This window comes from Mustela nivalis (assembly GCF_964662115.1).
Source record: "Mustela nivalis genome assembly, chromosome: 5".
NCBI classification, from domain to species: domain Eukaryota; kingdom Metazoa; phylum Chordata; class Mammalia; order Carnivora; family Mustelidae; genus Mustela; species Mustela nivalis.
In genome coordinates, this window is record NC_139024.1 from 61524193 (window position 1) to 61596281 (window position 72089).

The window sequence follows — 72089 nt, forward strand, 5'->3', positions numbered from 1 at the left end:
CAAATCAGAACCTCAATGTTTGGATACATTTTGTATTGCCACCATTCTAAACTCTATAAAATGAAGAATATGTTTTCACCAGCCATGTACTTTGACTACTAAAAAAATAGCTAAAAATGGTAACTCTGAGGTGGGTGGAAATAAGGGTGAGTTTTGTGTTTTAAAGGTGTCTTGCATATGTGTTTGAAGATCACAGTCTATTCAGTCATCTCATGCAGTTTTCACTTTCTTGGAGGCATTTATTTATCTCTTTTGGTGTGATACGTTGCATTCCAGAATGAAAAAACAATAAAACATTCCATTCAAATGGTGTGGTTTCATTGCCTAATTATTTTGCAAACAGAAATGAAATCCAAACCAAATTCAAAGTTTAGAATTTTCTAATAGCTTATAAATGATTTAATTTTGTGTGTGATTTCACTTAATCTCGTGTTTTATTCTCCTTCAACAAATCACTGTTTAAAAAGGAAAACCATTACTACTCCACCACCACCCGCCGCCCCACCCCAGTATATACTCCACTCAGCTTTCCACACATTGCTGTCCTAGGCATTTAAGTCCAAAAGTGAGCTGGTGGGACATTGCTTACATAAGGACACTTATGTGCACCATACCGTACTCAAGTTCTGCACACACACATTTACACATACACACTCCAAAGCGGGTCACTGAAGATTACAATCATTCTTCTGGAAATAATCTCTAAGAATGAATGAGCTAAAGACAAAGTGTGTCAAGACTAGTGTCTCTTTTTCTTCCTCCTGTCTCCCTCCCTCTTCTGTCCCTTCTTTAGTCCTTCCTCTCTTCTCCCTCTCTCTCTTTCCTTTTTTTTCTTTTTTTCTTCCCTCTTTTCTTTCTTTTTCTTTCTTTCTCTTTCCTTTTTTCTCTCTCTCCCTCCCGCCTCCCTCCCTTTTTTTCTTTCTTTCTTTCTAAAGAGGTTTCTGAAATTTAACAGTGATTTCTTTAATTAAGGGAAGGGGAAAAAAAAAAAAAAAGCCAGGGGAGAACAAGGAGGAATAGTAAACCACTTCATTCACAGCCTAAGGGGTTAGTTACAAAATAAACATTTCATAGCCTGGGCCACATCTCCTATAATGAGACAGCTCTGGCTAGTGAGTCTGCAACCAAAGTCCCCATTGAGAGCCTTCACTTGGAAAAAGTAAGTGACCCACTTGTGTTGGCTAAAGAGCCTCGCAGAGGATTTTTGTAACCACCTACAGCATTTTTTGACAATCCGCCTTGTGCCTTCCACTGCCTTCCCTGAAGTCTCTCTGCTGCATTTTGTTTTAATGGTTCAGCCTCCTCAGTGGTGATTCAAAGTCTAAGCTAAGCCTCCAAATAAAATAAAACCCCTTAACCTAGAGAAAAAGAAAGGTGAGAAGGGTGTCCAGCTGAATTTTGGGTGGGGTATATGGAGACAGGAAATCAGTGGTACGTTTTTCCTCCTCCAGACCAAAACATTCTGATAAAAGAAAATTGTTCATATTTGCTATATTTGCCTTGAGCTCCTTGGAGGAGAGATACTATACAGAATCTGGAAACAAGTAATGATCAAAATGCCTTAGAATAGAAAAAGGACATTCTAGTAATAATCTCAAAGATGTTCATATCAGTCCAAGAAACTAAGGGAGAAGTCACACTAAAATTTTTTGCAATCCAGTGGCATGTTACATATCAAAAAGTATCATGACCCATTCAATTAGGTCACTGTCTCTAATGTAAAAAAATACACACGAACTATTAATGAACATGAGATGCTGTTTATATTAAATCAGGGGAGTATAGAAGTAAGGGACTAACTTAGCCAAAATCATTGGAAAAATAACTGAATTCTAGCTCCGTGTTTCCAAGCAAGAAAAACTCAACAAGAGTCATATTTCATAACATTAAACATGAAATGAGACAAAAATCTAAACCATCCATTTATTTGCCTTTCAAGCTACAATTAGGAGCTATTAATTTATGAAGGTGTTTGTTCACTTGTCAGCCAGCACAGCAGTAAATACTGAAACATATAATTCACTTCCAGTTCACTTCTATCCCTTAGATCTATTAGACCCACTCGCAAAAGGCATTTTTCTTTCTACTGTATTAAACCATTGATTTCTGCTCTCTGTTTTGACCATTGTGTTCAGAACCAAAGAAAAATATACCCAAATAAATTTGTCTCCACAAATGTGGAAACATGGGCTCCATGAAATGTCACTTTAAAAAAATAAATTATTAGCTAAACAACCCCAGAGTGAATTAAGAAGTAGGAGACACAAAACAACTTAGTTTACTCCAAGAATGGTTGGGTCTCTGCTGTTAACCATTTACATCTGCTTGCTACTGTTTCTTCTCCAACTTTAGTATCTATCTCACTGATCTTTTTCAACTACCCAAACCCAGTACAACTCCACATTAGCCTCACTGGGCTGTCGTTTGTTGTTGTTGTTTGGTTTTGTTTTTGTTTTTCCCTTCAGAAATCTTTGAAAATGATAGCTTTAAATTATCTCTCTTCTCTGAATTCCGTTTGTGGCTAGATTTCATACTATGCTAGTCAAGACTTGATTATTTTGTGTTATGTGCATTGGGTTGTCAATCATCCATCTTTCTGCATTCTTTCAACATTTGAGTACCTACTGTGGGCCAGACATGGCTCTAGCTGTTGGATATGTAAGGATAAATGCAATAGACAGAAAGCTCTGCTTTAAGTGAAGCTTAGATTTTATGGACAGTTTCAAATAGTAAGCTATGTAAATAAGTTAAATATGAAGTGTTAGGTAGTGACACTGCTAAGAAGAAAAGCTAAGCACAGAAAAGAGGTTAGAAATTTCATAATGAAGATATATGTGGTGGAGAGGTGGTATATATGTGTGAAGAGAGTTCTAATTTATCTTATTTTGCTGAAGACAGCTGATAACTTCCTTCCAAACTGGCATAAGAAAAGGCTCTTGCAAACCACTGGTGTATAGTTCTTAACACAGCAATGGACATAATACAGGTAATAATAGATACTCAGAACTGAATTGTTTTTGTTATCTGCTATTGTTTTACTCTATAAATAAGCTATTTTGCCCTCTGTTTCTTATTCTCTGATGAGAAAGAAACTAAAACATCTTTATACTGGGCTAAAATTTTTAAAAAAAGAGAAAGAACTTTTAGGGAGTCTTAAAGTCTTAAATTTTGAGCTCACCTCTACTACTTGTTTACTATGCAACATTGGCCAAATCAACTTTCCTCAGATTCACTTTTGTCATTTGTAAAGTAGTCATAATAATACCTGTTTCATAGAATAAAGACCAATGAGATCAGATATTTATTAAGATTTGTAAGCTGTTATATAACTGTGGTTATTACTACTCTCCAATGAGAGGTTTGGAGGGATGGAAATTTCCAGGATGCCCAGTCAGGAGGGTGATGCATATAAAAGGAGTCTTCAGCTGCTAAGAGCTGAATGAGGGCACTAGGGCTTCAAGAACATGCTCCTAACACTTTCACAAAGCAGTGTTTTGAAACTTGCCCAAGGGCTTCAACCAATAAATGCCAAGTTGCCACTGGCTACAAAGAATAAATCCCAGAAGCTGTACAGTATCTGTTCCTTGCAGCTTATCCTTAGATGGAGAAAGACAATCATACGCACTGAGAAATACTGAGAAATAACAAGTCAATCAACCCTGAAGTCATTACCAGGAACTTAAGCCACATACTTTGGTTTTAATAACTAAGTGAACCCATTCTGCACTCAGGTCTGCTCCTAGATATTTTTTATGGCTTGTAGTTAACTCTGCTGGGTAAAGGTCTTGCTTCTTCCCGGACCATGGTCCCTGGTGCCATTATGAAATTGTTCTCCACCCCCATTCTCAAGTCTGTAGTAACCACACTTTGTATTCCACTTCAGCAGTTGAGAAGCCATGGAAAAAGACCCAGGTGTGTGTTGCCAGATGAGCTATCTATCTCTTCTAGTGAACCTTTGTTTCATGTCTGAGTTACAAGAATAGAATACGGGACATCAAAAAGAAGATGCTTGACTCACTTAACATTTCTGAAAAGCATCAAAGTTAAATTACTTGGATTCCATTCAGACACAGAGAAATTAAAATTTGAAACTAAGTATATGGATTAAACAGTCTTTGAAGGGAACAAGAAAAGTCTTGTGTTCACGATGAGGTCCAAAGGAAGGCTCTTTCTGTGTCTTTTCTCATGTCCTTAGGAAAGAAGGCACTCACCAGAGCACAATCCAAGTAGCCCAGCTGGGAGTCAGTGGTGACGCTGTTATCACAAATCCTTCTGGCATTCTCAGTGATAACTATTCTGAGGGATTTTTTTTCCCCCAAGACAGGCAAACTCCTTTCAAGCCAAAATTGTGTTTCGGTGGACCATTGGAATAGTTAGTGTTCAGTGAACCATACAGTTGCCACAGGAATAAGTATTCCAGATGTTGGAAACCAGAGGTTAAACTAGGTTTTGTTTGCATTACTAACAGACACCTTTCCGCTTAAATCAGAAAGACTCATGGGCCTGCAGGAAGTGACACACAACCTCAGAGGTGTTTACTGTCCACAGTCTGTAATAGCATCTCCCTCCATGCAGAGTTGTAACTCCAGAGACGTTCTTGGACATGTGTTCCCGGCCCTAAGTAATCTCCATAAACTTAGCCATAAATCTAGCTACAGCTAAACGTGAGAGTTTCTGTTTTGTTATTATATATCTTAATCCTCCGTGTGGAACATCACTCATTCCACAAGAAAAAGGAGAAGAAAGGCATTGAACAATAAAATCAGCAATGTGTGTCTCCAGATCATGAAACAGTCAAGAATGAGCTGGGCTGAATGTAAGTACAACTGGAATGGGAAACAAAGTTTCTCACAAGCCCATCACAAAATTGTGATCTGGTCCAGCTTCCTCTCTTTAGTAGTCAGGTCTTTGCTGCTGAAAACATTGTAAAAATGAAGAAACGTATATCCTTGAGTGTGACTGTTAGTAGCCGCAGACAAGTACAGAGGGATGATAAAAGTTCATATCAACTTTTTAAAATACCACTATATAAAAGCATTTTTCCCCCCTCTGTAAAGTTGTATAGATAGATGTCAGATCAGGCTCATAACCAGTTTTTCTTATCCCACTGATAAAATTCAAAATTATTATCATAGAGCAAATTACAATACTTAACTATATTGAATTACAGGACAAGCTGCTTAAATCAGGAAAAATAGAAACAAAATTGTTGACCAAAGCTGATGGAAATGATTAATTTTATTTTAAGGCCTAGTCTTAGTATATGTAGACATGGACTGAATTAAAATAAGAAAGAAAGGGAGTTCCAGATAAATACGGAAGATTGAACATATATTTACTGTGTTTTCCTCCTAAATTTGCTCCTTTAAAGCACATACTCAAGAGGTAAACAAAAAAGAAAGAGCAGATAACAAGAAAAAGATTTTTTTTAAAGATTTTTATTTATTTATTTGATAGAGATCACAAGTAGGCGGAGAGGCAGGCAGAGAGAGAGGAGGAAGCAGGCTCCCTGCTGAGCAAAGAGCCTGATGTGGGGCTCAATCCAGGTCCCCAAGATCATGACCTGAGCCGAAGGCAGAGGCTTAACCCACTGAGCCACCCAGGCACCCCAAGAAAAATATTTTTTTTTTTATTGAAATTGGAAGCCTGAGAGGAAGAATAAGTAATAACTATTATAACATAAACTTCATCCCATCTTGGGATGCCTGAGTGGCTCAGTCAGTTAAGAGACTGCCTTAGGCTGGGGTCATGATCCTGGAGTCCTGGGATCGAGTCCCACATCAGGTTCCTTGCTCAGCAGGGAGCCCATTTCTCCCTTTGCCTGCTGCTGCCTCTGCTAGTGCTCTCACTCTCTTGCGCGCGCTAACCAACAAATAAACAAAATATTAAAAGAAAGAAAGAAAGAAAGAAACTTCATCCTATTTTAAGGAAACTCTAGAAATGAACCAAATCTCACTAGGATTCTGGAAAGCCTTGGAATATGGAGGTAAATACCTATGAAAGTAAAGTATACAGCTAAAAGAATTCTATTTAAGAAATTCATGGAAATCTGCACCTTAGCTCCTCAGAAATGTAGTCCCTTACCCAACCCTGGGAGAAGACTAGAATTTGACTTTCTAGGAACATTGAGTGACAGAAGCCTTGGATGTAGGAAAACTAGGTCCAGATGAGAGCTGAGATTCAATTCTTAAAAGGGGAGGATTAAGTAAAAGTCTATATTCTGAACACTGCTCCAGCCTCTTTGCTTGGCAAAGTTCTAGAAACAATTGCCCCTCAGGCTTATTCTGAGAAAAAAAAAAAAAAAAAAAAAACTACAAATGCTGCTATTTGAGGACCCCATATTAAGAATTTCAACTTTATCCCTTACTGGAAAGTCTAGCATTTAACAAGTCCCACCCATAAATACAGATCTTCTAGTCAGCTTTTCAATGATTCATTAAAAAATATAAATAGGTTGCTAAATAGTCAAAGAAATGTGATGAGAGACAGAGACAAACATAAATAAATAGCATAAGGAAACTTGGAAGATAAGAAAGAAAGGAGGAAAAAAAGAAATCTATAAAGCTCATCATCAGTATCATTATAATAAGAAAATATTGAATTCATGCAATAAGAAGACAATTTTTTTCCCAAAATCAGAGAACTAAAAGAGCACTTAACATACATGGTACAACCAATAAAAATTCAATAGGCATGTTAGAAGATAAATTTGAGGGTGCTCCCTTAAGTAGAACGAGAGAGAGACAGAGAGAGATGGAGAGATGGCGAATAGAAGATAAAAGAAAATAAAAATATAAGACCAAAGTGATTCACCATCTGACTACTAAGAGTTCCTGAAACAGAAAATAGAAAATATGGAGAGGACAAATTACCAAAGAAATTATTCTGTAGACTTACCAGAATCAAAGGACATGAGTTTCTAGAATAAAAAAATGTCCCAACAAGGGTCCAGGGCAATGAACGAAATGACCTACATCAAGGCAGGTTGTTAACATTTTGGACACCAGAAGTATACTGAAAATCCCCCAAACTTTCATATTTTTTAAAAAATTGTTTGATTTTAAACAAACAACATAAGCAGCTTGTCAATGACATATAAATTATCAGAAAATACAGTGCCACCTGTTTTCTCAGATGCACCACTGGAAGATAAAATTCTAAATGAAAATTATTTCTACCTAGAATTCTGTATCTAAGAAACTATCAAATAAGCACAGGAGTATAATTAAGATATTTTAAACCTGCAAAGTCTCAAAAAATTTAATCTTCATACATCCTTTCTTAGTGCCCTACTAGAAAAGGCATGCCAACAAAATTGGTATGGAGAAAGGGGTATTTGGGATTCAGCAAAGAGGATCAACCATACAAGGGAGAGTAGGAACACTCCCCTCATGAGGATGAAGGGACATTCTGGGACAAGAGGTGAGGTATAGACCTATGGAAAATATGGTCCAGGTAGAAACTACAGAATGGAAGACTCTGGAAAGACTCTACTTTCTCTGGAAAGGATGTTTCTTGGGAAAAAAAGGAAAAATGAGAACTTATCTGATAGGTTTGAAATTCTAACAAGGAATTTTGAAGAAATTAGTGGTAGGTACATAAACATCTTCACTTACAAGTTTTAAATAAACAAAAAGCAGTACGAAAAAGAAATGTAGTCATGGTATATGGCATAGCTCACCTGCAAATCATGGTTAAAATAATACTGAACATTGGAGATAGGGTGGTACTAAGGGGAGGAAGTTACAGGAGAAATTCAGAAATTGGTCTAAAACTGAAAAAATCAAAAAACAGTACCATAATTGTATCAATAGAAAGAAGGATGTGACTAGATACAACTACTAAAAGCATTGAAAAGGGCAGCCTCTGAGAGATGAGCTGACGAGAGGGAAGACTGAACCCAGGAACTTGTTTTTTTCCTTCAATCCTATCAGACGACTTGACTTTAGAACCTTGTGCAGGTATAACTGACAAAAATAACAGTTAACTTTCACTGAAAAGAAAGAAGAGCTAAAGAACAAAGTGTTACAATAGTTTGGTATATCTAACTACTAACTAACCGGGGATATTTATACAGAAGATTATTGTTAAATTGGATTTTCAGGGAGAAGTAATTTACCAAGAAGAAACAATGAAGGTGAGCCTTCTTGGCAGAGGGCATAGCTGCTACAGAGATAAAGAGGCAGGAAAGGGTGGGCCACTTTCAGGGGCCTACAGGTCATGTCAATGGTCATAGCACAGGGGCATAATGGCAGTGGCCTGGAAGGAGGTGGGTGGGATTAGGCCCAAATGAATGGTGGAACTTTGCAATTCACACTAAGGAGTCTGGACTTTTTCTGTAGACAATAAGGAGCTTACAGCATATTGAAGGCAGGGAAATAGCATAACAGATTTTCATGTTGGAAAATTATCTTTGACAGCGTTATGTAAAGGGAATATAGAGGCTTGAGACAGGAAGCAAAGGGGTCACTGAAGGGACTATTATAAAGGTCAAGGAGAAGGAGATAAGTGACTAAACCAAGATATTTGTAATGTGAATGAAGACATCGGGAACTACCAACTAGAAAACAGGTACAGGAGAGAAGCAGGAAATTTTAATTACCCTTTGAGACACATAACATTATCCTCATGTAGGAAAACTAACTTGACAAGAGAATGCAACTGGGAGGAGTCAAGATGGTGGAGAAGTAGCAGGCTGAGATGACATCAGTTAGCAGGAGATCAGCTAGATAGCTTATCTAGCTATTTCAAACAGCTGCAAATCCAACGGGAAATTGAAGAGAAGAAGAGCAACAATTCTAGAAACAGAAAATCGATCACTTTCTGAAAGGTAGGACCTGTGGAGAAGTGAATCCAAAGTGACAGAAAGATAGACCGCAGGGGGAGGGCCCAGCTCCTGGCAAGCAGTGGAGCAGTGGAGCACAAAATCAGGACTTTCCAAAGTCTGCTCCACTGAGGGACATCGCTCCAGAGGCTAAACAGGGGTAAGCCCACGCGGGGTCAGCATAACTCCAGGTCCTGTGGGGTCACAGAAGGACCAGGGGTGTCTGAGTGTCACAGAGCTCGCAGGTATTAGAGCAGGGAAGCTGGCTACAATGACAAAGCCAAGGAGTGAGTCTCAGCTCTGGTTTACCTTGACCTGGGCACAGGCTGGGTGAGCTCAGAGAGCGGCCAGAGGTCAGGGAGATGGAATGACTGAGCACTTTTCTCCAAGCGCAACCAGAGGCTAGGGGAACAGGAGTGATTGGGCACTTTTCTCTGAGGGTGCACTGAGGAGCGGGACCCCGAGTTCTCGGCTCCTCTGGGCAGGAGATTGGGAGGCTGCCATTACCATTTTCATCCTCCAGAACTCTACGGAAAGTGTTCAGAAAACAAAAGCTCCGGAAAGCAAACCCAAGCGGATTACTTAGCCTGGCCCCTAATAAGGGTGGGGCAATTCAGCCTCCAGCAAAGATACTTGAGAATCACTGGCCCCTCCCCCAGAAGATCAACAAGAAATCCAGCCAAGACCAACTTCATTCACCAAGGAGAACAGCGGAATTCCAGAGGAGGAGAAAGCAAGTCTTATCTGGACAAAATGACAAGGAGGAAAAACTCACCACAAAAAAATAAAAAATAAAAAAACAGAACAAGAGGCAATACCAAAGGCAATATCAATACGGATATTGGTAATATGACAGATTTAGAGTTCAGAATGAAAATTCTCAAGGTTCTAGCCGGCTCGAAAACGGTATGGAAGATATTAGAGAAAACCTCTCCAGAGAGATAAAAGCCCTTTCTGGAGAAATAAAAGAACTTAAATCTAACCAAGTTGAAATCAAAAAAGCTATTAACAAGGTGCAATCAAAAATGGAAGCTCTTACTGCTAGGATAAATGAGGCAGAGGAAAGAATTAGTGACATAGAAGACCAAATGACAGAGAATAAAGAAGCTGAGCAAAAGAGAGACAAACAAATACTGGACCACGAGGATAGAATTCTAGAGATAAGTGATACCATAAGATGACACAACATTAGAATAATTGGGATTCAGAAGAAGAAGAAAGAGAGAGGGGAGCAGAAGGTATATTGGAGAGAATTATTGTAGAGAATTTCCCTAATATGGCAAAGGGAACAAACATTAAATCCAGGAGATGCAAAGAACGCCCCTCAAAATTAATAAAAATAGGTCCACACCTCATCACCTGATAGTAAAATTTACAAGTCTTAGCAACAAAGAGAAAATCCTGAAAGCAGCCTGGGAAAGAAGTCTGTAACATACAAGGGTAAAACATTAGATTGGCAGCGGACTTATCCACAAAGACCTGGCAGGCCAGAAAGAACTGGCATAATATATTCAGACCACTAAATGAGAAAAACATGCACCCAAAAATACTATATCCAGCTAGGCTATCATTGAAAATAGAAGGAGAGATAAAAAGCTGCTAGGACAAACAAAAACTGAAAGAATTTGCAAACACCAAACCAGCTCTACAGGAAATATTGAAAGGGGTCCACTAAGCAAAGAGAGAGCCTAAAAGTAGTAGATCAGAAAGGAACAGAGACAGTATACAATAACAGTCACCTTACAGGCAATGCAATGGTACTAAATTCATCTCTCAATTGTTACCCTGAATATTAATGGGCTAAATGCCACAATTAAAAGACACAGGGTATCAGAATGGATAAAAAAAACAAAACCCATTAATATGCTTCCTACAAGAAACTCATTTTACACCCGAAGACACTTCCAGATTTAAAGTGAGGAGGTAGAAAACAATGTACCATGTTAATGGACCTCAGAAGAAAGCTGGGGTGGCAATCTTTATATCAGATCAATTAGATTTTAAGCCAAAGACTATAACAAGAGCTGAGGAAGGACACTATATCATACTCAAAGGGTCTGTTCAACAAGAAGACCTAACAATTTTAAATATCTATGCCCCTAACATGAGAGCAGCCAACTATATAAATCAATTAATAACAAAATCAAAGAAACACATCGACAATAATACAGTAATAGTAGGGGACTTTAACACTCCCCTCACTGAAATGGATAGATCATCTAAGCAAAAGGTCAACAAGGAATTAAAGGCCTTAAATGACACACTGGACCAGATGGACATCACAGATATATTCACAACATTCCATCCCAAAATAACAGAATACACATTCTTCTCTAGTGCACATGGAACATTCTCCAGAATAGACCACATCCTGGGTCATAAATCAGGTCTCAACCAGTATCAAAAGGTTGGGATAATTCCCTGCATATTTTCAGACCACAATGCTCTGAAGCTAGAACTCAGTTACAAGAGGAAATTTGGAAAGAACCCAAATACATGGTGACTAAACAGCATCCTTCTAAATAATGAATGTGTCAACCAGGAAATTAAAGAAGAATTGAAAAAAATCATGGAAACAAATGATAATGAAAACTCAACGGTTCAAAATCTGTGGGACACAACAAAGGCAGTCCTGAGAGGAAAATATATAGTGGTACAAGCCTTTCTCAAGAAACAAGAAAGGTCTCAACTACAGAACCTAACCCTACACGTAAAAGAGCTGGAGAAAGAACAACAAAGAAAGCCTAAACCCAGCAGGAGAAGAGAAATCATAAAGATCAGAGCAGAAATCAATGAAATAGGAACCAAAAAAACAATAGAACAAATCAACAAAAGTAGGAGCTGGTTCTTTGAAAGAATTAATAAGATTGACAAACTCCTGGCCAGACTTATCAAAAAGAAAAGAGAAAGGACCCAAATAAATAAAATCATGAATGAAAGAGGAGAGATCACAGCCAACACCAAAGAAATACAAACAATTATAAGAACATACTATGAGCAACTCTATGCCAACAAATTCGACAATATGGAAGAAATGGATACATTTCTAGAGACATACAAACTACCACAACTGAACCAGGAAGAAATAGAAGACCTGAGACCCATAACCAGTAAGGAGATTGAAACAGTCATCAAAAATCTCCAAACAAACAAAAGTCCAGGGTCAAATGGCTTCCCAGGGGAATTCTACCAAACATTTAAAGAAGAATTAATTCCTATTCTCCTGAAATTTTTCCAAAAAATAGAAATGGAAGGAAAACTTCCAAACTCATTTTATGAGGCCAGCATCACCTTGATCCCAAAACCAGACAAGGATCCCATCAAAAAAGAGAACTACAGACCAATATCCTTGATGAACACAGATGTGAAAATTCTTACCAAAATACTGTGCAATAGGATCCAACAGTACATTAAAAGGATTATTCACTACAACCAAGTGGGATTTATTCCAGGGCTGCAAGGTTGGTTCAACATCTGCAAATCAATCAATGTGATACAATACATTAATAAAAGAAAGAACAAGAACCAGATGATAACCTCAATAGATGCTGAAAAAGCACTTGACAAAGTGAAGCATCCCTTCCTGATTAAAACTCTTCAAAGTGTAGGGATAGAGGGCACATATTTCAATATTATCAAAGTCATCTATGAAAAATCCACTGCAAATATTATTCTCAATGGAGAAAAACTGAAAGCTTTTCCGCTAAGGTCAGGAACTCGGCACGGATGTCTGTTATCACCACTGCTATTCAGCATAGTACTAGAAGTCCTAGCCTCAGCAATCAGACAACAAAAAGAAATTAAAGGCATCCAAATCAGCAAAAAAGAAGTCAAATTCTCACTCTTTGCAAATGATATGATACTATATGTGGAAAACCCAAAAAGCTCCACTCCAAATCTGCTAGAACTTGGACAGGAATTCAGTAAAGTATCAGGATATAAAGTTAATGCACAGAAATCAGTTGCATTTCTTTACACTAACAAGACAGAAGAAAGAGAAATTAAGGAGTCAATCCCATTTAAAATTGCACCCAAAACCATAAGATACCTAGAAGTAAACCTAACCCAAGAGGCAAAGAATCTATACTCAGAAAGCTATGAAGTACTCATGAAAGAAATTGAGGAAGACGCAAAGAAATGGAAAAATGTTCCATGAATCTGGATTGGAAGAATAAATATTGTGAAAATGTCTATGCTACCTAAAGCAATCCCTCTCAAAATCCCATCCATTTTTTTCCACGAAATGGAACAAATAATCCTAAAATTTATATGGAACCAGAAAAGACCTCAAATAGCCAAAGGAATATTGAAAAAGAAAACCAAAGTTGGTGGCATCACAATTCCGGACTTCAAGCTCTATTACAAAGCTGTCATCATCAAGACAGTATGGTACTGGCACAAAAACAGACACATAGATCAATGGAACAGAATAGAGAGCCCAGAAATAGACCCTCAACTCTATGGTCAACTAATCTTTGACAAAGCAGGAAGGAATGTCCACTGGAAAAAAGACAGCCTCTTTAACAAATGGTGCTGAAATAATTGGACAGCCACATGCAGAAAAATGAAATTGGATTATTTCCTTACACCACACACAAAAATAGACTCAAAATGGATGAAGAACCTCAATGTGAGAAAAGAATCCATTCAAAATTCTTGAGGAGAATACAGGCAGCAACCTCTTTGACCTCAACTGCAGCAACGTCTTCCTAGGACAATTGCCAAAGGCAACAGAAGCAAGGACAAAAATGAACTATTGGGATTTCATCAAGATCAAAAGCCTTTGCACAGCAAAGGAAACAGTCAACAAAACCAAAAGACAACCAACAGAATGGGAGAAGATATTTGCAAATGACATATCAGATAAAGGACTAGTATCCAAAATCTATAAAGAGCTTAGCAAACTCAACACCCAAAGAACAAATAATCCAATCAAGAAATGGGCAGAGGACATGAACAGACATTTCTGCAAAGAAGACATCCAGATGGCCAACAAACACATGAAAAAATGCTCCACATCGCTCAGCATCAGGGAAATACAAATCAAAACCACAATGAGATACCACCTCACACCAGTCAGAATGGCTAAAAATAACAAGTCAAGAAATGACAGATGCTGGCAAAGATGCAGAAAGAAGGAATCCCTCCTACACTCTTGGTGGGAATGCAAGCTGGTGCAACCACTCTGGAAAACAGTGTGGGGATCCCTCAAAAAACTGAAAATAGAGTTACCATATGACCCAGTGATTGCACTACTGGGTATATATCCTAAAGATACAAATGTGGTGCTCCGAAGGGGCACGTGCACCCGAATGTTTATAGCAGCAATGTCTACAATAGCCAAACTATGGAAAGAACCTAGATATCCATCAACAGATGAATGGATAAAGAAGATGTGGTATATATATACAATGGAATCAAAAGAAATGAAATCTTGCCATTTACGATGATGTGGTTGGAACTAGAGGGTATCATGCTTAGCAAAATAAGTCAAACGGAGAAAGACAACTACCATATGACCTCCCTGATATGAGGAAGTGGAAATGCAATGTGGGGGGCTTGGGGGTAGGAAAAGAAAAAAATGAAAGAAGATGTGATAGAGAGGGAGTCAAACCATAAAAGACTCAATCTCAAAAAACAGACTGAGGGTTGCTGGGGGGAGGGTGGATGGGAGAGTGTGGTGGGGATATGAACATTGGGAAGGGTATGTGCTATCATGAGTGCTGTGAAATGTGTAAACCTGGTGATTCACAGATCTGCATCCCTGGGAATAAAAATACATTATATGTTTATTAAAAAATATAAAAATTAAATTTAAAAAAAGAAATTGAATTTGGGCATATGGCCTTTCATTAAAAGAGAGAGAGAGAGAGAGAATGCAACTAGTAAACAGTAAAATCAGGATTAAGCATAGGCTTAATTCTGTCAAACCAAACCAAAGCGTAGACTCTGTAGACTAGATCACATGGCGACAAAATGTATACTTCATATATAAAAGGAGAATGGTGATAGGACCTGACTCATGATTGCAGGGAGGAGAAAATAAGAATGCACATAAATTTGTTTTTTAACCTAAAAAAGAGTGACATAAAGTTGGTAGCTAAAACAACTTTTCCTTCAGCCCAGCCATTCCTAAACCTCTTTATTCATCACATCCACTCACTGCAACTCTCCTGTGCTAAGACTTGCCAACTTTCATTTATGTATTTGACTTTTACATAAACTGTAATCCTATGCAGTTGTACATGGATGGCATAAACCCATTTTCTTGAAAAACAGCCTGTTTGTTTTAACCTAATCTACATTCATTTGAAAACCAGTTGGGGCTTTCTGCCTCTTCACACGAAATCTATCCAATACCTTGCATCTACTCAAATAGATCCTGACCCTTGGCATTTAAGGTCCTCTTCCAGTCTCTGAATCACTGCACAAGATTAAATACACCTTCTTTCCCTACCAATAAGAAACACAGACTGAAAGACAAAGACAGAGATTATTTTTTTAGGTATTTGTGCTCTTGTAGGTTGGGTTAGTGATACTCAAGTGCACAGAATCTGTGGGAAACAAAAGCACAAAGGTCTTATCTTTGATAGGCTCAAAGGTCTCCAAGATTTTTATTATTTCTGTTTCAGTGTGACACACATTGTCTGGAGGGTGGAGAGGGAGGGGCTCCCTGGCAGCTCACTTATCTCTGCGTCATTGTTAGCCTCAGCAAAAGGTATCATTTACTCTGCCACCTTTGTAGCTCCTCACGAATCAGAGAACACACTGATGCTTTCTAACCAGTAGAGCAATCTGGACCCTCCAAAGATGCTGTAACTCTTTGGAAGTGATTTCTCAGACTAAACTGTTCAACATCTGAGCCTCTACAATAACTACCTCACAAAAACACTGAGGACAACAGCCTAGTGAAACAAGCCCTCCTATTACGTATGGGGGGTTGCTGTTTTGGGGCTTCTACTCCCTTTCAGTCTCTCTCCATTCAAGATCATCTGCCTTAATTTTCCACCATGACTGCTCCAGTAATTGGAGGATGGGGGGGAGGTACCTGAATACCCAAGGGATTGCCAACTGGCATGAAATCACCTGACAGCTCGGACCTGCTGTCACAACAAGAACATTCCTGAGGATTCAATTGCATTGTTGGTGCTAATCCCAGGCTGGAAACAACAGAGGAAACTAAAAGTGAGTGTGCATTTTGTATAATTGGAAAGGAAAGGAGTGAAGATGTAATTCTCAGGATATGGGAAGAGAACAGTCACAGCCTCTCAGCTGTGTTCTTAGAGGAAATAAATGAAAAGCCACACAGTGCTTATACGAGTGTCGGAAACAGTCAAAACTGGGACAGTTCGTCAAGATGAGCAGTCATTTTATTACAAATAAGATAAAATCGCATTATTCATTGGTTTTTATTGTTATCATGACTGTATTACTCTGCATAAACATCCATTACCATTTTTCTCCATTTTGCAATTATTGATGATACCGTGTGTGTGTTTTTTCACCCTGGAATAAAACCCCCTCCCTTAATCAGTCACTGTTTATTTTTTGTACTTCTGTCTCCATGGCGCAAGAGACATAATTGTTTTCATTTTTCTGCAGGCAGCAAAGATGGAGAGAAAGGAAAGGCACTGGAAAAGGAAGGCTCTCCCTGGTGCCTTGTCCATCATACGTGATGAAGCTATCCTCACAGGCAGTACATTTTCATCTGACCTTCTCAGCACATGGAAGGTGTGGCATGTGTTTCGGGGAAGAGGAACATAACCTGCAGGAGGAGTTAACCCAGCAGGACCATTAAACTGTTACAAGTCATAAAATGCCTGTGCCCAAGAGTGAGTCATAAAAACTAAAAGATAAAGTTGTTAAGTATATGCCACTGCCTCAGAAAAATTCCCTTCCCTCTATTTCTGTCTAAACTTGGCTTACTTTCACAGGAAAAGTTTAAAACTACCTGTGAAATCTATTTAAATTAAAAAAAAAAATAGAGTGATTATGTGCTTCAAAGGACTCATTTTGCAGAAGGAAAAATTGAGGTTTAAAGAGGTCGAATGGTCTATTTAAAGTCACACAAAGCACACAAAAAGTCAGGGGTAGGCCCAGGAAGGGAAAACCAAAGCTCTTGAATGTTCTGTCTCTGCCCTAAACCACAGTTCCCCTCCGTATGATTTCCCAAAACTGACAATCATGAAAAATAACCTATAAAATGACTTATAAACTATCAGTAAAACCTATGCTTGCCAATGGCAAGAAAAAGTTTTACTTGAATTGGCATTTCTCCCCAAAAATCTGTTCATCAATTAGAATTTATGTATATTAGACTCTGCATTGTTATAACTTATTTCAGCAAATTGCATTAATCTTTCTATTAACTGTAATAAATCAGAGATCTCTAATATTTTATTTCACAGTCTACCACAGAGTAAAAGCCAACTATGTGTGAAATACTGTGTCAGATGCTATGAAGATGAAAAGTGTCTCCTCCGATAGCTCACCATCAGTGAGGTTGGCTTCAATCTTTTCTAGACACCTCTTCAAAACTTCTAGGTAAAGGCAATTTGCTTCTCCGAAAACCTTACCCCTACCCATTGCGGGAATCCAACCCCTTTCTCAATTCATTTTTCCCCCCACCTGAGTCTGTTATTCCATCCCAGATGTGCAGTAATATAAAGGGTTTTGAATGTCAAGGACCACACAATTACCTCTTCAGGACCTATTGTCTTGATCACTTGAGTTGTATTTCTAGAAATGTATGCTGAAGGCCAGCTTGTCTCCTGTTTTTCTTCTGATCCATAAAATTCATCTCTGAAGGACAAACATGGTGGGAGAGGAGAAGGGAAAAAGGGACTACCACAGTGAATCGCACACAGAAGATTAATTCACTGTCCCATTATTATGGACTTGGTATGGGAGACTGAATAAGCAACTCCAATTCTTTATGCTTCCTGGCGTCCTTATCTTTGCTATATAACTTTGAGCTTCCTTCCACAAAAAGGGTAATCACCTGCCTGCTTTTTTGACTGTGGAAGCCTCTGTGTAACTTGCTTTTACCCACAGAACATAGCACAAGCAACAGGGAGCCAGTTTCAAACTTCAGTGATAAGACAGCTCATGAAGTTTGACTAGCTCTCTGCTTTCATGCCAATGCCATGAAGAGTTCTTTACCTGAGTAGCTTCTGCCCATTCAGCCTGAGCCCCAGGATGAATACACATGGAGCCAACCAGAAGCCAAACCATGGGGAAGAGCCAAGCCCAACTTGATGCAGAGCCCCCTGCAGAGCTCGACCAACCCCAACCAACTTACAGGGGCAAAAGAAATAAGTGGTGTTGTCATATGTCACTGGGGGTTGGTGGTTAGTTAATACAGCAATTGGTAAATGATAAAGAAGAGGTTTTTCGGGTTTTTTTTAAGATTTTATTTATTTTTCAGAGAAAGAGAGAGCACAAGCAGGGGGGAGAGCAGGCAGAGGGAAAAGCAGGACCCCAATGCAGGACTCGATCCCAGACCCTACGTAGAATGACCTGATACTGGCTAAACCCACTGAGACACCCAGGCATCCCTGGCTTTTGTTTTTTAATCTTTTACTTTTTTTTTTTTTCTTTTTTGGAGTAAATCTGATCAAGGACAGAACAGAACAGAACCAATTCATCATTTAAAGGATGTTTTCTTATTAACATTAAAGTCTGTCAAATACCCATTCTAGGAAGGCTCTTCAAAATTCTCACCAGGAATTCATTTAAGTCTTCATTTAAGGGAAAAAAGGATGCTTTCTTCTCATAGTTATGGGTTTCTCTAAGAACAATAAGTGGAACATTTATCTTAGGAATATAGAATTCATGGAAGAAAGGAAAGGTTGGCAGGAACTAAATTATACAGAGTTTATAAGTTTGAGATTAATTCTGTTTTGTGAAAAGTTAGGTAATATATCAAATATATTACACAGACACATTGGAAAAGGACTAGACCTAGGGGAATGAAGGACACAGATCAGGTTGAGCTTTTTAGCTTGGACTTCTGCTCCCAGAAATAGGGAAGAACAGAAATCTTTAAAGTTAAAAAGTAAAACAAGTAACGGGCAAAAGAGAACTTCAATGAGAAAAGAGCTTTGATGAGTTCCCTAGGAGAGAACTTGAGGTCCTCTAATATTTACTGGTTCGGCAGAGAATGAGGAGTCTGCAAGAGGAACACAGGCAGAAGAGGCAGAGAGGTCAGATAAGAATGGAGGTGGTGTGCAAGGCGAGCAAAAACAAGAAACAACAGGTCAACAGGGGCCGATGCTGCTGAGAGAGCCAATAAAATGAAGGCCAGAGAAATAGACATTGGGTTTATAGAAATCAAAATGCGCATGAAGGGGACATCAAATATTCAATCTTTAAGAGAAAGGCTAATACAAGTAGAAATATAAAGGAAAAGGAAAAAGTTTTATTGGATTGGAAGAGATAAAATCATTTATTAATTGTATAAATGGTAAGTATGAGCTGGGGTAAATTATTGACGGACAGTCCTTAGTGGAAACATGAGAGAGAGAAAGAGGGTTAAAGAAACTCAGCAAACAACCGGCGTGACTGGGACTGGGCTAGTTAGTAAGGTTTTTTGTGTTTGGGGAACAGAGGTGCAACCTTTGAGCTGGACAGAAAGGGGAATGTGAAGAATCCATACAGGAAAAATCTTGGGGTTTTTTGGCTCTGTAGGAAATTGTCTGTCAGGTACCAGGTGCTTTTTTAGATGTCTTACATATGATTCTCACTCAATGCTTACAGTTATAGCAAATACATACTACTAGGTGCCAGGCATATTTCTATGGGCTTTCTATGTATTAAGTCATTCATAACTTTTCTACGATGTCAACGTTACTCCCTTCCTAAAATAAGAATAATGAAAGAGTTCAGTCAGGTGAAGTAATTTGCTGAGAGTCACAAACTAATAAACAGCACATCTGGGTTTCAACTCCCTGAGTCCAAAATCCTTGCTATTTCCACCCTATCAGATTACTTGGCTTAAATAAGGAAGAGAAACAAAACAGAACTAGGAAGTGAAATCAGAGATAACTGTCAAAATGTTTAAATTTAATGTATGAGCCAGTCACATTTTGGCTTAGATATACACAGACAGTGTCCTGAAAATAGCTTTGACTAAAACTGGCTAAGGAGTAGTGGCTTCCACTGAAGCCAATATTTCAAGGAAAAAGAGAGAGTATGACCCTGTAACCGTGATCGTGAGGGAGAAAACTCTCTCTCCTTCAGTTTGCTTCAGTGGTGGGGATTATTTGAAGTACTAGGAACACTGGATCTTACCCTTTTTTCTCATCTCTTTCCCCCAATACATTGAAATACATCTGCTCACTATTCACCCTCAAAGCACTTGAATATGCGTTTTGCAAAAAGGAAGAACAACTATATAGTCAAAAGAGATCAGGTCTACTTACCAAATACATAACTCTAACTCAGAGTTTTTGTTTCGTTTTTGTTTTTTAATCTGCAGCTTAATTTCTACCATGGTTATCTCATAGATTCATGGTGAAAATTCAGTAAAACAACATATGCATAAATATTTTATAGACCATAAAGTGATATACAAATGGTATATATTATGATTCCCCTGAACATTCTGAGAGACTGGTCCAATCTCAGATTCTCAGAGACTGGCCCATACTCCAGGAGTTCATGAACTTTCTTTTCAACTTTCTCCATTTCACATCCAGCTCTATTTCTCAGAAGGGACAAACTATGGTCACTAGTTATCATTGCTGATTGCCAAACGCTAGATGGCAAAACATTGTAGAGATCTATTATTGATATCAAAAACTCTAGGAAATCCAAAGGACCTAGTACTTGATAATATTAAGGTAGCTAGCACATTTCAATCTAAGAAGCATGTATTTCTATATTCTAACATCTTTGAAGTCTAGATGTGTCTTGTATTAATGAGATAAGAAACCATACTGTGGTACAGATCAAATCCACCTACCACTTGCCTTTGTATGTTTCTAGAAATGAGTTTTTCATTTTTAAACGGTTAGAAAAAATTTAAAAGACAAATAATGGTTCATGACATATGAAAGTTTTATGAAATTTAAATTTCAGCATCCATAAATAAAATTTTACTGAAACACAGTCATGTCCATTTGTGTCTGTATTGTCTGCAGCTGCTTTCTGGCTAACATGGCAGAAACTCGTTACTGCAATACAAACCTTACAGACCTCAGATCTTAAAATAATTACTACCTGGCCATTTAGTGGAAAAATCGGCCAACTCCTTGATATTTAAATTGACAGCTTTTATCTTTCTTATTGGTGGTACAAGTCAGGATTCTTTAGTGAAACTGACCCAATAGGAGATATATGTAGACAGAGATCTGCATCTATCTACCTATCGATTGAGAGATGATGAGAGGGAGTGGCAGACTTACTATGTTTATTCTGAACAACTGGTTCACACAAAGGAAGCTGAAAAGTTTTCTTGATCTAGTTTCCATCTGGAAAGCTGGAGACCCAGGGAAGCTGATGGTGTAGTTCAGTCAAGTCCAGAGGCCTGAGAACCAGGGAGCCCGTGGTAAAAGTCTGGCTGTAAAGACAGAAGACTAATGTTCCAGCTCAAGCAATCACCCAGAAGGGGGAGAATTCCCCCTTCTCTACCTTTTGTACTATCCAGTCCCTCAGTGGATTGGAGGATACCCTCCACATCAAGGAGGGTAATCTGGTGTATTTTTTCTACCAATTAAAGTGCTAATTTCCTTCAGAAACACTCTCACAGAAAATAATATTTAGCTAAATATCTGGATACCTGTGATACCTAGTCAAGGTGACACCTGAAATTAACCATCACAGGAGTGATATAATAATGATGAATAATTAGAAGGCCCTCTTATAATCAATGAAACATGGTAGAGTCTCAGTACTAGTAGCTTTTCCTTAAAGTTAAGTTTTCTTTTACTCAGGGAATGGTGTTAGATGGTTTGCTCATATGAGGAAATTAAAAAAAAAAAAAAAGATTGGGCTTGATTGACTTCAAGTCCCCACATTTTATTTTTTATCTGATAGCATAGTGATAATGTTGGAAAATTTATTTTTCTGGAACTCTCCAAAACACAATAGTTGATTTCATTTGTTCTTCTTCTTTAGAGTTTTTCTTCAGATGTATATATTTATCCCACATGAGTAGAAAGGTTGGACTTTGTAACCAGAGTTGTAGACTTGATTCCTCACCTTATCCCTGACACACTATGTGGCTGAAGAGCTATTCAACTTTTCAGAGTTTCCCTCATAGAAATTGAGATTTGACACATATATAGACAAAACTCTCAGATTTTCCAGTATCTAAATGGTGATAGCAGGGCTCCCAAGAAAAAGTATTTCTTAGGAAGGAAATCTGGCATAAGAAAGTCATTTCCACAGTGGGACCTGGAGTTTGAGAAAGAGCACAAATTAACATCGGTTGAATCCATACAAATCCTAAGTAGTTTGCTCAAGTTACCAAAATGATAAATGGAAAACTAAGAGTGTTCTTTTTAAATGAAGGTCCACACCATCCAGCTGGTGGACACTCTCTGAGTATAACATCAGAGGCAGGGAGTGTTTATTGTGTTTATTGATTGCAAAAGACAGCAGAGCCGTTTTAGCCTGGAATGGAGAGCTCAGAGGCTGGGCCATCAGTAACAATCTGTACCTTGGAGCAAAAAACACAAAGGCCCTGTGAAGAGACAAAGGAAAAAAAAAGGATTTTCAGTCAAAACTACATATATTATTTAGAACTCTTCTGATTACATATGAAAGAAACCTTTTCAGTAAAAGGGTGGATTTATTGGCTCCCATGACCAAATTATAGCAAGAAAAAGGAAAGCAGAAAATACGAGGCACTCTTAATTTTAAGACTTCTGAGGGCATAACTCTTTAAGTTTGTTTTCATTTTATTCAGCATTTTCTTCTCAATGTTTGAAGTGCCTTCTAGACTTCTAGGTCCTTCTCCCCTCTGGCTCAGATTAAGAAAATTCCAGTGGAAGCCTCTGAACGGATGATTTGGGCAAAATTCTCACTTCTTGGATGTATCTGCATGTTAGGGGGTTAAGTCTCTCAGAGGGACTGTGAAGAGGTCACCCACTCTTAACCCACTAACTGTTGTTAAGTGGGCAAGCTGGCAGAACCACGATCTGGACATCATGCATGTCCAAATGGAGATGGTTATTCAAACTAAGGAAGAAAGGATGCTCTCTAAAAGGGAAGAAGCACAGATACCATCCGGTGTAAAGGAAGGCCAATGTCCACATTCATGACAACAGGATCTTTTTAAAATTTAGGGTGTTGGGAAACAACTTCATTGATATGGTAAAAATGGCAAATATAAAATATCTATTATATAGAGTGGTCATCTATGCTACCCTAATCCTATAACCATTAAAAACATATTTTTCACTAAGATGAATTTACAAATTATAGAAAAGAGGTTTAATAGAGAAACAATTTGTAGTTTTGGTAGTTGCTCATGATTCAGATTTCCTGATGTTCATCAAGGGATACTCTAGTAGTCTATGAGCTCTGTTTATGAGAATTGAGGACCTGCCCTAAACATGGTGTAAACCACATAAATGGATGACCAAAAATCACTATGGAAAAATCTTAGGATCAGTGAGAAGAAGCTCAGGGGTGGTCTCAGTTTTCTGTGTTGAGGAGACTTGCCTTTTGACATATTAGCACAGCTTAGAAGGATTTCTGAGGGGTTTCAGCATCTGGTCAAGTTGTAACTCACCTCTTACACTATCTTCCTCCTTCAACTCTAACACCCAAAGGATGTTGCTCTTTTGTTAACATAAGAAGGACACAGTATATAAATATTTTAAATAAGACTCATTTCCAAACTGTTCAGAGACATTTTTTCCATATTTTTCTTTCCGTAGCTCTCTAATTTCCTCTTAACATATTTTCTTCTAAGCCTCTTTATTTTTAGTTTCAATGCCTTAATTTTTTCCTACTTAGTGATTAATTCCTACTAATCCTTAGTTTTATCTATTTTTACACTTAAACTTTTTATCTTTTGGTTTTAAGTATTTTATCTTATTCTTTAATCATCTCTAGTTTTATAATTTTAATGATCCATCCTTTTATCTTTTATTTTAAATATCATTTGTTTAATCTTATTTTCAAATTTAACATTTTATTCTACTAGAATTTTAATTCTCTCATACCCATTCTTACTCTACTATTCTTAATTTTTACATTTGATTTTCTTCTGTAAGCCTTTACTACCTTAACTTTTTTTTTTTTACTTTTTTCTTTTACCTTCTCTGTTTCTTTTTAAAGGTATTTTTTTTTAAAGATTTTATTTATTTATTTGACAGACAGAGATCACAAGTACGCAGAGAGGCAGGCAGAGAGAGGAGGGAGCAGGCTCCCTGCCAAGCAGAGAGCCCGATGCAGGACTCGATCCCAGGACCCTGGTATCATCTCAATCCCAGGACCCTGGGATCATGACCTGAGCCGAAGGCAGAGGGTTTAACCCACTGAGCCACCCAGGTGCCCCTTAAAGGTATATTTTTATAATGGTTGATAAGATAATCACCAAAGTAGCAATAATGATTATGATGATGAAATTTATAATTGATAATAATAATGATGATAATAATGATGGAAGGCTGAGATTGAAGCCCTTCTTTCTCTACATGTCTCTTTAGGGCTCTGTCTTCTCCTCCAAGGGAATCCCTAAGTCTCTTGCAAGGTTATCACCCCCACACATACAAAAAACTTACTTCAGGAGATAAGAAATATCTTTAATTGATATCCTTAAGATTATCATTTTCTCTACATAGATAAAGCAACTTATTTATTGAGCTATTTATACTTTCTGAGATCTTACTCCATGTTTGCTTTGGCAATTTGCATGCCTTGACAGGCAGGTGGAGATGGTTGGTAAGACATCTTGCCTGAGGGACATCCACAAAACAATAACTCCAGCCTGAGTTTCTTATAAGCCCTTGGCCAGCACTGCACCTTCCTATACCTACACATGGAAAGACACCTAGTGAGTAACTCATAGCTGAGCTCCTGCTTCTGCTTGGACAGCCTGCCCTCAGAAATGGTAGTGCTTAGATCTATACTTTTATGACAGTTAAGTGAGTTGACAGTTGAGTAAGAAATATGCTTGACATAGAGTAACTGCTATATGTTAATTAAATTAAATGTGTCCATTTCTAAATGGATCCCACATGTTTATTGGTATCATAGACAAATCCTCTTGTGGGTCAGGAAATGCAAGTTCTATTTTGTTATTGTGAGGATTTAGGAAAAGTTAATCAAAGCAATAGTTAACCAAGAGGTTTGTTGTTGTCATTTGTTTTGTTTTTGTAGTGGGGTTACCTGTTATCTCTGGAAAAACTTCATAGCTTTTTAGACCCCATATTATTCAGATCAGACAGTTCTGACTTTTTTCATCTTTTTTCTCTTGGGCACAGTTAAGTGCCTGAGGCTGACTTTCCTTAATGATCTTTTCTATCTCTTTATGGGACATATGAGGTCAGTAACTTAGGGAATTTAGACAATCTGAAGACAGAATAAATGATCATATATCTACTTCAAAGAAATGGTGCCCTGTGCGTTTGAGCTGATTATATTATTACTAAATGAAATTTTCCCCCATCAGAGCTCTAGTTGGGGTTCCTTGCCATGCCCCAACTAGAAGGAATTCTCTCCCTACAAGGGTTTTGTCATTTTATTAATGAGTACCTCCCTCCCCAGCCTTTCGGAATTAACGTTTCTATCTTGAAAACTGGACCCTCAGGTCTTTCTCAACCATTATCAATCATTCTCAGCAACAAATAACCCTTTAACTTATTTGCCAATCAACTCCACCTCAGTACAGATGACCTGCTCTTGAACACTTGTGGAGTGCCCATTTCCAGACAGTACTGTTTTGTATAGATAGATTGTCAAGTCTGGGTAATCCTTCTCTTCCTAAGACAGTTCTCTAACTGGTGATAATCTACCTACAAATATTGACAGTTATCCTTTTTCAAGTAAGTAAAATTCCTATGACTTTTTCTCTCAAAAGTGGTATTTTGTTTTGTTTTTCTCTTCTGGGACTCAATGTCTGGGATCTTTCAGTCTTCTGTATTGTAGTAAAACCATTTCTTTGGAAGAGAATTGAATTTTAAAATATCCATCAACCCCATATCTATGGTTTCTGAATCATTTCTTTTTCTAGTAGATTTGTCATAATACTTATCTTCATTTTCATACATACATTCCCTAGTCAAGGCTCATTCTGTGTGGATATATGTTTGTTGTTGAACATTCATCTATCCTACATATCTATAGCAGAGTTAGTCATCCTTGGATATGAACACCGAGACTGCTGAATCCTCATATATTGAACTACCAGGGCCATTGGAAAGTGGGTGGATTGCTTCTCTATGCTTCTTCACCTTTTAAAGACCAATTTGTTTATGAGAATATTCTTAAAATCATTAAAATTATTTATGAACAGAAAACTAGTGGTGCTGAGTGGTAACATACAGAATAAAACCAGAGCTTTCATTTTCCCCTCATTTTAACTCTGGCAGTGTTCTGATGCAGCATGTTTGATCCTGGTTGGACTGCAGGAAGTACGGAAACTGAAAAGTGAAAACTTTATAGATGAGAAGTTGCTCTCTAACCAATGTTAAAAACTAAGCAATGGCACCATAAGGAAGAGGTTTCTTCTCCTATTAAAGAATAGCTGATATCTTAAGCTGCTTATAGTAAAATAACAGAAGTAAAAGAATATTATCTCTCCTGCTTCTAGCAAAATTACTACTAAAGGAATAAGTATCTTTGACTAAGAAAATACTTTATCATATCATTTAGGGTATCATTTAAGAAAAGAGCTAAGGCACCACATTAATAGTTAATTGTTCTTTTTTTTTAAAGATTTCATTTATTTATTTGACAGAGAAAGATTACAAGTAGTCAGAGAGGCAGGCAGAGAGAGAGAGGAGGAAGCAGGCTCCCTGCTGAGCAGAGAGCCCGATGTGGGACTCGATCCCAGGACCCTGATATCATGACCTGAGCCGAAGGCAGCGGCTTAACCCACTGAGCCACCCAGGCGCCCCTAATTGTTCTTTATAACAAGGTTTGAACACTTTGTTTTTGTTCTGGAAAGGTGTGGAAGAAAAGAGCCAGAAGAACTGAGTGAGATTGCAGCCTGTGTACAGACAAAGCAGCCAGGAAACCCTCTGGAGATGTACAGTGGCTTCTTCAAACACCTGATGTAATTTAATTTCCATGAGGGCAGGAATCTTAGTCAATTTTATTCACTGATAAACCCCTAAGCATCTTGAACTGTGCCTAAGCATCTTGAACTGTGCCTGGCATAATGTAAGGCCTTAATAACTGTTGTAGAAATGAATGAATGACTCGGAATTTTCAGTGTCCGACTTCAAATCGTTTGTGTTTTTGAAATGTAGACTCTTTCCCAATTTAAAAAAAAAAAAGGTCAAATTTACCATATTCCAAAGTTCTTCATGAGTTAAGAATTTTCAGAGGAGATTGAGGCTGAATTTCACATCTGATGAGATGGTGCAGCATAGAGACACCATATGTGGAAGAGTGAAATGACCTCAACCAAATTAATTCAGTGAAGGCAGGACCATAAGTCTGAGGTAACTGGGAGGAATAAAGCTTTAATGCATGCACAGAAAGAATGAAGACAGAATAGGGCTCCAAGCTGATCTTCTGTAGAAACTAAGGGATTTGAAGTTCCCGCTGGATATCTAAATTCCACCCATGGGTGTTCCACCACAGGAAAAACCCTTACCTCCATATACTAGATCGGTACTTCAAGAAACAACAACATAAAAACACATATATAGGGACACCTGGGTGGCTCAGTGGGTTAAAGCCTCTGCCTTCGGATCAGGTCATGGTCCCAGGGTCCTGGGATCGAGCCCCGCATCAGGCTCTCTGCTCGGCAAGGAGCCTGCTTTCCCCCCCCTCTCTCTGTCTGCCTCTCTGCCTACGTGTGATCTCTGTCTGTCAAATAAATAAATAAAAATCTTTTTTAAAAACCACAAAACACACATATATACATACACACCAACAAAAAAATAATGATAAAATTAGTGTCATGACTACAAAGAGAAAGGTTTAGAAGTTCATTTTCCCAAGAAAGCATTAATTAAAACCATACTAGTCTAATGAAAATATATTTTGTCTTGTTAAATCCTTAGAAAAAAGAATTTCCTTCCATTCATTGGATGTTCCACTGTATTCAGGTGACTCTAGTCAATTCCCTTTCCCTCTGCTGAAAGAATAGCCACACTTTCCAAACACAAAGACATTTATCACCCTTGTCTTTCTTCTCTCTCTGTGGGATTCCCAAAGTGGAGCCGAGGTTGATGGATAGGGATGGAGAGAGCCATCTCACATATACATACAGCTCTGCCCTCCTTCCTCAGATTGGCATTTTGCTCATCTGGGTTGATGCCCTTACATGGAGGTAAACTATGTTTACAGCCCTATGTTGACCCATGAGTTGCTGTTTATGCTGATGCAAAATACCTTGTCACCTACAGACTCTGCCCAGACCATGAGTCACTGACCCATTTGTGGCACTATTTCACCCATGACCTTCAATCTCTCCAAGGGGAACAGAGCATTCTGCTGCCAGTGACCAGTGTTCCTCTTAGTTGATCTCACTCTCTCTGCTGTTTACTACTCCAGATGTTGGGGAAATGTCACACTTTTCTTCCATTTACTCTTTCAAAAAGATGCCACTAGATCTGAGAGTCTATCGGGCCCTAATGATACTCTTTGATTCACCACTCAGCAATCTGAAATCTAGTCTTACAAATCCTTAATGTTTTCTGTAGCCCTTAATTTCTCGGGACACAAAATTTTTTCTTCTCACAACACATGGGTAGGGGAAACTGAGGCTATGCACTACCATTTATACACAGTTAAATGATAAGAGCACTTGCTGAACATTGGTCACATAAAACACAAACAGCACTTCATCCCAGCTTCCTCTCATTTTTATAGCCCTATTTTCCTTGGGTCTTTTCCTCCAACCACTTATTTTCAATTTATGTTATCAAGCTGTATTAAATATAATTATAAGTGTTCTCCAGCTATTTCTAGAACAAGATGGCATAAAATTAAATAAACATATACATACAGGCATATGCTCATGCCAAATGAGGCCAAGCTTTTCACTGAATCACTAGGGAGCGGGACACCATCTTCACTACAGTTTTATACAGGTTCATCAGATGGTCTTGACTAACTTGCTTCCCCCCCTTTGTTTTCATTTACTTTAGCATAAAGGGGTATAATAGCAGTTAACCTATCTCCAGGGTGTGTTCAGGTTTAATGAATAAATGTGTATAATGTCTTCCGAGTGCCTCACGTGAGATGTGCTGTAACTGCACATTATTAGTGCTGCTATTACAGCACCGCCTTGGGACCCTCAGCCTTTAAGCTGGCTCGAGACAGGAGGTCTCTGAAATAATAACAACTCTTCTCCCAATGTGCCTTTCTCCCTGAAACCTCAGAGAACTTAAAGGCATTACCTTATTAATGTAAAACCCAGCACGAGATAGATGGGAATGACTACTGAGTATTTCCTGTTTCCAGGTGGGAGACATTAAGGCAACCCTTTTGCATTTACACGCAGCTCACCTGTAATGGAAGCACTTACCAACATACTTCATGCAAGAGACACAGCCTATTTCACTGTTTCTCCACTGAGGCATGGCACTGGGTAATGCTGCTGGGAACAATGGGTTCCAGTCTGCTATTCTTTAAGTTTCTCGAGATTGCGATGAGAGAACAAGCCACATTTGCTTATAAAGAAAACTAATGGTGATCATATATTTTTATTTAGCCATGGTTAGTTTAGCTAAAGAAAGCATCCAATTCCTCTCTCTCTCTCTCTTTTTTCCCCTGCAGTGATCCCAGTGGAATGAATGAGACACCTTTATTTGTGGCTCTATATATAGATTACTGATTGATTTAAAATGGCTGACACATTGGTGCTAATGGGCACCATTTGGTAGTCAAAATATTCAATTTATAGGAGACCTTTAATAGATAAGAAATCACTGCTGGGGAGAGAGTGTATTTGCCTATAATTCCACCACTTGACAGATGAGGAAGCTGAAGCCTTTGGTTATAATCAGCCTGCTTAAAAATAATTCAATGACACTTCTTAAAACTATCAATCGGACAGCCCTTTCCTAGTATTAGTTTAAGCTGGGGAGCAATAATAATAATGTGATTTTCAGCCTCAGTATTGTGCAATCTTTGATACCTGTTATGATCTATCCTGATGAGTCAAACTCCCTTACAGCAGTGTTCTTTGGGCTCTTTAGTGATGAAGTCTCTTGGAATCGGGCTGCAAAGGACCTGGTTAGATTAGTCTCTTCAAGGGTACAATTACTATTTCACTCTTATTTGTCATGGTAAGCCTTTTTTACACTAAACTTCCTCTAACATTTTTATAAGTGATTTTAAAAGTCAACTCCGTAATTTCACTGCAGAAAAACTGGCGTTACATACTGAGATGATGGGGATTTTAGTGAGTTGTCTGCTCATGCCAGTATGTATTGGAAATAGAATGAGCCCCTGGGCTCTCTGTCACTTGGTTAAACCTTGGGTATTTAGCTGACATCATTCTTTGGCATTTGCCTTCCTTCTTTCACTCCTGTACCAAAGGGTAATGGAAATACAGTTGTCAGCTTCAAATTATTCAAATCTGAAGAAACTAACTCCTTGTAACATTCTGCCTTCCCCATCTGAGCCCCACCCAGCCCCACGCAGACCTCGCACCTCTCTTCTTTAATAGCTAATGGGAAAAGAGCCCAGACAATCTCCATGTCAGAGATTTAACTTAGTCGTCGGCCACTTGCAGTGACCAATTCCTCATGCTTCGCATAAAAGCAGAAATAGATGGGAATTTGCCTGGGCTGGTTATAATGATGTATGTAATGGAAACATTCCTTCTAGACACCTGAAGCAACTAGCTTCAGCTTTGAAGCATGAGATTTGCTTTCCCCATTTTAGCATACAGGCTTACAAATACTGTTATTGATCATAAAATTATCCAATCTTTTTAAAATACAGCTATGCTCTTTGATTAAAGTGCTTTCTACTGCCATAAATTTCAAACTGACTACCCCTCAGTGCAGAATTTTCTTTCCACTTAGTTTTTTAAAGCATCAGCCATTAATTTTGTTGAGCAATTCTTTAGTCTCATGTCAGTGGATGGCTTAAGTAGGTGAAATTGGCAGGTTCATTTTATTCTCAGCTTAGCAGGATACCAAACTATCTTCTCTAGGAAAATACAGTGTTATGCTGTTCTCTGACTTTCTGGAGAAAAATGTGTCCTTCCTTTTACTGGGCCTGGGAAGTGAAGCTATAGAAAATCCTATTGTGATTCAGACTTGGTCACATCACTCATTCCTGTGCTGACATGACTCAGCTCTTCCTCGCCCCTTATAAGCACACTCTCTTCTCTTATGTCAGAAAGAATCAGTTCACCCAACTGGGCCACCAATTGTCTGCATGTGGCCAAAGGGAACCGTTATTGTTTGCTGAGAGCCGATCATAGTACTTGTGTTACAAATCAATTCAAGCCCTGATTCACAGCTTTCTTTCATTCCAAAGAAAGATATTGAGGCCAGTGCATTGTCAAATATATTTTGAATTTTCCCAGGTTATAACCCCCATTCACCACTAGCCAAATCAGAACACTCCAGATTATTTTTAAGATCAGTACTTTTATTGAAACAATTAGAACAATGCCCTAGTAATTTGCACTGAATTATATGATTTCCTCAGGAATATTTTGAAAATTAGTTTTTAGCATCAATTATTGGTGTAAATATATATATATATATATATATACATATTTTTTTTTTATCCACTGCGCTATTTTAGATTTGGCCTGAGGAAATCTTTTGGAACATCGCTCTTGAAAAAATTCACTTTGAGCCAGCAATCAATCACAATTTCAGAGTGTTTGATTACCAAAAAGACCAAGATAGAATAACCTATCATTACTCTTCATGTGAGCACGTGTCACTGCTGACAGTGGTTGCTACCTATGTTATAGGAGTGATTGAAAAGATAGATTTGATAACAACATTTTTCCCCCAATGTTTTGGACATGGAAAAATGGTCTTTGATTTGTGGCTATAGAACTTATTTGAAGGACCCTGTATTGCTTTCAATGAAAAAGGAGCAGTAGTTAGTAATAATCAATGTGATTTTAACCCCCAGTGTTTTTATTTATCCCAGAGATCAATAGCTCTACAGGAGCACTCCCTTCAATCAAATACACTATGGAGAAACTCTGTTCATCCTCTTAACCATATCCATTTCTCAGAACCAATGATTAAATAACTTCACATGTATAAATTTGTTTGGGGTGTCTTTAAAGTAGGCTAATTCTGTTCCAGTTGAATGTCCTTGATTATATGGTACTCAGAAGGAGATTACAAAACATTAGAAACTGTTCAAATGTCTTTGTGTTAATTAAATTGCCAGAAATTTTATCATGAAGCAATAATGATTCCAAGGCCTGGCAGGATGTAGCTCCTTTAAAAGGAGAAATACACTGGAAAGGCAACTTCCCTTCACTGACTTAGCAAGACTAAAATCAGCCTGTCCGTTAGTGCCCCTGGGAACTGGACAAAACAGCCCTTTGGTACTGAATTGATGTATGAAAGTTTTGCAGGAAAATTTAAAAATGTGTGCAGTACATCAAACATTGAATCTGCTCAAATCAGGACAAGGTTTTCTACGTTTTTTACTTCAAAGTCCAGAACTACTATTAGAACTTGGAAATGTGACTTCTCTCTTTACCTTCATCGCCTGCTAAAGCTCATTTCATGAATAATATTTTGGGGACTTTCTCTTGATTCTTATCATTGTACTTTTTCTTCCACTCTTTGAAACTTGATAGGAAATGTCCCATGCATTATTCTCTTTCGTGTGAACTTTGCAAAACCCTCTGGGAGAGTGTTTTCCCCCTCACTTGGCTTTGAATGTGGGAACCTTATGATACGATGTGATAATGAACAATGTAAAATTGTTGGTACAGTGATAGCATCCAGGTCCATTGAAAACTCCTGTGTGTTTTAAAGAGTCTGGATGGGTTTCCGTGAAATGTGCCTCCCTGGAAGTTTTATTCTCAGTCAATTGTCTCTTCCAATAAATTACCAAAATCAGAACCTGGGATTTTCCTCAATATTGCAAGGAGACTTCTGGCTTGGCCTGCTGAAACTTTAACACTTGAAATTTGAATCCAGGTAAAACTTACACATTTCTTTTGGAATTTGACACTGCCCAGTTTACGAAGAGATTTGCCAAGATTTGATGAACCTTTCTATGAACTTAGGGAAATTTCACACTAGGGCTGAAACCGGAAACAAAGCACATTTTACTAGGTGTCAGGTTTCATTCTGACCAACTCGCCAGGCTCTTCCCAGGTTGTATTAATTATTTCCTGCCCCAAGATGAGGGAGAAAGATTAACTGGCCTCACACTACCAAATAAAATATTCCAAGGAAAAAGGAGTCCCATCGAATATTATCTGAAAAAGTTGACATCACAATATGTCATTTTCAACTGACCTTATTTGATCAGCAGCTTTGTCACAATACAGATAGTGTTTGTGAAAATAAAAGCATAGGTAAGGACTAAAATTATGATTCATAATGAAAATAGCAACAAGATCGACGACGATAGTTTCAGAAGGAAAGAAGGATGGAATAAAAAACTTCATAAGATATTCTTGGATTAGAAAATTCATGAGTATTTTCACTAACCCCATAGAGCCCTTAACATGGAAGAGGGAATTCAGAGTCAAACATGCAGTGTATAAAACTTCACACACTTCTTTTGATGGCTGCATAGTATTCCATTGTGTATATATACCACATCTTCTTGATCCATTCATCTGTTGATGGACATCTAGGTTCTTTCCATAGTTTGGCTATTGTGGACATTGCTGCTATAAACATTCGGGTGCATGTGCCCCTTTGGATCACTACATTTGTATCTTTAGGGTAAATACCCAATAGTGCAATTGCTGGGTCATAGGGCAGTTCTATTTTCAACATTTTGAGGAACCTCCATGCTGTTTTCCAAAGTGGCTGCACCAGCTTGCATTCCCACCAACAGTGTAGGAGGGTTCCCCTTTCTCCGCATCCTCACCAGCATCTGTCATTTCCTGACTTGTTTATTTTAGCCATTCTGACTGGTTGAGGTGATATCTCATTGTGGTTTTGATTTGTATTTCCCTGATGCCGAGTGATATGGAGCACTTTTTCATGTGTCTGTTGGCCATCTGGATGTCTTCTTTGCAGAAATGTCTGTTCATGTCCTCTGCCCATTTCTTGATTGGATTATTTGTTCTTTGGGTGTTGAGTTTGCTAAGTTCTTTATAGATTCTGGACACTAGTCCTTTATCTGATATGTCGTTTGCAAATATCTTCTCCCATTCTGTCAGTTGTCTTTTGATTTTGTTAACTGTTTCCTTTGCTGTGCAAAAGCTTTTCGTATCATGCTTAGCGAAATAAGTCAAGCAGAGAAAGACAACTATCATATGATCTCCCTGATATGAGGAAGTGGTGATGCAACATGGAGGCTTAAGTGGGTAGGAGAAGAATAAATGAAACAAGATGGGATTGGGAGGGAGACAAACCATAAGTGACTCTTAATCTCACAAAACAAACTGAGGGTTGCTGGGGGGAGGGGGTTTGGGAGAAGGGGGTGGGATTATGGACATTGGGGAGGGTATGTGCTTTGGTGAGTGCTGTGAAGTGTGTAAACCTGGTGATTCACAGACCTGTACCCCTGGGGATAAAAATATATGTTTATAAAAAATAAAAAATAAATAAAAATTAAAAAAAAAAAAAAAACTTCACACACTTAGTACATCTCAGCAAGCAATTGTGTGTAATTCTTTTCAAATAATGAAATTTTTATGTGCCTGAATAAATGATACTTCCTCCTTACAATATGTTAATCAAACTTTCTCAACCTCAACAATATTGACATCTTTGGCAGGATAATACTTTGTCATAAGGGTTCTGTCCAGCCCATGTTGAGCAGCACCCCTGCCTTCTATCCACCAGATATCAGAAGCAACTTCCCTCAGTTCATGACAATCAAAAGACATCTCCAGACATAGCCAAATGTCCCCTGTTGGGCAAAATCACTCCCAACTGAGAACTGTTTGTGTGCCTTGTGTCTTCATATGCCTCCAAATTCAGCAATTTGTTTCTTCCCATGAGTTCAGAACACTATGTACATCAAGACTGCAGTTGTTAAACAACTCCAAGGAACATCTAGACACAATCATAGAATCAACATATTGGAAGGGATCTTAGAAAAAAGAGGGGATCATAACAACAGCAACAACCACAACAAAATATATTCTAAAGTGCATATCTATTAATAAGGAAACAAAAATGTCCTAAAAAGAAAATACAAAGGGCATCTGGATGGCTCAGTGGGTTAAAGCCTCTGCCTTTGGCTCAAGTCGTGATCCCAGGGTCCTCTGATCAAGCCCCACATCGGGCTCTCTGCTCAGCAGGGAGCCTACTTCCCTCTCTCTCTCTGCCTACTTGTGATCTCTGTCAATTAAATAAATAAAATATTAAAAAAAAAAAAAGAAAATACAAAGATTAACTGCTTTTAAACTTTTTTGAAGAGTCAGCATATGAAAATGGTTGTTGGCTCATTCTGCAAAATGTTAGAGCCGCATTGCTCAATACAGTAGCCATTCACCACATGTGATTACTTAAGTTTAAATTTAAATAAAGTAAAATTAAATTGAAAATTCATTTTCTCATGTCACTAGTTCCCAAAGCTAGATAATGGCTAGTGGTTACCATATTGGACAGTGCAGATAGAGAATGCATCCATCATGGAAAAAAAGTTCTACTGAAGAATGCTGCTTACATGCAGGAGCAGTGGGTAAAGGTTCCTCTGGATAAGTTTAAACTTAATAAAGAAAAAGTATTACAAAATTAGAGCCTTGAAACAGTTATCTTCCAAAGAGCATGAACCAAAGTTTGAGCAGATGCTAAGAAGGAATTTTTGCTGGGTAGACTACTATGTCAGATGAACAGAATCTGTTAACTCAGACTCAAAAGGACCTATGTATGAGTTTTTGTTTTATGTAATACAGTTTTCATCATTTCCAAACACAACCTAATGGAATTGAAGAAACATTCATATTTTAAGATTGAGACACTGCAAATATTACATAACTTCTAGAGCAAAACAATATTCACAAAATGGAGACTGTTTCATTTTGCTCTATGGTGAGGTCTGTTCCCCATTTTTTTTAAGTGTATATTATTATGCCAGTATTTTCAAATGAATTCCTGACATTTATAAAGTATGAACCTTAGTCATACGCCATTTTAGTTCCTACAATATTCAAATGCAAGATTTAGTCCTGTATTTCAGGGAGTGAAAGACAAGGATTTAAGATACTCAGAGCATGACAGGGAATTTGAGTGGAAAGCCAAGGCCACAGCACCTCAACAGGAAAGATATTGCTCTTATACTTGCTAAACAACTTTCCTTTAAAGGAAAAAGTACTCTGGGAAGAATTTGAAATTCAGGTGATAAGTGAAGATATACTCTCCTCAAAATAATTCAAAAAACTACATATACTCATCTGCCTATCTACAAGCTTTTTTCCCAGAAAAGTAAAAAGTCCACTCATCAACACACATGAGCACACACACACACACACACACACACACAGAATTTACGAATCCAGTTCACTTAAATTCAAGGAACCAACTAGTACTTATTGAGAACTTGGTTTTACTTATGGTCTTTATTTATTGTGCTTTACAATATTGGTTAACAAAGACAAGACAAAATCTTAGTACTTTAGGAAGCTCAGTAGCCTTAGATGAATTAAGATGACATACAAATACAATGAGAAAGTGATGGTAGATAAAACTGACCACAAGGACAATTCTCATTAACACCGTAAAGTGACTGCTACAGGTAGAGCAGTCAATGAAGGCTTTGAGGAGAGCATGACAGGAGTACAATTTAGGTAAGGAGATGAAGAGATGGAAAGGAAACCCTGGATGAAAAGCAGAAAGTTCAAAAGCAAAGCAGTATCTTGATGAAGGCAAACCAAAAAAAAAGAGAGAGAGAGAGAGAGCTGAACATCAGGATGGGGGTTTTGATAGTGAAATAATGGCTGAATAAAGAGCAAAGCCCATTTGTGGATGACCTTGAAATCCAAGGAGAGAATTATAGACCAAACGAGCTGTGAAACTGGGAAACACAAAGTCTTTGCACACCTTACAAAATCAAGTGGCACAATGATCTTGTTTTAAGGACGATCACTGGATGCAGCCTGTAGAATGAATTGGGTGGGGTGGGTTGAAGGGAAGGAGGGGAATTATGGTATCAACCTCATCAGATGGCTATTACTGGGACTGAGACTTGACATGATGAGTGCAGGGATATGGTTGTAGATGATGGTGAAATCTGAGGAAGAATGTTCTAGTAATGAAGAATGTTAAACTTTTGGTATGGATTATAGTCAGAAACTTGACATCTCTACTGGATAAATTCACATACGGGCTTCACTACAAAGAGATAGTGGGCTGTTAGCTTCTCAGAGAATCTTTCAGCCCTATGGTATTCTGATCTTCAGCAAAAGAGAATCACAGAGGAATTAGGTTATTTCTTTTCTTAATCTTTATTCTGCTATTCCTTGCTGAGCTGCTGGAGGGCCAGAGCAGATCACATGCTTTCTCTGTGCCTCAGTTTTAGTATCTATAAAATATAAATTGGTTTGTTACCCATCTCACGGTGATGCTGCAGGGCTTGTAAAATATTGGACCCTAGAAAATATTGGGCATTTGGAAAAAAACTTGTGATAAATAGGAGACAGAAGCCATCTAATATTAGATATAGACTTTTACCTTTGAGAGCTGCATATTTCTTACCCCGAAGGCACCTAGAGTCTATCATGAACAAATATTTCGCACATACATGCTATGAACAGTATAGAATATTAAAGTCCACAAATCTTTTAAAGTTGCAGAATCTAAATGACGAGTTATAAATGTGAAAGCTTAAAAAGAATCTCTTCCACCTAAGTGATTTTTCTATGCATTTAGTACTCTAGAAAGTAATATGTGAAACAAATGTTAAGATAAAATGAAAAATATTCACGAGCAGTCATTAGGAGGTGAAAAGAAGTAAATCATTCTCTTCTAAGCAACATCACTGAAAAATCAATTACCATCTCCTGGTCAACAAGCAAGCACTTCTAACCAAGGAGAAGACTACTGTGTGATATCCGAAAGCCACACAGGAAATGCCTTGTTAATGGTTGTAATTAACTGATGCAAAATAGGAAAAAACCTTGGGGAACAACTAGTTCCACACCTTCACTTTCAAAAGATGAAAAATCTGATGCTCACAAGGATTATGTGGCAAATGTAAGGTCACATGGCTAATTTGTGAGAGCTGGGATTTGGACTCCCGGTCCAAGGCCATGCTGTTCACTTTTCATGGATCAGAACTGGACTTGGAGTCATAAAGAGAGTATTCATGAGTATATTATTCTTGAGATAAAGTGATCATATTTCTCTCTCTGGGGTTCCAATCTTTCCCAAAAAACAAAACTGAACAGTGGCAGCAGAGAGATGAAAAAGAATGAGTAAGAAAAAGATCTGGAACATTCAGATTGAAGGTTTCTTTTGAGGAAGCCTGGGTCATCTCCACTACTTGTTCTCACTGCAACATCTGGTCTTAAAGGCCAGCAGGAAGGAAACTATACTATAACTTGTATTATAGATAACAAAGCTCCTGGAAAAAAAAGATGAACATTAGAGGAAAGTTTCTGTTTTTTGATGTATTAGAAAGTATGAAAGGTTGTTACAGAGAAAACAGAAAAAAAGACCAAAATGAGCTGAAGAAAGTGAAATTAACCTCAAGACTTTGGAGAACAGAATAATGTAAAAAAGAGGGGGAGGAAACATGTGTGATTAGATCCACATATTGGGCATGAGAAACTTTCCCAATGAGGTGAACCAGGATCTTCTAAAGAAATATGTTGCTGGGTTCACACAACATTAAGAATGCTTAACAAGTTCAAGATACCTTTGAAATGAGATGAGGTATCTCCATGGTCTAATAGTGACAGGAAATCTCAGAAAATTAATTTAGACTGGTTCATGTGTCAACATGATATAAAATAATGTAGAAGTACAATAATGTGTAACATCTGGTGGAAATCTTGCTTGTACTTCCTGAACCCACCAAACTCTACCAGTTCTTCTTATTCACATGAAGCAAATAATAAAGGGGACAAATAATAAGGCAAAATACATATCAGGAGAGACAATCTGTATCTGATGAATTTGATTCCTTGAGGAGAAAGACAAAAATGTGCCGACCTGCGGTGCTTGGATGGTTCAGTTGGTTGAGTGACCCACCCTTGATTTCAGCTCAGATCATGATCTCAGGATTGTGATATGGAGTCCAGAATTGGGCTCCATGCTCAGCAGGAGTCTGTTTGAGATTCTCTCCTTCTCACACTGCACCTCCTCCCTATTGTCTCTCTAAAATAAATAAATCTTTTTTAAAAAAATATGAAGTCCCATGGACTATTTGTAGATTTTCTTCAAGTTGAATTTCATGACTTAATGAATTAAAATACTTAGATGATGTTGAATAACTATTAATTTCTTTCAGAAGCCCATTAGGTAAAAGCAGGCCAAAGGTTGAGAGTATTTAATGAATGATAACAAAGAAAAAGAACATTGTGGCATCAGAACACCAGAATAGCAATAAAAAATCTGGACTTAAGTCATACATTTCTTCTTCTGTAAAGAAGAAATAATTGTACTTCTTCAGCCTTTCTCAAGAGTTGTTGGAACACTCAAATGCAAATATAAAAGCAATTTTGCAACATATAAAGTATTAAACAAATGCAATTTGCAATGTATGAAGTATTAAACAAAAGTAATTTAATATAATTATTTGTAGGCTTGATCTGAAAAGTGTTAACCCGACATTTGAAAAAGAGAGACAATTACTCAGATAAATTGATGAAGCTGGGAATAATCAAAAGCAGCAGATATATATGGGAAGCATATGTTTTCAAGAGTAAAGCATATTTTCCACAGAAAAGTAGAACACCAGGGTAATATTAACAGTTTCAGATGATTATATTCTAATGTACAGAGAATGCTCTAAGAAGGCAAGCTTGAAATGTTTACAAAAGACAGTATACAAACCTGGTATGTTAATGAGATTTGAAATAGAGAAATGAACATTGGGTTTACCAAAAGTATATTTATTAAAAGTAATTAGACTATAATACAATAGACCAAGACTTAAGAAATTACATAAAATTCCATGAACTGCCACAGTAAACTAGAGAGGAGGCCAGTTAGGTGAGAATTTAAAAAGAGAGAGAGAGAAAGAGAATGTAAGAGAAGGGGAGGACACTTTTGATGTAGGATGACAACTTGTCCTTGTTAGCCTTAATAATCCTGGTGTATGTCTGTTTCCCAAGTGTAATTGCTAATAACACATCTTCCACTCTCAAAAGTGTCCTGTTTTGAATAAAAAGTATGTGGTGCTCCTAGTGGAGTGTAAATATAGACTGCAAACTTAAAGATTACATTTATGTGCCAATTAAAAAAGAAAAGAGGCCCATTGTATTTGAACCACACATACAGTGCTGTGTTCCAACCTGGTTCAGATACATTAAAAAAAAAAAAAAATGATAATATTAAAAAAAAAAAAAACACCTAGGGTAACTAGGCTTAGTAAAGGGTTGCAAATTCAATCATAAGATAATCAATTTAAGAATTAAAACAAGAGGGCGCCTGGGTGGCTCAGTGGGTTAAGCCGCTGCCTTCGGCTCAGGTCGTGATCTCGGGGTCCTGGGATCGAGTCCTACATCGGGCTCTCTGCTCAGCGGGGAGCCTGCTTCCCTCTCTCTCTTTCTGCCTGCCTCTCCACCTACTTGTGATTTCTCTCTGTCAATAAATAAATTTAAAAAAAATCTTTAAAAAAAAAGAATTAAAACAAGAAAAGACTTAAGTCTAACACAATATTGTCTTCAGTTTTTTAACAGGTGTTGCGTGAAAATCACCATCACCAACATGGTGATTCAACTTCATTTTTTATAGTACTAAAGGATGTAGGATTAATAGGTATAATTCTGGAGAGGTAGATTTCGATGGACTATAAGCAAGGTCTTTCTAATATTGAGAGTTGTTCTAAAAATGAATGAACTGCTTTGATCGCTAGTGAGCATCCTGTCCCTGTTCAGTTTAATCAGAGGCTGGACGTCTGCCAGTCATGGATGATGCAGAAGTAAATCTCACTTTCCTAGGAGTCTGGACTCCAGTACTCATAAGACTGCATGTATCCATAGCTTAAGTCTTCCGCAAATGAAGTGTGCCTCTTTTTTGAGCTCTCAGGAGCTCAGTAAAGGCAGATGGCCAATATCCACTTAGAGCTATAGATTCATAAATAAATAAAGTTATTGCTTATAAATGTACAAGTAAATAATATGTATTAAACACTCACTTTAGACCAGAGCTTTTGACCTGCAGTACTACTTTTAATTCTCATCATAAACACATATGAAAAATCACAGTTATCCCTTCCAAACAGAGAAGGAAAATGAGGTTCAGAAAGCTTTTGATGTGTCCAAAGTTATTCAGTTAAAAACCGGTAGAATTGGGATCCTAATAAATACCCTGTGAAACACCTCTATTCAAGATGATTTTTATTTTGTGCTCTGAATGCTCCAGCAGTGTACCCTCCTGGGAGCATGCTGAAATGCTCTATTGTTTTACGTCTTTCCATATTTTCCATAAAAACAGTACAGCATAGCTCTTTGCTACAGAAATTAAATACCAGCTGATACCAGAGGAATGTGCTGTAGAGAGTCTTTCTCCTCCTCTCTGTGTATGTCACCTCTTTTGGTGATATACCTCCTCTCTCTCCTACAGCTAAAATTAAACCAGTGGAAAATGTTTGCCTCAAAGTACATGCCCTCTCTTAATGAAAAGCAACTGTAGTTAAAGGTCAATAGATTAACAAGGGAACACAAATAGACAGTGTTCCTTATCTGGTAGGCAGAGAGATGGTGCTAGCATTAGCATTTGGGGAATAAGAGAAATAGGATTTTGACAGGGTGGGGGGTAGCACAGACAGAACAGGAATAGCAGGTGAGGTGAGAGAAAACTGTGGACACAGTCGAACAGGGTAAGTGAAAGTCATATTCAGCCTAATAACAATTCAGGGCACAGCAATGATACAATTTAAGAAATCATTTGTCCTAGAATTACAGAAAATCAAATAAACTTCATATGTGCACAGCATTTTATGCTTTACAGGACATGTTCACTTGCATTACCTCATTGGATTGTCATGATATTTGAGAAAAATAAGCATAATTGTCTACCATTTTAAACCAAAGAGGAAACTGGGCTCCAGAGACAAATGACTCAACAATGTCCATAAATTGGGGGCAGTCTAGTGATAATGCTTTTCCACTACATTCCTTTTATTCCACAAATACATTATTTGCTCTTCTGGAGATCATTTTGTCTGCCTGTTATAAAGTTGCATATAAAAATAGAGTTTTGTCTCTTATTAGACATTCTGAGCAAACAGATGCTAATAAAGGGACCTAGGTATCATCTCTATTTTTAATACCACATAGATTTGCTTTTGAATTGATATTTCTTTTATCTGTGTATAATTATTCTGAATGAATACTTCTACTTGGTCATTCCAGATTAAAATCTTATGGACTTATAAAGAAAAAAATATTGAAATGAGCTGGAGGATTATCATCTGGTTAAACTCTCAATGCATTCATTCCACTATGATGTCTCTCTTGCCTGCCAAACCAGTCTTTGCTGGTTTTAATTTTCATTATTGAACCAGGTCATCTAAAGTACTGCACACCAAAGATCAATGAAAGTCACAGTTTCCTTGTCAAGATCAGCCTTAGGGAGCAAAAAACAATTGGAGTACTTATACAACCAAGAAATAATTTGTCAGCCAACAGTGTGATTCATTGAGTTGAGCCATATGATTTCCAGCAATATTTTGTCAAGATTTTCTTCCATCCCTAAATTATCTTATAAATACCAATATAAATAGCAATATAAATAGGATAAATTTGACAGTGATTTCTACCTGTCCTTTTGCAAAGAAAGAAAAAAATGGAGTCCTTGTCCTCTACATCAACTAAGAAGCATGACATCAAGGACTTTGAAACAGTTGAGTGCCCTTCCCAAATTAGATGAATGGAGTCAAATTAGAAGGGTTTTTCTTTTTTTTCTTTCTTTCTTTTTTCTTTTTTTTTTTTTTTTTGATGTATTGTGAATTTTCTGAGTTTATACTTCATGTGTAGACCCTCTTGTGACCTTTAAGGGAATCATCAGAAAATCAGCAGTGTTTACCAAACCACCTTACATTATTAGTACTGGAATATTACAAGTTTTAATTTGCTTTGTAAGAGCTTCCAAAGGAACACCAGGTATAAGCATGATGGGTATAGCTTTTTCTTGGCATAATCCTATAATGGCCTTTCCACATGCGTGAATGTATTCTAACATAAAACCTTCATTCTTATACTGTACTGATTCAGAGATTGTGGAGGAAAACTGCAAATTGCCCACCAAAATATACTCTTCTCTTCTTCCATAAATTAGCCCATGACTGCATTGCTGCTCTCTATTTCCCAGCCTCCCTTGCAGGTAGATATGGGCAAGAGATACATTTCTCACAAAAGCATTGTTAGGGGAAGTGATGTCTGCCTTTTCCAGGTCTGAATTTTAAAATATTGACTGTGACTTTTTTCTGCTCTCTTTCTCCTACCTGCTAGCTGGAACTCAGAACATGACAGAACCTTGAATTTGATCATGCAGGCTTAGAAAATGCCCAGATGATGGCAGATCTTTCCCTATCACTTAAACTCGTCACGTTTTGCTTGAAAACAAAAAGAGACTTCTCTTTTTTAAACCACTGAATTTGGGGCCATTCAGGTACAGCGGCATAATCTCTAATTAAAACAGAGGCTGACTGAAAGCTCATCAGCTGTCTGTTCACATCTTCATACAGGCAACATAAAGGTGAAGATTAGGAGCAGCAGTTATACCTCCTTATTGTCACAATTCAAACAGAACTCGGTCTTCAAAGCTACCATATAAAAAGATGCTCCGATTCTTTGCAAAATCTGTTTTTCTTTTCTTTTTGTCAACAAGAACTGTATCCATTTTGAAACATAGACTGATGGTTTGTTGAATCCTCTACTTCTGGGTGAGTAGTGGCCAACTGCTCTTCAGCTGTCTGCAGTGTTTTGCCAGATGCCGGAAACAGCACCGTGACCCAGTCTTCAATGGAGACATTAATGAAATTGAAAGTGATGGCATAGAACATTATTTCCTAATGAGGTTTCCTTAAAATAAGTAGGCGCCAGGTATTTTTTCACAGAAGCAGAGGAATGTCCTTGAGTTAGGAAAGTGCTGAGGTAATGTGACTTACATGTAAGACCTGACAGATCATTTTTTGTATTCTTAACTGCAACGCAAAAGTTGATGAGCAGTTTTCAGCCACCTACTATTCGTAAGGGCTACATGGATGAAAAAAACTCTACTGAGTCTACCTTAAAGAATTTATGGATACTACATTTTCTTCATAACAGAACTACATATCAATCACTGTTTCCCAATTCTGACATCAACACCTGATACCCACTTACCCTGTTCTACATCTCCATTTTCCAAAACACTGTTATTTTTTAACATATTATATAATTTACCTGTCACACTTATTGTTTTGTCCCCCACCCACCAGAATTTAGCTCCAGAAGGACAGAACTCTGTTTTGTTCACTGAGGTATCTCGAGAATTAAAACAGTGTCTGGAATACAGTAGTCCCTCAGTAAATATTTGTGAAATATTGTTGCCCAAAGCGGGTGACAGATACAAATGACTGGTGCCACATGGTATGGATAGAACTTATTGGGATGGTGAGAAATTACAAGCAGAGAAATAGTAGAATGCACGCAGTTATCTGACCTTGCCACTTAGAACAGTCACAAATGATCCTTATTTACATCCCATGGCTAGCATTTTAGTAGAGAGGATCCCCTCCTCCACAATACATTATGTAGCAATGGTTGGAGAAGTATTTAAAAATGGTGCTTTTTTAGCCTGTGACTGCTATCCTATTTTTGGATAAGTCTAACTCAAGCCTGCTGAGTCAACCCTCAGCCAAACTACCAAAAGTGGGAAGAATATGAATCTCCAGAGCATCAAAGTTTCTTCTCGCTGATAAATATACAAATAATAAAACAAAGAAAAAATTTGATCTCTTTAATCTGCTGATACATGGGCAATAGTTTTTAGTCTACTCCAGGTTCTTTTTGAGCAAAACAGGGAAGGGCTTAAGAAATGTCAGCTACATCCTGCCTGTTTCCTGGCCCCATAGTAAAATGAAGATCAGCTTCCATATTTATCATCATGGATTATGACTAGGTTTGTCCTTTTTTTTTTTTTTTTTTTTTGGATGAAGTCCCATTTCACTGCCAATATATTGAGTGCCCCATACTTAATGCCAGTCTTAGAGAACTAGCAAAATGTGGATATGGTGACGGTGATGCTCATTTTAGTTTCATTTTACAGATTTCGGCGATCTGCCCATATAACCAGAAAAGTAGCAGGGACTTTATTTGAAGACGTTACTATATCAGATCAAAGAAAGATGGCTACATAAAAATAGTATCAAAAGGAATGAATTTAGTTTGATTTCCAGAATTCAAGGAATAAAATATACACTGAAGTCCACCAATGACTTTCAGCAAATGTACTACTAGTTTTGTGTATACAAGTCAAAAATTATTAAAATCGAATCTTCATTTCATCTTTTCTCCCTTTTTGAGTTTTCCATTCAATCGCTACCACTAATTTTTTAATATTACTATGTGAGGGAGGGCAAAGTAGCTCTATTACAAAAAAAAAAATCTGGAGATAGGTCTTTTATTTACAGAGGTAGGAGGGTGTAACTTGTATGAGGAAGAAAAATTTATTTTTTTTAAATAATTCAATGAATCTACTATGGTGTGAAAAATACCCCCCCCCAAGACATGATTTGGAAGAAAACTGTAAAACAAAAAGATAATCAGGAAGATTAAGTTCCTATTGGCAGCACATGCAAGAGAATAAGAGGCACATGAATAGTAGGAATTGCTGAGAAGGGGTTGTTGAGACAGAGGTGAGAGTGAGCAGCAAGGTCGAGAGAGCAGCAGGTGGAGGAATGTGACCAGTGAGAAAGTCCCCAAGATGGAAGATGCTCAGGACATTTCTACTACACTATCTGACATCAAATTTGAAAATAATTCTGCTTTATTGGTTAAATAACCTCACCAATCACAAAACTGTAGTAAAAAGTATGGTCTATGCCTTCTGTTAATGGTGAAATTATTTTCTGCTCTGTGCTGTCTTCAAACCTTCAGGTAAGCCTCATCGATACCCTGCATCTTGGATTAGTGGTGCCTAAGAGTAATGCAAGAATAGGAGTCAGGCGGTGAGTGAAGAAAGCAGACGCTAAAGGCTATTGAAAGTAGGAAGCAGATTGCAGAATAATCTGACCAGAAGAACATAGAAATAAATTCACAGAGCTATGCTCCATCATATTGGATATTAAAGTCAGGGTTAACCTCTGAGGGTTGCAGGTTGTGTGAGTGTTCTGAATTACACCTGGGAATTTTGTCTGGAATTGCCTTGAGCTCCAGTATAGACTCTCCAATATCCTCAACCAAGCAATACCCAAGATCTGAGCCAGAAGTGTATCCTCACCCCAGTTACAAAACTGGAGCTGACTGGTCTATGAAGTATCACCCAGGAATCTGGGGATGGTGGCAGGAACTTCTTTATCAGGCCAGAATTGGGACATTGCTTTAGAAGTTTCTTTCCTGAAGGCTTAGCTTGCTTCTTGTAACACTGGTCCTTCCAAGGATTCCATGAGCCACCCTTCTTGTGTAGCTAGGTAGAGTGGATTCTGATGTTTCCAGCTAGGAGGCTTGACAAATATAACAGCCTAACCTTGAACTTAAAAAAAAAAAATTATAGTAAAATATACACAACATAAAATTTAACATGTTAATCATTTTTAAGGGTACAATTAGGTGGTATTAAATATATTCATAAGATTGTGCAAGCATCATCACTATCTCCATAATTCAACTATATCCATTAAAGACAAACTCTCAGTTATTCCCTAATCCTGGCCTGTGGCAATCACCATTCTACTTTCTATCCTTCTGCTTCTGACTAGTCTAAGTACCTCATATAAGTGGGATCATGCAATATTTCTCTTTTTGAGACTGGCTTGTTTCACTAAGCATAATGCCCTCAAGGTTCATTCCTGTTGTAGCATATGTCAGAATTTCCTTATTTGTGAAGGCTGAATAATTTTTATTGAATGTATATATCACATTCAAAAAAATCTGTTCATACATCGATGGACACTTCATTTGCCACCATGTCTTAGTCATTGTGAACAATGCTTCTACGATCCTAGATGTGCAAATTCCTCTTTAGCCCTGTGCTTTCAATTTTTTTGATATATACCCAGAAGTGGAATTACTGGATCACAACTCAACATTTTGCATGAGAGAAATCTTCACTTGATTAAGATCTGGTCATTAGATTTCTGAGATAGGCAGAAGCCCTGGTTATTTGGCTTCTATCATAAGAAGATACTGTGGAAACCATTAGAGATTCATATGTAAAATTTTTAAAATTATGCACCAAAGACAGGAAGAAGAAATCTTCCTAATAGGCTAATATTAGAACACAGCTAATATTAGAACAAGTCATGTCCCAGTCTTATTTTCCTCCAAGTTCACCATATTTTCATAGTTCACTTTTAAAAACATTATGAAATATGACCTTCTCTAAGCCATGTTAACTACATATGCTCCTTCCTCTCATTTTCTCACCCTTCTGCTTTTATTAGTTATAACATTTCTACAATTTCATGGTGTAAAATTGTCATAGTTAGTTCCATAAGCATAATTCCCACAGTTGTTAGCATTAGCTGAACGTTTAAATGGATTCACTACTCACCATGACTCCATGTATCTTGACTTTTAAATTCATATTTTGGTTGGCTGAAGTCTGTCCTCCAGTAGTTTTTACAAGAATGTTTATGGAAACAATATTTCTTGATTTCTTGTATGTTTGACAATATTTTCCACCGGTTTTTATTATTGCACAGTGGTATAGCTGGACATAAAGTATGATGATGTTCTTTTTCATTAAAACTTTGTAGACATTGCTCCATAGTTGCTAGCACTGCATGTGATTCTGGAGAAGTTTAAATCCAATCTTACTGTTTTTCCTCCCTAAATATCAGGCTCTATTTTTCCTGCCTTTGCCTGAGGCTCAAAGGAATGTTCTGATATGGTTACATCCAATAATTTTTCTCAGGAAAGACTTGGCGTTAACCAACCTACATCAGTTTTTCCTGTAACATGTTTTGCTCTCAGCTGGAGAATGTCTTCAATTATTCCAGGAAATTTCTTTAAGGTATTAGTGGAAATTTTGTCTTTTTACTGGATATTGACAGTTTCCCATCTGTTGATACTGCAGAGGTTTTCATATTTTTCTAATAATTCTTTGAAATTTTCTTTTTTTCTTCCTAGTTTTGCTCATTTTTTAAAAGATTTTATTTATTTATTTATTTGTTTATTTATTTATTTATTTATTTGACATAGAGAGACACAGCGAGAGAGAGAGAGAGAGAGAGAGAGAGAGAGAGAGAACACAAGCAAGGGGACTAAAATAGGGAAAGCAGGCTTCCCGCCGAGGAGGGAGCCCAATGCAGGGCTTGATCCCAGGACACTGGGATCATGACCTGAGCCAAAGGCAGATGCTTAACCACTGAATAACCCAGGCACCCCGATTTTGCTCATTTTTAATCAAATGTCTGCTTTCCCTAATTATATTTTTAGCTGTGTCTAATAATTTTATCTGCCTCCAAAATGTAGTTTGGATCTAAGGTTTTTATTTTTCCCTTCTATTTATTGTTTAGTGGTGGTTGTAATTGTTTATGAGCTCTCTGTTTACATTTTGAATAGGTAATGCGTGAACAGTGTTTAAGTGTTTAAACTTTAAGCAGCAAATCTCTATCCCCCAGGACTCTCATTCCAGTCCCCATTCCTACAGTGAATGTAGTTCTGTATATTCCCTGATGTACAGCAGTAAAAATATTTATTATTTTCCCTCTTTACACAAATAGTGACACACTCTATACATACTATTCTGACTTTGGATTTTGTGTATATTTTAAATTTATCTTGGAGATCTGTACTAATATATAAAGGGTTTCTTTTCATTTCTTTCCTTTTTTTTTCTTTTCTTCTTTTTAATTTTTTCTTTCCTTTCACAGTTGTATAGCAATCTTTGTATGTAATTTATTCAGACTCCTGTAAGCAGATATTCAAGTTGTTATTATTGTTTTGTTATTATCAACAATGCTGTACTGAATAACTCTGTAGGTGTGTTATTTCACAAATGTGTACACATATTTGTTAGGTACATTCTTAAAGGTGTAACTGCCAAACTAAAAGGTATTTGTTTTAATAATTTGTATAAATATTGCCAGGTTGTGATCAGTAAGAGCTGTCCTAATTCACACTCCCACCAGAAACATACCAGTTTTCTCACACCCATGCTAACAAGTGTTATGAAATATTTGCTCTTTGCCAATCTGATAGGTAAAAGATGGTTTTTATTATTGTGTTTATTTGCATTTCTCTTATGAGTAAGTTGAGTACCTAGTCACATCTCTAGAAGCCAAATGTATTTTCTTTTCTTTGAATTTTTCCTTATATTCCTCACTCACTTTAATTGGGTTATTGATTTTTTTTAATTTTCTAAATACATTACAAACTTGTAGAAAACAAGAAACTTTCTACAAGTTTCTTTTTTGTTTTTTAATTTGATTAATGTTGATTTTTCTCTAAGCATAATTTTAATGCCAAATAATCTTTCAATCTTTATCTTTTTATGATTATTGAAATCTGTATCTTACTTAAACATTCTTGCCACTCTGTTCAATCCTGTTGTAGAGTATGTCAGAATTATATATTTATAATTTATTATTTAAATGAATTTATAATTTTTATTTATTATATATTATATAAAATATTAGAATTTTAAATTATAATATTTGTAATTTGTTATTATTTATTTCCAAATGGCTATACTTTTTTTAAACACAATTTATTCAATAATAAAAACTCAATACTTTATTCAATTTGTGCATTTCCACTGAAATGAGATGTTAGGCTGTGCACTGAAGTATTTCTGGACTTTTATTTCTGTTCTATTGATCTATCTACCCATTTTTTTTTTCTTACCATAACCACATAGTTTTAATTTAGATAACCACATTTTATGTTATTTTTTTATTCAGAATTTTGTCTACTTATTTGTTTTTTAATATGAATTCAAGATTCATGTTGTCTAGATCCTCCAAAATCATCTTGACATTTTACTGCTTTTGTCTTATATTTACTTAAAAAAAAACCCTGATATTTATATTATATTTATATTGATCTTCCTATCTAAAAATATTGTGAGGTTCACTGTAAGTCCTTACATCACTCAGGAAAATGCCCCAAATTTCTTTATAGAGATCTTACACATTTCTTGTATTTATTCTACATCTAGAAATCTCTGTCCAGTCATTTGCTGATCACTAATCTAACCCAACAGACTCAGTAGTCACACCCAGCAGAGAATGCTGACTTTATAGAGTTAGGTCAGTTAAGTCATTCAGAAAACAAATAAACAACAACAAACTCTGAAGAAGGGAATATTTAGGATATATCTTTTGTTTCTAAACAAAAATTGTGAGACACCCAAAGTGACAAGCAAGTACAGACCATAAGCCATAGAGAAAAAAACAGTCAATAGACTTCTGAGGAACTCCCAGTGAAATGAAGAATAGAAAGGGGTAAAGAGGAGTAAAAAGACATAAGACACATAGCAGACAAATAGAAAATGTAAATCACACCTTATCAATAACTAAATTAACTACAAGTAGATTAAATATGCCCATCTAAGGTCAAAGATTGGCAGAGTAGACTAAAAATATGATCCAAGTACATGCCATCTATAGGAGACATAATTTAGACTCAAAGACACATACTTTAGATTTAAACACACAAAAATGCTGAAAGTAAAAGGATAGAAAAAAATATATCATGTAAACAATAGCCAGTAACTGTCTGGAATGGTTATATCAGATAACATTTACTTGAAGACAAAAATGATTACTGAAAACAAAACAAAACAAAAGGACAATTTTATAATGATAGTTCAATCTATCAAGAAGATACAACTTAAATAAACATATATTCACTTACCAAAAGAATCTCAAAATGCATAAAGTAAAAATTGACAAAACTGAAGGTAGAAAAAGAGAAGTCAACAATAATATTTGAAGCTTTTAGTAACTCACTTTCGATAAGGGATAGAACAACTATATGGGAGATCAACAAGTAAGACTTAAACAACACTATTAATCAACAAGTCTTATAGACATCTTTAGAACACTCCACCTAAAAATAGCAGGATACATATTATTTCTCAGTGCACACAGAACATTCCCTATAGGTTAGGTCTAAAATAAGACAATAATTGTACAAATATTGGAATCGTACAAATAGCAATGAACTAGAAATTAATAACAGAAGAAAGTTGGGGAAACTCACAATTATATAAATTAAACAGTATGCCAGAAAAGAAATCACAAGGGATATGAGAAAGCATTTTGAGGGACACCTGGGTGGCTCAACTATTAAGTGTCTGCCTTCAGCTCAGGTCATGATCCCAGGGTCCTGGGATTGAGCCCAACATCAGGCTACCTGCTCCCGGGGAAGCCTGCTTCTCACTCTCACACTCCTCTTGATTATGTTCCCTCTCTCACTGTCTCTATCTCTCCCAATTAAATAAAAAGATAAAATTAAAGAAAAAAAGAAAGTACTTTGAGATGAATGAAAATGCAAGCATAACAAAACAAAATGTATGAGCTATAGCTAAAGTATTGTTTAAAGGTAAATTTGAAGAATAAACTAGATGCCAATAAAGTTGTAGGAAGCAAATAATAAATATCATGGGAAAAATAAATTAAAAAATGGAGAGAAACCAATGAATCCAAGTTTGTTCTTTGAAAAAGTCAACTAACAAAACTAAAAACTTTTAGGTAGATTGACCAAGAAAGGGGAGTGAAAATTGAAATTACAAAGGTCCGGAATGAAAAGGGAGACATTACTACTGACCATACAGAAATAACAGATTATGAGAAAAATTGTTTAGTAACAAATTAGATAACCTAGATGAAACAGACGAATTCTGAGAAAGAGATAAACTGCTGAAACTCACTAAAGAATAAATTAAAAATTTTCAATGGGGAACCTGTGTGGCTCAGTTGGTTAAGCATATGCCTTTGGCTCAGCTCATGATCCCAGGGTCTAAGGATCACGTTCTGCATCCCAGCTCCCTGCTCAGCAGATAGCCTGCTTCTCCCTCTTCCTTCTCTCCCTGCTGTGTTCTCTCTCTCTCTCTCTCTCTCTCTCTCTCTCCCTTGCAATGAATAATATCTTTAAAAAATAAAGAATACCTGTATAAGTTCTAGCAGTTTTGGAGTGGAGTCTTTTGGGTTTTCCACATATAGTATCATATCATCTGCGAAGAGTGATAATTTGACTTCTTCTTTGCCAATTTGGATGCCTTTAATTTCCTTTTGTTGTCTGATTGCTGAGGCTAGGACCTCTAGTACTATGTTGAATAGCAGTGGTGATAATGGACATCCCTGCCGTGTTCCTGACCTTAGCGGAAAAGCTTTCAGTTTTTCTCCATTGAGAATGATATTTGCGGTGGGTTTTTCATAGATGGCTTTGATGATATTGAGATATGTGCCCTCTATCCCTACACTTTGAAGAGTTTTGATCAGGAAGGGATGCTGTACTTTGTCAAATGCTTTTTCAGCATCTATTGAGAGTATCATATGGTTCTTGTTCTTTCTTTTATTGATGTGTTGTATCACATTGACTGATTTGCGGATGTTGAACCAACCTTGCAGCCCTGGAATAAATCCCACTTGGTCGTGGTGAATAATCTTTTTAATGTACTGTTGAATCCTATTGGCTAGTATTTTGTTGAGTATTTTCGCATCTGTGTTCATCAAGGATATTGGTCTATAGCTCTCTTTTTTGGTGGGATCCTTGTCTGGTTTTGGGATCAAGGTGATGCTGGCCTCATAAAATGAGTTTGGAAGTTTTCCTTCCATTTCTATTCTTTGGAACAGTTTCAGGAGAATAGGAATTAGCTCTTTAAATGTTTGGTAGAATTCCCCCGGGAAGCCGTCTGGCCCTGGGCTTTTGTTTGTTTGGAGATTTTTAATGACTGTTTCAATCTCCTTACTGGTTATGGGTCTGTTCAGGCTTTCTATTTCTTCCTGGTTCAGTTGTGGTAGTTTATATGTTTCTAGGAATGCATCCATTTCTTCCAGATTGTCAAATTTATTGCCGTAGAGTTGCTCATAGTATGTTCTTATAATAGTTTGTATTTCTTTGGTGTTAGTTGTGATCTCTCCTCTTTCATTCATGATTTTATTTATTTGGGTCCTTTCTCTTTTCTTTTTGATAAGTCGGGCCAGGGGTTTATCAAAATCCTTGAGGAGACCACAGGCAGCAACCTCTTCGACCTCAGCCGCAGCAACATCTTCCTAGGAACAACGCCAAAGGCAAGGGAAGCAAGGGCAAAAATGAACTATTGGGATTTCATCAAGATCAAAAGCTTTTGCACAGCAAAGGAAACAGTTAACAAAATCAAAAGACAACTGACAGAATGGGAGAAGATATTTGCAAACGACATATCAGATAAAGGACTAGTGTCCAGAATCTATAAAGAACTTAGCAAACTCAACACCCAAAGAACAAATAATCCAATCAAGAAATGGGCAGAGGACATGAACAGACATTTCTGCAAAGAAGACATCCAGATGGCCAACAGACACATGAAAAAGTGCTCCATATCACTCAGCATCAGGGAAATACAAATCAAAACCACAATGCGATATCACCTCACACCAGTCAGAATGGCTAAAATCAACAAGTCAGGAAATGACAGATGCTGGCGAGGATGCGGAGAAAGGGGAACCCTCCTACACTGTTGGTGGGAATGCAAGCTGGTGCAGCCACTTTGGAAAACAGCATGGAGGTTCCTCAAAATGTTGAAAATAGAACTGCCCTATGACCCAGCAATTGCACTATTGGGTATTTACCCTAAAGATACAAATGTAGTGATCCAAAGGGGCACGTGCACCCGAATGTTTATAGCAGCAATGTCCACAATAGCCAAACTATGGAAAGGACCTAGATGTCCATCAACAGATGAATGGATCAAGAAGAAGTGGTATATATACACAATGGAATACTATGCAGCCATCAAAAGAAATGAAATCTTGCCATTTGCGACAACATGGATGGAACTAGAGCGTATCATGCTTAGCGAAATAAGTCAAGCAGAGAAAGACAGCTATCATATGATCTCCCTGATATGAGGAAGTGGTGATGCAACATGGGGGCTTAAGTGGGTAGGAGAAGAATCAATGAAACAAGATGGGATTGGGAGGGAGACAAACCATAAGTGACTCTTAATCTCACAAAACAAACTGAGGGTTGCTGGGGGGAGGGGGTTTGGGAGAAGGGGGTGGGATTATGGACATTGGGGAGGGTATGTGCTTTGGTGAGTGCTGCGAAGTGTGTAAACCTGGTGATTCACAGACCTGTACCCCTCGGGATAAAAATATATGTTTATAAAAAATGAAAATTATATTAAAAAAAAAAGAATAAATAAAAATTTTTAAAAGAACTATAATAAGCAAAGAGATTTGAATTAAATTAGTAATCCAAAATTTCCCACAGAGGAAAAAAGAAATCTTAGAATGAGATGGTTTCAGTGATGAATTCCACCAAATATTTAAGAATAATTGATACCGATTCTTCACACACACAAAGGAAATGCTTCCAAAAAACAGAAGAGAAGGTAACCCTTCCAATTCATTGTATGAAGTAAGTATTATCTGGATTCCAAAACTGAAGACATGCAAGAATACTACAGCTCAATAAACTTTGGGAATATAGACACAAAGATCCTCCACAAAATACTAATTAAATACAAAAACACACAAAAAGTATACACTATGAAATAAAATTTATCCCAGCAATGCAAGATTTGTTTATCAAATGAAAATTAATCAATGTAATAAACTGTGTTAATAGGATAAAGGATAAACCACAAGATTAATAAAATAGCAATAATCCCCAATAGGGATTCAATGAAATGCCTTTCAAAATCCTGGCTGCTCTTTTTTTGTAGAAATGGATACACTGATCTTAAAATTTATTTGGAAATTCAAGGGACTCAGAATAGCCAAAACAATTCTGAAAAGAAAAAAGTGGGAGGACTCATATTTCTTGATTTCAAAATTTATCACAGTGCAACAGTAATCAAGATAATATAACACTGGTATATAAGTCAATGGAATAGAATAAAGAGTATAGAGGGGGAAACCCTTATATTTATGATCATTTGATTTTTGGCAATGGTGACAGGATAATTCAATAGGGGAAAGAATAGTCTTTTCAACAAATGGTACTGGAAATAATGGATATCCAAATCCAAAATCATAGAGTTGAACCCCTAACTCACACCATATACACCAATTAACTTAAAATAGATCAAAGATTTAAATCTATATAGCTGAAAGTGCATAGTTCTTAGAAGAAAACATAGGCATAAATCTTTGTAATTTTGGATTAAGTAGTGATTTTTTTTTTTTAGATATGATACCAGAAGCAAAGTAACAAAAGAAAAACTTTATTTTTAAAAAAGATTTACTTATTTATTTGGGGGAGGGAGCAAGGGAAAGGAAGAGAGAATCTCAAGCAGACTCAACACTGTGTGTGGAGCTTCACACAGGGCTGGATCTCACCACCTTAAGATCATGACCTGAGTCAAAATTAAGAGTTGGATGTTTAACCACTGAGCCACCCAGGTGCCCCAAAAGAAAAACTTTAAGTTGGACTTCATGAAAGTGTAAAACCTTGTGTATTAAAGGACAGCATCAAACAAGTGAAAAGACAACTCAAAGAATGGTACAAAATATTTACCATCATATATCTAATAAATGAACAATACCTAAAATATATAAAAGTTCCTATAACTCAGCAATAAAAAGACAACACAATTTTTTAAGTAGACAAAGCATTTGAATAGATATTTCTCTGAACAGGATATATAAATGACCAATAAACACATGAGAAGAGGGAAACACAAACAAAAAGTAAAATAAACACAAACAAAAAGTACTGCTTCACACCCACAAGGATGCTTATAATTTATTTTTTTAAAATATTTTACTTATTTATTTGACAGAGAGAGACCATAAGTAGGCAGAGAGTCAGGCAGAGAGGGGAAGTAGACTCCCTGCTAAGCAGAGAGCCTGACAAGGGGCTCGATCCCAGGACCTTGAGATCATGACCTGAGCTGAAGGCAGAGGCTTTAACCTACTGAGCCACCCAGGTGCCCTGGATGCCTATTATTTAAAAGATGGATAAGTGTTGGTGAGGATGCAAAGAAATTGGAACTCTCATTCATTGCTCAGAAATGTAAAATGACATAGATGCTCTAGAAACAGTTTAGCAGTTTCCCAAACAGTTAAACAGACTTATCATAAGATTCAGAAAATCCATACCTAGATGCATACACAAGAGAATTAAAACATGTCCATGGAAAAATTCAGACTCAAATTCACATAGTAGCATTATTCTTAAGAGTAAAACAAAATGAACAAAACAAAACCACGAAACAATCCAAATGTCCACCGACCAATAAATGTATAGACAATTTGTGGTATATCCATACAATAGAATATTATTTTGCCAAAAAAAGAATGACAAACTGACACATACCACAACATGGATGAATTTTGAATATGTTGTAATATAATATATTGTAATAAAATAATCCACACACAAAGGTTACATATTATATGATACCATTTATATAAAATGTCCAGAATAACAAATCCACAGAGGTGGAAAGTATATTAGACGTTGGGGAGAATGAGGTATGCCAGGTAATAGGGACAGGTTTCTTTGGGTGACAAAAATATTCTAGAATTAGATAGTGGCAATGGTAACACAAACTTGTGAATGTACTAAAACCACTGAATCGTACACTTTCAAAAGGTGAATTCTATGGCATATGAATTATATCGCAATAGAAGATATATTAAGATGTATTACCTATTAGGAGAATTGTGTATTTCTCCACCTTGGCCCAATGTGTTCAGCAGCAGCCATCTTGTGGTGTCACTTTCTCTTCTCTTATGCTAATCTAAATTTCACTGTACTTAGTCATTCTTCTTCAAGTGTTTTAGATCAGAATTTTAGGTTTTCCATAATTTCATGGAATATAGAGCTTCCATTTCTCTTTCTCACTCTTTCTTCTTTTTTCAATCTACTTTTAAGGGGAAAAAAAGCTAATTTATTAATTTATTAATTAATTTATTAATTTTCTTCTTTTACACTCCAATGAATGTCTGAAAAATTATTTTCCTTTAATACAATAAGGCACCAATTCTCTCTCTCTCTTTTTTTTTTTTTGGTCTCGGGACCCCTTTGTGATCTTAAAAATTCTTGAGTACTCCAAGGAGCTTGTATCTCTATATGTTATATGTTATGTACATCAAAACAGAAATTAAACAGAATGTAAAAAAACTTAAACTATTTAATTTGTCTTAAAAGAGCTCTAGCAAGCACATCACCTATAACATATTTTTACAAAACAGCTACATTTAAAAAAAATAGTTAGAAATGTGGCATTATTTTACATTTCTACAAAAACCTTAAGTGTCTTGCATAATAGAAGTAACTGGATCCTCATCTACTTCCACATTCCATCTGTTATGATATCAAACATCTTGTCAAGCCACTGGAAAATTCCAACAACCATTTATGAGACAATGAATGAAAAGAGCAGATGACATTTTGATCTTATTATAAAAAGAGTTTTGATAGCATGTCATCCCAAAACCGTCTGGAGGAGCCCCAAGAGTCCCCAGACCATACTTGATGAACTGCTTTTCTAAACTATATTTATTGTACCATATACTTCTTTTCAAGCCTATAAAATTCCATTCTCAAAATTTAGGGAGTCTGTGTCTCCCCTTCTGATTCTCCATCTCATGTTCTCCCTATCTCCTTGGACAAAGAGAAGCAGGGGAAATATCCCCCATGAGTGAAATTCTTATGGTGAATCGGTCCTGTTAGCAAAAGACATTTTGCCACCTGTGCAACTGCTATATCAGAAATGATACTGGCATAACAAGAACCTGAGTTAACCTGGGGAATCTCTCAAGGGTAAGAGGTATCATTGCACATTGCTTAAGCCCTCACCGGTTTCTGGGATAATATGCCTGATCGTGGAATATCTTTCTCAAACATAGTCTCTGCTCTAATGTTTTAAATCTATTCTACCACTCTTTGCTGTTCCGCATCCCGGAACCCATTACTCTTCCCAGAGGAAAAAGAAGTGAAGGTGTCTTCCAAAAATGTATTCTTTCCAGAATCAGTATTTTTTTATTGCTTGTTTTTTCAGGTTAAATACATTTGACCCAAAATACTTTAGGTTTGGTGACTTGACGACGTCGTTCAGAGAGCTTGGGAGGACGGGGGAAGAGAGACAGCACGTACTGTTACCCTGCTCTTTTCAAGTTGCTATAAGAACACGAGCTCATAGCTGGTGGAGCTGTATCTCAGCACCTAGGACAGCATCTTATATATGGCAGGACCTCATTGTGCGTTTGTTAAATGACTAAGTGAATGAATGATGGTCTCCCAGCACCAAAATTGGGCCTCTCCTTCCAATAGAATGGCATAGCTTTCTAGCTTTTCTGTCTACTTTTCCTCACATTAGTGCAATGTACTCTTCTCCCTTACTAGTTGTGATTAAAAATAATTTCATAATGATTTATATACAATATAGATTTCCATGGAGGCAAGTGGACACTTTTATGAATTTTCTTGGAGATAATACCTCTAATCCATAAAAATAAAGTCTAATGATGAAGACAGCAGTCACTGCAAATGGCAAAAATAATCTAGACAGGAAAGTTATTTCTTGTACCTTATAAATCATGAGAAAGAAAAAATATCTGGTCTATCTCTAGATAAAACAGTTATAGCTAAATCTTGTGCCTTGGAAATCTGATGGTGTTTTCTTTTTAGTTATATATCCCTCTTAACTCTTTTGTGGAATGCATGTCAAGGAGTCTGCAGTGACATTTCTCTTTAAATATTCTCTCTTCCCATTTTAATTTTCCAATTACAATATCCTTACCAGACCAAAAACCAGATGTTGATCTTCTCTATGCCAGGCTTAGTGTATACAAATACTTTATTTTCATAATTCAGAGATTTTTTAAAAAATTTTCTCATGGAATATTTTAGGTGCCATGTAGCCCAAAGTCTACCAGGATTGTCTTTTTATATATTTATTTACAAGAGGGAAATAAACAACAGCAACTTAAGTTTCTATTTAGTCCAGGTAGCCACACACATGCTTGATTTTGATAACTGTTATGTTTACATTTAGAAGCACTGAAGTGTAGTGGATATATTAAGGGGACCTTAGGTTAGAGGCCCGAGTTTTATCTTGGATCTGTGTCTGACCAGCTGTACAAACTTAGGCAATTTATTCAACACTCCTCATTCTCAATTTCCTCATTTATAATGGATATGGTAATAATAACACTATCTCACAGTAATATAATGAGGTTTGAAGGAAATAAAAAAATTAAAAATAAATAAAATGTGACTATGCCATGTAAACTATACAGCATCTTATGAATATGAGTTAGTATTATCTACCCCATAGTGTAGCACGGCCATTCTTGACCTTATTTCCGCTGTATCACTAGAGATAGACGATATTCACATGCACAATGCACTGTCATGTTCGGCCTTCAGGACTGGACAGAACTGCATAGAATCCTTGATCTGCCATTAATTTAACCTCATTTCCTATCTAAATCATGGCAAAAATAATAATTAATAAATTGTGATGGGAAATAAATGAAATAATGTATAGGAAAAACAGTGATTGGCACATAATAAGGACCAATAGATGTTTAATTACCAATAAATCCCAACCACACTGTCTTTAACTCTATAAAGTCTCTCTTATGCATAAAATAATGCCTAAGTAAAAGTGGCAGTAACAATTTTTTTATATACCACCAAAATGCACCTGATTTAGACTTTATTTGATCAGTCCCAAATTTGGAATTTTATTCTTCTAAAATTATTATTTCTAATACATCTCTTGATCAACTTTCGTACACCAATTTTATACACTGACTATGAACAGTCAAGTTTTACATCCCTGAATAATGAAAGACCTGTAAAATTATTAAAAAACACTCTAAGTTTTAACTATAATCTAACTAAATAAAAATAAGACTATTATTAAATTGGAGTTTATTACATATTTTAACATTTAACCTGGTTAAAAATTAAAATGTGAAGAGGCTTGGAAGCAATACCTTTCAGATAATTTCCAAATGACTGAAACCACAGCCAATTAATTTACATCATCAGAATTCTAACACTGTTGTAAGCTGGGGGAATACTTAATCAGTGTTGCTTGATGATGGTTTGATGGAACAATGTGAGATGAGAACAAAATTAGGAATCTGAAAATTAGAGGTGATGAATTCTGACCTAGATGTCTTTTCTGGTAAGCATTATGCCTCTCTAAAATGTTGAATTCCTGATTGAAACAGCCTCTACTAAACTCCTTCTGGTTAGAATTATGATTATGTTGTCAAGGTGCTACTAATGGATCAGTGGACAGATGCTTACTTAGATGAACACTCATTTTCATGATAAGAGATTATGATAGATACAAGATAAGCAGAAGCCAGTCTGAAGATACCACAGATAATGGCAGGGTTAGCTATATATTACTACATCTGCACAAGCATGTTTGTTTGAAGTTAGAAGTAAAAAGAGGAAAATCTAAGGAAGTATTATAGAATTTTTTCATGTACCTAAATAACCATTTTGATTACATTTTTCTTTCTTTTTTTCAAATCAATTGACAAATCAATTTTGTCAGATCAATTGTGTGTTGACTGAGATTCAAAGCAATTAATCTTTCTAAAGATACATAGAAAAATAGATAGATCAATCTATATATACCACACACTGGGTTGTGGATTTGAAATTTGCTAGAGTTTGTGGGACTGGACAAGTGTGGTTGAAGGAGAATATATGTGAAAAAAAGAACACATGGACAAAGCTGAGTCAAAAACTTGTCTAAGTTAAATGAACTCAATTTCACTGATGGTGAATTTCTGATGCCTAACCCAGCTGTTGCTTTCAACAGTCAAAACCTTTGCATCGTAGCCAGAATTAAATCTTCTTATGAATCAAAAGAATGAAACTCTAACCATCTCAGGCAAAACTTTTTTCTTTGTTAATTAACAACAGATTTGAAAAGGTTACCAAACATAATTTCCCTGCCATTAGCCCATTTGACACACAGACTATCTCACTCAAACCTCACCATGATTCTGTGAAGTAAGGATTAATACTATCCCCATCTTATACACAAATAAGTCAAAGAACAGAGAATAAATTGTCTACAGTCACATATCTCACAAGCTTCAGACCTAATATCTGAACCCAGAGAAGCTTCTGAGCACCCTCATACTCTTAATCACTATATTGATACTTCTTCCCAGAATAAAGTGCTTAACAATAGGATCCTTGGTATATAGATACATAGTCATGTCACTACAATTACCTGAAAAAGGTTTGGAGGTCTTTTTGGAATTATATTTATGGTTCTTCAGCAGATCTTCATCTATATATCTGTACTTTTTATCTGTATCTAACTATAAAAGGAACTCTCATTACTTTCTTGTTACAAAGAAGTGAAAGTTCCCTTTTTTCCTCCTTTCCTTCTTAACTTTCTCAGTTTAATTCATTTAGCTCCATAATACAGAACTTAATTAGAAAAAAAAAAATGTAGGCAGGAAAGGTAATATAGCATAAAGAAAAAAGTTGTATGCTTAACTGAAGGTTGGAAGTTGGAAGGTCAGAGGTTGGTCTCTTGCCTGCTGGACATGCTCTGACAGCACGGATGGGAATAAAATGAATGGAATATTTAGGAGATCACACTCAGGCAAGTACTAATCTTCTACAACACTATGTGATTAAATGCTGATATGCATAGAAAGAAAAAATATCAATCCAGAGATTAGAGAAAGATCCATGTTAGAATCTTTCTATTGTAAGTGAAAATTAAACTGGATTTTACAGGAACTGAGGAGACACCATGTGCTAGAATGTTGTGGGCATTTTGTGGGAAATAGAAGATAAAGTTAGGACTGGAAGAAAAGCTATAAGAAGCTGGTCAGAGCTGAATTATTTAATGTCAAATATTTTGGTATAAATCTCTACACTTTAATTTGTAAGCATGTTTAGGCAATGGATAATATTTTGTGCCATTGAACTGATGTGCGGAGAAACTAGAGAGAGAATTAAAAAATATTTGCATATTAAAAACACAAGGTGACAAAGTTCTTGACTACAGTGGTGGAAAAGGTATAGAGACAGTAAAACAGATGTGAAAACATTTTATAAAGGTTTATTCTTAGAGAGAGAGAGTGCATGTGAGTGATGGGGAGAAGACAGCAATAGAGAGGGAGAGAAATCTCAAAGAGACTCCCTGCTAAGCATGGATCCCAAAATAGGACTCTTTCTCAGGACCCTGAGATCATGACCTGAGCTGAGATCAAGAGTCAGATGCGTCATCAACTGAGCCATTCAGGTGCCCAATGACAGATGTGAAATTTTAAAGGAATCTGTAGGATTTAGTGACAGATGATCCATGGGAAGTGAAGAAGCATAAGGGTTCAAAAATAACTTTAATACTAAGACCCTGAATATCTGGTAATATATATATATATATATATATATATATATATATATATATAAACACTAGTGCCTTTGGTGGACTCTAGGAAAATAGAAAGAGGTTATCAATTTTGACAAGGGAAAGAAAGAAACTCATGTGGAATTAACTAATAGGCAGTTAGAAATCTAACAATAGGGCCAAATAGGAGGTCATAGATTGAGATCAATCTTTGCGTCTTAGCTCCACAAAGGCAAATAATGTGTTGTTTGAATGATAGGTCCTTCAGGAATAGTTGAGAAATTTTCTTCTGACCATGATGAATAAACAGGTATCAGATTTATACTCTTATCTTAAACAATTAAATAATATGAAGCAAGAATTCTGAAACATTTGACAGCACACATTTTAAGACTATGATCCCTGAAAAAAAGGAAACAAATTAAGTAAACCCTACAATTGCCCCCACATTTCTGCCTGTAGTTAAGAGAGGCCAAAGTGGTTAAAATCTATAGTTCATAATATCAGAGAGGAAGGTGCAAAGAGATTGTTCCAAGGACTACAGAGAGAGCCCCCCAAGTACTTGTGGGAGTGCTCTCTGCACATACAGAGCAGAAACTACCAAAGGCTGAAGAAAAATCTACTGGAAATTAGTAGGTTAAGCAACAATCAGCGCTCACACAAAACCAGGGATGGTCAATATCCCCACCACCCAATGTAGGTAGATGTAGAACATGAGGTAGTGTTCTTATAGTTCAGGAGTAGCCTTAGATTATCAGAATATTGGTCTTAGACTGAAGTGTGCTCTTGATTTCACCCCACCAAACTCCCAAAAAGTTTCAAATGAAGCCTAAGCTACCAATTTGATTCTAGTAAATGTGCATCAAGAAAAGTAGAAAACATTTATTAATATAACATTCACAATATATGATATCTAATTTAAAATTGCCTGATCTAAAAAAAAAAAAAAATGAAAAGAAAAAAATGACCCACAACCAGTAGAAAAAATAAATTAATATAAACATACACAGATTTCACACATGTAAAAGAATTAAGAGACCTGGAATTTATAATAACTCATACACACACACACACACACACACACACACACATACACACACACACACATATTTTAAACATATGTATATATTCTCTATATAAAGCATGAAAGTGACTTAAAAAACAAACCCGTATGCATGTGCAGGGGTAGAAGATATATGGTAAATCTCTGTACCTTCTGTTCAATATTGCAGTAAACCTAAAACTGTTCTAAAAATAGCCTGTTAAGAACAAAACAATAAAAATTAAAATAAACCCCAAATTTCAAGAGGTGAATAATACTATATCTGAAATAAAAAACACACCCAATGAGATTAATAATAGATAAATATTTTAGAGGAAAAGATAACTTACTCAAAGATGTAACTATCCAAAACGAATAGAAAAAAAGAATACAAGCCTTTAAAAAACCCTCAAAAGACAGGGCTTCAGCAATATGCGAGACAATATCAAACAAATGAACATAAGTGTAATTGGAGTACCCAAAAGAGAAGAGATACTAAAAAATATTTTAAGAACTATTGGCCCCCAAAGCTCCAAATTTGATGAAAATTATAAACTACAGAGATCCACAAATCCGAGGTCAATGACCACCAAGAAGAATTATAAGAAAACCACACCAAAGGATTTATAATCAAATTGCTGATAACCAGTGATTGAGAGAAAATCTAAAAGCAGTCAGAGAAGAAAAGGCACATTATGGAGAGAGGAGCAAGCACAATGAAGACCGATAACTTCTCATCAATAGCAGCATTAGCTAGACGTGATACCAATAAAGTACTCTAAGGAATAAAATACAAAACAAACAAACAACAAACAAAAACTGTAAACCTAGAATTCTATATCCAGCAAAAATATCAATCAAATGTAAAAATGAAGTAAAGACATTTTTCAGACAAAGGTTGAGAAAATTAATTATCAAAAGGTATATTAAAAAAATATTCAGGCAGAAGTATAACTAAAAAGCCAACTATACAAATAAAAAAGATTCATAAAAATATTTCAACAGAAGAAAACAGGAAAAAAAATGTAGGGGTGGGGTGGGCAGGGATAAAGAAAAATTGAAATAAAAAGAAAACAAAAAGCAAGATGTTTTAAATTCAATCAATTGATAAGTATATTGGATGAAAATGATCTAAGTGCTCCAACTAAAAGGCAAATATGTCAGAAAGGATAAAAATGCTATACCCAATTATATATTATCTACAACAAATATTTTCAAAACATACAGCTCACAAAGGATTCCCATTGGGAAAAAAAAAAAAAAAAAAACACATGAACTGATACTCAACATCAGTTACCATTAGAAAAAATGTAAATTAAAGCCACAATGAGATACCACCATAAGCCCACTAGCATTGCTCCAATTCAAAAGAATTGATAATACCTAGAGTTGATGAGGTTGTAGCCTGGAACTCATGCATTGCTTGCATGAATTCAAAATGGTGCATCCACTTTGAAAGAGATTGAAAGCAATGTCTTATGATTAAAATATATACTTACAACATGTATCGACCATACCTCTTATAGGTATTTACCCAAGAGACATAAAAATATATATTTTTCGCTGTTCAGAACAGTTTTATTCAATATAGGTCAAAAATGTAAATATTCCAATATCCATCAAAGAGTGAATGAATAAACAGATTTGGTGTATCATAAAATTAAATAGTACATATCAAAAAATTACTGTTCAGGAACAAATCAGTAAAACATCCACAACACAGATGGTTATCTAAAATATTTTGTTGAGTTAAAGGAGCCAGACCTCGAACACTAAATGCTGCATGATTAAACTTATAAGAAATCCTATAGCAGGTGAAACTCTAGGCACAGAAGACTGATGAGTGATTGGCAGGGGCTAGGTTCGTGGAAAGGAGATTAAGTAAAGAAGCAGAAGAAACCTCTTAGAGTGATAAAAATATTCTATATCAGGATTGCAGTAATGGTTGCACAGCTGTGTACATTTAAGTGTACACTTCAAATCAGTAAACCATACTGTATATAAATGATGTCTCATAAAGCAAAGCAAAAGGTAGGGAAAGAGGTGGGTGGGGGGGCGGGAGTGATAGGTAAGGGAGGACCTTGAAGACTGGCCACAGCTAAAAGTACAAGGAGAAAGGGGAAACAGCCCACCCAAAGAAAAAAAGGGATCAGATAAGCAAGAAGGAAAAGAGAAATGCCACTAGCTGGAGATGAGATAACCTAGAATGCTGCACCACGCCACCCAGGGAGGGGGATTTTAGAAATTTGGGGTTGGCGGCGATAGTGGAGGATATTTTTACATTGTGTGTAGTGATGGGAGTTGGGGGAGGAATGCTAAACATCCTGGAATGATTGACACAGTCACACATCATAAAGAATTACCTTGCATCAAACAAACTTTTGAATGATTCATGAACATTCATACATGTAAAAAAAAAGTTTACATTATTTCAGGGTAGGACCTAATCTATTTCATGAAAATACGTAGGGTTTTGCATGTTGTTAAATACATAACTACTATGTCGTTCTTAATTTTTCTTCTTTATAATTTGTTTTTTTTTTTGTTTTTTTTGTTTTTTTTTTTAGAGAGAGATGGAGTGCATGAGTGAGGTGGGAGATAGAGAGAGAGAGAGACTCTCAAGCAGGCTCCATTCCCAGTGTGGAGCCTAATATGAGACTCAGTCTCACGACTGAGATCATGACCTGAGCTGAAATGAAAAGTTGAATGTTTAACCAACTGAGCCACCCAGGTCGCTCTTTATTTTTCTTTATTGAAACCTTTATCAAAGTTTGTTCATCATCAGTTCATGAATCATATTTTGGATGGTGGTGCTGCTAATGATGCTGGAATCACATTTATATCAACCTGCGTTTGTATCTATTGTATTAATGATAATTCCATATATAGACGTATATTATTTTATTATAAATCACTTTCCTTTAATTCTATGTTATATATATTTTAGGCACTCTGTTGAATTATTAAAATTACATGAGTAAAAAAGTTGCATTGTCAATGCATTTATTTCAGGATTTAAAGCAGCATTCAAAGCATTTGTTCTAAAAGGAATTGAGGGACCAATGGGATTGAGAGTGATTATTCTAAAAGACAAGATTATTAGAAGGGCTGAATTTCCAAAAGACATCAGAAAGAATTGGGACTTAGTATCTGGTATCAGGACAAGAAATTTTGTTGATCTGAAGTAATCAAGCTTTTATAAAACTAAGCAGTCACTGAGAAACAGAGGCAGAGAATGTATAGAAGATGCATTTAAAGTCTGGTCAGTAAAAGAGGGGAGAAAAACAACCATTCAGCATATGCAACAGAATCAAAGGAAGAATTATCAAGTTGAATAAACTTATGTATCCTCAGCCATGGAAAATGAAGACGTAGAGAAGAAAAAAAGCCAGAGAAAGTGCCGGAAAATCAAAAGAACAAGGTCCGTCCTGAGGTAAAAGGAAGGGGAGAGTCTCTTCAGTTCCAAGATTTGACTTCGAGCTAATCAGCAGTGCAGGCTGTGCATGTACAAACAGAGATGACCCACCCATGAGGTGATGTGATTTGATGGCCTTTGCTCCCCAAATGCCTTAGTACTTTTCCATGGTGCCTGATATCCCACAATTATAAATGTGTTTCTTTGATATGTGGATCCTTGATCTTATTATGTAAAAATTTTAAAAACTCCTGTGCTGAGGAAAATAATATTGAGCCTTAAAGATTTTTACAATTCCATGTTTCTTAGGCCTTTCTCTGAGTTCAGATTTTCACTGAAGAATGTAGGATAGTATAAAGACCCTGGACTTTTGAAACAGAATGAGGGGAACCCTAAAAGCTAAGAGGGATGCCAGCCCCCAAAGCAACCCCTCAGCAATCCTACAAGTTGGTGCAGAGAAGCCTTTGAGGGGCAGCTCTTCCAGCTTTTGGGCAGTGAGGGAGTTGGGAGTGGGGAGGGAGAATTTACTCAGGTGAAAAGGTGATATCCCATGTCAGCTGATGTCAGTGTTTTCACTAGGATGTAAAAGGAGATCATTTACCAATTGTATTGAGGACTTGGAAAGAGAGAATGCCTGGAATGGCTCCTGAGAGTCTCAGAAAGAGATGCCTAGCCCTGTCAGGGAGCAGATGTGACTGCTCACTTGTCATTGGGGGCCTTGACGTGCAGATGACCAGAGCTGCTTGGACCTCTATCTTGCCGGAGGTCCTCTCTAGAAAGCAAGAAGAAAAGTAAATAGCAGGGGTGTAATCGGTGTGGCAAAACCCACAGAAGGGTCATGGGGCTGGCATTCAAACGACAAATTTTGATCTCATGTCTGTAAATAAGAACCTACTTGGCCATAGGCAAGCCACCACTAAAATTTCTTCTAGAAATAAAGTTTTATTACTGACTTGACCATGAAGTCTGCCCAGGGAAGGAAATCTAAATACAAAAAAAGTGGCCGATCATTCAGCTGAAACAGAGATTAAGGAGCTGGAAGTTTCAGTGAGGCCAAGTGGAGAAATCACTTAGCAAGGGAGAAGGGGAGAGATGCTAGGCTGATGCCTCCTTCAGAGAGCCTTCCTTCCAGTCTTTTGCCAAGCAGGTTGGGGAAGTGGTGAAGAGTAAGTAGGCTGAAAGTTTAAAATCCTGCTCGGCCTCTTTTAACCATGTGACTCTGGGCAAGTTACTTATCTCTCTGGGCTCCAGTCTCTTTGTCTATGGGGATGATAATAATACAACTCTGTACACACTCTAGGTTTCATTACGCAGCACACTTAAGATATTTCTCAAAGGGCTCAGTACTCCAAGCATGAGCTGTTCCCCTTTCTCTACTCTGTGTTCAAAAAAATTTCCGCTCAGAGTTCTCTCTTTCTGAATTCCTAGAGCACTTTTCCTTTATGCACCCATAGATACTCATTAAACAAAACGCTCTGTTGCCTTTGTTCCTGGGAGCATGCCTGTATGCATTTATCCGTCTGTCTGTCTGCCTGCTTTCTTAGCCAGACTGCAAGATTTTGGAAGTAGCAAGATATGTGTTAGATCCCTTGTATATCACTTTCAGCTTCTAGAATATACTGTAGCATTCAGCAAATACTTGTTAAACAAATGAGGTTTTAAGTCCTGGAGGGGAAACTTCCCTGTGCTCCATATCAATTACCCAGCTTAGGAAGAGGCAGGTGTAGAATAATTGAGCCAGGGTTTGGTGTTTTTTGTTTGTTTCCAGTTGGTCTGTGACTATACATAGATTCAATCATAATGAAGCTGACAAAGGAGAGATGACATTTTGGAAACAGGAAAGGAATTTGGGTATTACAGCCCCACATTTGTCACCTCCCTGGCTGATAGCAGCAAGCACACGTTCCTTCGTTTCATTTGGCTAAATTTGGATCAAATGCTGGCTGAGTGCACTAAGCAAGCCAGAACTGCATTGTACCTCTATTTTGTGACATATGAGCTCCCTGCTTTAATCTCCCCTCTACTGTATAAAAGAGGATCTGAGGCTGTTAGACTTCAATCCGGTGATTCATGCAGCTGACACAATAGATCCTACCTCTCTCCTCACTGCTGCACAATATCAAGCTAAACAAAATGTCTTAGAAAGCTTCAGTACATGTAGTTAGCCTGTCACAGATCTCCCCCTCCCCACACACACACTCTCTCTCTCTCTCTCTCTTTTTTTCTTCTGCTGAGCAAAAGAGTCCAAATGCCCAGCACCTGCCTTTTTACTGACATTTCCACAAAGGTAAAGGAATGAACCTTTTGTCAATTCCAACCAAACGATCTGTTTTGAAACAATGAGATGAAAAGCCTGGGCCCCTCTCCTTGCCACTGGATTATAGTGCCGAGGCTTAAAATAAAGGACATTTGATTTTATTGATTTAATGAGGGATGGAGGCTTTCGCCGGAGCATCCCTCGTGGCAGAGGAACAAGTCTTGTTGGCAGGTACCTCCACCGAGGCACTTCGCTTCCATTTGTTGGGTTTTGCGATGGTGCTTGTTTATGGGTTTGGCTGTTGGGATGACCCCCGGTGTTCCTTCCCGCGCTGCATCAAGCAGTCAAATGCCCGCGGTGATTTCGGTGTGTGTCTCTAGACTGGGAGACAGGGAGGGGAGGCGGCTCTGCACTGCAGGATAAAGAGCTGCGGGAAGAGGTGACGGGGAAAGCACATCTTTGGGGGGGGGGGGAGGAAGAGTCAAATAAAACAGACTGGAAAAGAAATAGCACTTCGAGCCGCAAAAGAGATTGTGCTCAAAACCTATTATTTCCCGGCAGAGTCTATTTCAGCTTGGTTTCTAACCCCTCTCCCTCCCTCCGTATCGTTGTCTCCCCCACCCCCACACTTCTCCCTCCTCCTCCCTTTCCCAAGTTTGAATAGTGAGGAGACTAAGGGGGTTCAGACACAATTTTTTTTTTTTAATTGTGGACGGGTCCAGACACAGCTAGATAATCTTTTTGCTTTTGTTCTCTTCTTCTTTGGGGTTTCTTGTGATATTATTATTGACATGTTCATATGGAAATTTTTGCATTATATGTTTCTTCCTTTATATTTGCCCTATTTTTTCCCATACAGTCTGACTTCATTGTCCTCTGCGCTGTGTGAAAGGGACATTGCCAGTCACCTGCTGACCAAATGTAAGCAGCGATCTACTTCTAATACCGAATTGGAGTGCGTGTCTGTTAATAGACATGTGTACAGCCAGGATTCCTGTTAATATGAGCATATGTCTGTATACACTGTGTACATTTCTTTCAGTGTATTTATACAGTCCACCGGTAGATGAAACACCCCAATTCCCTCTGGTGTTACTGTCTTTCTGATTGCTAGCTTAAAGAGAAACAGTTCTAAGAGCATATGGTTTCCAAAACCCAGCCCTTCCCCCGCCTTTTCAGTTTACTCAGAATGAGCTGCTGCCCCTCCCCCGACAGTTTCTCTGCTCTCTGCTCAGAGTGAGTCTGAAACCAGGGGGCAAAATCATTAGTTCCCAATTACCTTAAGCCATGCAAGATAACCTCTCTCAAGGGTTGTTGGTAAAATATGCACATGGTTCCAGTGTCTAGACAGTTATGAAATATGGGTGTGGGGCTCAGCCACCCCAGAACACCAATGCATCTCAAATGAACTGCTTTTATTAAAGAAGTATAATCACCAGGATAACTAATTACGTCAATACCACATAGTTAATTAAACCCATTATAGTTACGATTCCCATAGAGAGGAGGTCAAATAAAGGGACCATCTTCTTGCTTCTACCGTCCAACAAAAGAAAAAGAAATTAAATAAAACACAACACAGACCTCTGTGTTTTCCCTCTTTTTCTCAGATGTTTGGTAACTACCTCGTGTGTCGTCCAAGAAGATCTTCAAGTGCAAGCCGGATCCAAAGACTGCTGGATTGTTCAGAAGACTGCTTCCAAACTTACCTGTATTTCAATTAAGTGATTACTAACTGTTTACTTGATTGGTGCAAGAGACAGTGACAAGGAAAAGTGAAGAATAGAACGAACAGCCACTGTGTTTTTATTAATATCTTGCAGAGAAACATGAAGGAGGGCAGTACCTATGTTTCGGTTCAATCTGGCTTCATCAATGACAGCGGAGAGGTGGCCCGTGTACCCCTCCTGACCCGAGCCAGGGTCGGCCAGAGTGACACACCAAGGTTACGAGGTATTAAAGCTTATCAACCAGGCTGAAGTCACATAGATTCCATGTACTGCAGTTTCAACAAAAACAAAGCTTCCTTGCACTGACACTCAAGTATTAAGGATAATTCCAGTAAGAACATGGAAAAGGAGAGAATTCAAGAACTCTATTCCACAGAGACGCTATTTGCCAGAGGAAGAATGTGGGCAAAAGGACACACAGCTCCACACCCACAAACACACACACACACACACACACACACACACCTACCTCAAATACTAATCTCTGGAAAATAAAATCAAGATATTTGGATTTTCCTTGCCTGAAAATTCACCAGGTCATTATATCACTGTCACACCTTCTTCTCAAAGAAGTTCATTGTACATAGAGAGGATTTGCATGTACTTCTCCTGATTAACAAAGAAAACTTTGTATAAAAGGGCTAGGCATTGAGACGTGCAAATGTGGCCAGCCTGACCCCCTGCAGGAGAAGGCAGACAAGCAGTAGGGAGAAGAGGTAGATGAGGAAGGGGAAAGAA